Source organism: Zonotrichia leucophrys, chromosome 2 (assembly GCF_028769735.1).
Source record: "Zonotrichia leucophrys gambelii isolate GWCS_2022_RI chromosome 2, RI_Zleu_2.0, whole genome shotgun sequence".
Taxonomy (NCBI): Eukaryota; Metazoa; Chordata; class Aves; order Passeriformes; family Passerellidae; genus Zonotrichia; species Zonotrichia leucophrys.
In genome coordinates, this window is record NC_088171.1 from 64,230,881 (window position 1) to 64,287,344 (window position 56,464).

At 41.3% G+C, this 56,464-nt stretch overlaps 1 protein-coding gene across 1 annotated transcript; it reads left to right on the forward strand.

The window, feature by feature from the left end:
- The first annotated feature begins 14,245 nt into the window (after positions 1-14,245).
- On the forward strand, positions 14,246-29,702 carry MYLIP (myosin regulatory light chain interacting protein). The gene is made up of 7 exons (XM_064705213.1): positions 14,246-14,481; positions 15,479-15,669; positions 24,483-24,668; positions 25,414-25,611; positions 25,951-26,115; positions 27,548-27,968; positions 28,307-29,702. The coding sequence occupies exons 1-7, from the start codon at positions 14,395-14,397 to the stop codon at positions 28,394-28,396; spliced, it is 1,338 nt and encodes a 445-aa protein (XP_064561283.1). The 5' UTR covers positions 14,246-14,394; the 3' UTR covers positions 28,397-29,702.
- The last annotated feature ends 26,762 nt before the right edge of the window (positions 29,703-56,464 follow it).

Consider the following 56,464-nt stretch of genomic DNA (forward strand, 5'->3'; position numbering starts at 1 on the left):
AAATTATTTTTCCTCAGGAAGTGATGGGGAAAATAGAGGGAATACCTTTGCACATTTAAAGAAGAAATTAAACACTCCATGGAAGTAATGCTTCACATAGCAAAAAATAAGCAAATACATAAAAGGGAAAACTTTCTTCTGCTCCTGCTCTTTACACAGGCAGAAGTTCTAGATGAAATTATGCCAAACATTTTTCTCTTCCTTTTGTATTTGCAGGGTTCTGTTGGCAAAACAGAACACTTAAAGACAGAACAGTGTACACTTAAAGACCTGTTTTATAATATGCTCCCTACACACTGCCACATCTGTTTTGTTTGGCATGAGGTGTTTCACCAGAAAGTGTCATGGTTTGTTTTTGATGTAGAGTAAGAATGTTTGCATAGAGTTTGGCTTTGATCTCAGAGAGACCATCTGAAAAGCCTCACATAAAAATTGGGGTAGCAACAAGATTACTGGGCCAAAGCTGAGCAAACACAAATATCAATCCATATTAATATAATTTGCATGCTATAATTAGCAAATGCTACAATATATATAGAAATTCTCTGAGGTACTGGTCTTCACTGGTAATTCTGTCCAACAGAGTAGGGGTGCATGTAGTCATTGGGAAAGCTGTAGAAATCGTGCCTAATCCAGTTTGCCTCACTACTCTGAGGGAAGTGCTCTGCCAAGCAACCTGTACTGCAAGATGCCTGGAACAAAAAACAGTGCAGTACTATTACCCAAAAAAAGGGAATTTATGACACAGAATTATAGAGTCGGTCCTATGAGAAATGGCTATGGATAGTTCAAGAAGGTTGCAAACACACTCCTCTTACAATTGTATACTGTACAACGTATATTGTAATTGTTGAACCCAGAGGCTGATAACTTATTTGTCACCAGCAAAAACTAATAGACATGCATGAATGAATCAACATGAAGCCTTGTGCCTCAGTTCCTGGAGGTAAACAAATTCCCCAAAGAAAAAAAAAACAAACAAAAAGGAAACAGAACACTGAGTTACCTAAGTAAATATGGTACATGTATCACTGTCTCTGGTGACTCCTAATCTAGTAACTTTTGAAACTGTGGACTGTAGACTAGACTGAGCTAAGCCTGACAGAGAGACAGCTGTCTCAAAGACACCAAATTATTATATAAGCTTTGTGAAACTGGAAACCTATGCAAAGAAGAGAGGCAGTATCTTCAGTGAGTAAAATTGCACAACAAACTCAGCCAATATTGGACACAGAGAAACCACAAGAGGAACGTGAATGCTCCAATAAAAGGAAAAGCTTCAGTGAGAGGCAGTAAGTTATGAAGCAGCTGGGAATCCAATCACAAGACAAATCCATAGACTTCATTAGTTTTGGTGCTCATGGAAATAGTTGTTATTTATGGGAAGCCAGCACTCACTGAAACCTCCCTTTAATGACTTCCTGCCATAGCCAAAAACAGCTTCACAAACAGATCTTTTTTTTCACCTACCATAATATAATTTGCCAATAGAATACAAAACTGGGAGTAGTTTGACGTTAACAAAAAACAATAGACCAAAACAAAATCACAACCTTTTGAACATTTACGAAGGGATAGCAGAACAGGGTTGAGGGCTGTGTTACCTACACGGTAACAGCTTAAAAAGGGAACTGGGTTCTTACAAAATGTAGGTTTGACTCACAGAGCTCCTGCTGAGAATGAGTTCCCAGAACAGTAATTAAACTAATGCACTGGACAATGTACTTCCAGTCACCAGCTAATTGAAAGACCTCAGTAATAAGAGCAAGGTGATACTAAAAGGCACAGGGTTAGTGATTCCGAAGACACTATGGGGGGAAAAAAAAACTTCTAAAAACTATCTGGAGGTCATTTAGGGATTTAAAAATGTATGGGAAAAGATATCTGCTTTACTGACCTTAAATGAACGTTGACATTTAAGTAGTTGTTAGAGCTCCGTGAAAAATACAGAGCAAGTCAAGTGAAAGAGCCCATGTTGATGGCACATGAAAAATAGGTTTCCTCAAGCAAGAGATACACCCCTGTGCTCTTTCATGAGCATATCACTCTACTTTTTTGCCTGGTTTGATTTAGTTTTCTCTTCAGTCAAAAATATTAATTAACATAAAGATGATCCTCTTTGTAAATGAAATTTCTGAACATGTAAGATCTTCCAAAGAAACAAGGAAATGGCATTTCCTGTGCTGAAAGTTAGAGTTTTGCAGGTAGTTTCTCATAACTACTGGTCTTTCTTTTCTACCATTTTTGTGAGAGCTACCAGGTGAAAACATAATACTTTAGCCAAGTGAGTCTTCAAACAGATGCTGTGTAATGGATGTTGAATTAAATTTTGGAAATTGCAAAGAATTGTCATTTCTCAAAAACTTTTTTTCTCGATAGAAGAATTTGTATACAGCTATAAGAGTGAGGGGAGTCATAAACCAGACATTTTCTCTTTAACCTTGCCCTACATAATTGGTGTTTACAGAGGACAGGCTCTGACTTTAATGACTTGCACATGACTCACACAGACTACAACAAAACACATTTTATTTCCTGCAGACCAATAGCGTTTTCCTACAAAAACTGCAGTGGAAATTATTGTTTTTCTTACCAAGCTGTAGACACACAAAGTAGCCTCTGAGAATAGGGATAATTTTTCAGACGTCTACTTTTGCTGCATATATTTTATAGGAAACTCTACAATTTGCTTTTTGTTCTCTTCACAGCTATGGTCAACAGCAAATCAACCATAACTTCAAGGTATTTGCACACAGGATGCCCATTTTTGCATATCCAGTCTGTCTTCTGAGAACTGTGAATGGGTGTTTTTTGTTTTGTTTGTAAAGTTAAAAGTACAATTCTGGGCCACTTTTCTTGTGTTTCTCTTAAAAGTCTGACCAGTGCTTTCACGTGTGGCATCAGAAGTTATCAGAATATTTTGCTTTGTACAGATAGTCATCCTCACTCACCAAGGATGAAATCAAACTAAAAAGAGGGCAAATGCAGAAAAAAAAAAAAAAAATCAAAGTTTCTTTTAAGTTTTTGATGATCCTGAATCAAGAAGTTATGTTGTCTGTGTGAAGTATAATACTTATGTGAAGTATTGTATTCAATTGTGTATTTTGTGGTCACTGTACAGAGCTCTCCCCAAAGAGTTTCCAGATAGCTTTTTCATATAGTTTTCTCCATATTTTCAATTTCATCCCCTTTCTTTCTCCAATCTTTCAAAACCAAAGAGAAACAAATTCTGATATATCTTCTTTCATTATGAAGGACATAACTTTTTCATTGTGTTTCTTCCTATACCTGAACTTGTTTATGTTATTTTTCTGTTATGTCTGTTTTTCTCTCCTTTGCACTGCTTTGGTTCCCCAGATCGTTAGCTCACTACTGAGTGCTCAAGCTATTTCCCAATTTCCCAGATGGCACCAGGCAAACACCCTCTCTCTCCTCCTACAAAATGCACCTCCCCAAACCCTCATGAGCTTTTTTCTCTTTGCTGGTGTTCTTTTCATGCTCCACAGTAGATGTCTCCTCTACCAGAAAAGCATGGCAGTGCCCTTCAGTTGCAGATGTGGCTATTGGAGCATTTCACATATATCAACTATGTATCCTTAAATATGTATGACATTGTGACTTCTGTTGGGATTATTTACCATACTAGTTTAATCAAACAATTTATCAAATTATTTCTACCAACTGTTGGCAATTTTGTTATCTGCTGTAAAAGCAACCACAGCTAACTTTGGGGGTGGAGGTGGGGGTGTTCTATGAATAAAATGTCTTTCTCCATGAGCTTATTAAAAACATTTGCAATAAGCAGTCTACCTAGCCAGGTCACAGCTTTGAGAAAATGATTTCTGTTTTTCCTTGTGATTCAAGAAGGCTGAGCAAATGTCAGCTTGGGGAGCTGATTCAGGCGAACAAATTCATTCACAGTGAGTATCATGAGCTTTGCCTCTTGTCTAACAAGTTCCTGATCCTGCTAAAAACATGTCATGTAACTGTGAGACAAATGTGTCAGCAAATCAATTGTCACACTTCATATATTTCTTGAAACTGGCCATGTTTTCATTGAGTTCATTAAACAATCGGTATCACCCTTTGATACATTTGGAATATACAGCTAGAACAATTACAAGGCAAAACAAGTAACCTCTCACACTCAGTAATAATCAAGGTATATGTGCAACTGTATACATATATATAAGTATACACACACCTGTCTATATATCTTTAGCAGGAACTGATATTTTGTCTTTACCTGAATGACAAGACACCTTTTTTCCTTTCTTTTGTTTCTTTCCTCCCTTCACCCCCCACACATTAAGTGTGCTGTCTTTGGTATGAGTACACAGGCAAAAAGCTAATCTGTGAGCTAATTTCCCTTCAGGATTCGAAAGAAGCCATTATCTACTCCAAACCTCATCACAGAAAAACACTATGTGCTGCCAGTGTGGCAGAATTCTGTGTCACTTGGATCTTCCCTTATTTGTAGAAGTGATAAGTACTGGATCTGTCAAGTGACAAAATCATTGGCTGTGACCTAAATTCTCCCTAAAACATGGTATGGAGAGAGAACCCACACACACAGCTTTAAGTTCTCAATCCTACTCTATTTGCAGTTACTTGCTGTGACCTTCCTTAGGAATGGATAAGCTTATTCACAGAAAAGAATAATCACCTCTGCAAAATGTTTGTTCCTGTTTTATGAAAGAGTTGAAAGTTTCTGACTTTTGTTAATTTGCTCATTGTATTCCCACTTAACTGGCATTACCACAACTTGGTATCTGCTCCTCTTCCACTCACAACAAATTCCATGCAGGCTTCAAGCCCTCATATGTTGTTGGATTAGACTCCTTCTTTTGTTAAAAATAATGAGCCACACTCAAAAATTATTAAAGTATTAATCCCTCCAATTAGTTTATGTAGTCTTTATTGTGATTATGAGAACTGTAGACCTTAAACTCTATTCTAATTATGAAATGAGAACACTGAAGCTACTGAGATACTCTGGTTTGAAGAGATTGTAAGAGAAAAAATGACTAACAGTGGTGAGTTATGTTGTTTCTAAGAGCAACCAGCTTTTGCTTCTGTTTTGTTGGCAATCTTGTTGGCTGACATTTAGAACAAAATGTAATTGTTTTGACTGCAAATACTTGCAATTGAAAGATAATAGTCCATGAAAATGCCTTCCTGGAAAATATGCTTATAAAATTGTGCAATCAGAGTGCTTTTGTGCTCATGTGCCTTTGTTTCAGACATTCAGTGGCTAAATACTGGGACATCATTTCCTAGAGACTATTTCTTGGAGTAAATCAGTTGATTGCTATAAAATGCTATCTTCTCAAACAAGCTCTTTTAATAATAACACTTGGGGAACACAATATTTAGCAGCAGTGTTCCTCAGTGTGTATCAGAAGACAGATATATGATAGCCCAAGTATTTCTTATCTACCCTTTTTAGGCTATAAGCAAATTTTGTATTCAATTGCTTAAAAGAATAGTGTGAATTAAACTTATCAAGGATATTAGGGTATAGACTAAAATAATATAATAAAATATTTTGAAGATACTAAACATTAAAAAAATTATTGCTCGGTTAAATAAAATTCTTCCATTTCTGTAAACTCCAAGTGAAATAAAAATATAAACTAAATTGATAATGGTAACTATATTATTTTCTTTTCCTCAGAATTAATATTTCAAACAAGGGGAATTTCAAGCAGGGGAATACCTACTGTTACATTTTTGGCATAAAATAGACACTTCCCTTTCCGACTTTTGTGAATGATTCATAGGTTAGTTCATATTTTTTTAAAACTTGATGTGGCACTTTTGATCAGCACATGCACTCATGAAATCTGATAAGTAGCTCTAAAATCAAAAGGACAGACCATTATTACACAACAACGGAATTAGAAATCACTCCTTTTGTCTAAATAAAATTCTGGAGGAATTCACCTCACATAATTCCAGTGTTTCTGCAATCATATAACCAGTGTGACATCATCTGAACTCTGTGTACTCTAAGAAGCCTAAATTTTCCAGTCATAAAAGGAAAATTTAATTTCTTGGTTTTCGTAATGTAATACCACTGCTATTAATAATTTTATTAGCTTAGGCTACGTCAGTGAGATAGAGTTAAAGTTTTTATAAAATGTCACACTCAGATTGTTTGATGGTACAAAATGCAACAAGGAAAAGGAGAGAAAGAGGCAATGAGAGGTCATTTTTTGGTAAACCATTTGAAATCATTGTAGTTTAGTTTGTTGAATAGTTACTGAATTTTCAAAGACAAAAATTCAGAATTTAAAAAAAAGGTTACAATTTAAACCATTGTTGTCATTAGTATTCACTTTGCTTGTATATGTGGCCTATCATACATGGTTTTGATTGCTCAGACAGATACTTAAAAAGTGAAGATGGATCTGAGCTCAGTATGTGCAGGGTCTGTGAAATGAGGAAAATGTACATGGATCAAAATCAACCTAAAAACAAAAAAGTTTTTTAAAAAAGGCAAGAAAGCCAGAAAAATAAGCAGAAGATTTGATTGTGAGAGTTTACATTATTTTACTATTTTATATTATCTGTTGTTATATCAAGCTTTAATGACACGGTTAAGTTTGATTCAATTTTTCTGCCAGTGATGATATTTTGCATTTTCTTCAAACAAAAAATGGATTCATTTGCAGGAAAGAAACAATGGAAATTTGTGAAGGCATCGTTGGGTCAAATGCACTGATCAACTCAACTAAAAATGGGGAAATATATATTTTGTCAAGTCTCTTTATTAGGTGTTATTTGTAATAAAAGCACATTACAAAAGTTATATTGATTGATGGACAGAGTTAAAAACAGAAGAGTTATACAAGATTTATAAAATCAATGTTTGACAGGTCTGATACAGCAGAATGAAAAAGTCTTTTTAAAGGCTTTTTTATTATCATTACATTCTTTTCTACTTTGTGGAACTGACTATTATTGTGACAATGTAAAACCTTCTGAGATACGTGTATATTTTTTTATATTGTGGTTATCAGTTATTTGACACGTAGAAAAATAGCTATTATACAAGTCTTTCTTCATATTTTAATCTGTTCAAACTCCAGCTCATTTTTCTGAATGTCTTGGCAGTTCTGAAGGTGGTGTGAGGAAGGGCAAACAGCTTTAATATATGAGCTTATAGTGACAGTAGTAGGAACAAACGTTGCTGAGAATTTAATTTGTGAAAGCTTTGATTCCAGACCACAAGAGCACATTTTAACAACGTGAAAATAATCAATGATGACTCCATTTTACAAGCACTAAAGGAAGAAAAATGCTCAGAATGGAATCAATGACCCAGAAAACAAGCTCAAATTCAAAGGTGATTTGATGTTTAGAGCTTCTGAAAAAGTGCAGACTGAGGAATTTCTTTCAGATAGCAATTATAAAATAATTAGTTATTAAACTGAGTTAATAGATTTCATGAGCAGCTGATATATGTCCCAACAACAAGAACAGGATTTCTACAATAATTCTGGTCTCCAACTGGGAAAGTTTTGGAGTATGAAATGCAATTCAAGATAAAATTATTTATCTAATACAAAAAAATTCCTGAATTACAAAACAGGGGAAGCTGGGAGAGGATTATGGAGAATAACAATAAGAATTCCTTCTTATACTCTTTGATACAAGGTATTTACCTTGGGCACTTTGCAGCATATAGACATCAATAAGTGCATGTTGCATAGGTCATCTACCACTGGATAAAATTCCCAAGAAACAGGATTCAGGGCTATGTGAATCCTTGGTGTGATCTGGCAGGACAGTTGTTATGTTCGTAAAACATCCTACACCAGTTTTATCAAAACTCCTGGGGATGACCACCAAATAATGCTTCATAAAACAATCAGCTTATAGCCTGTTAGCTGCACAGACAATCTCAGCACTTTATTCCATATTCATTGTTTTGGTAAAGGAGAAGCAGCACTGTGGGAATGTCAGTCACTGACACGCTTTTCTTTCCATAGAAGCTGATTATGCACCATGGACAGTGGGGAGCAGTGCAGAGGAATATTTTTCAAAAAGTTCAGGCAAAGGCATGATGTATCTGCAAACACTAAAAGAATATTTTAGGTACGAAAAAAAAAAAAGTTTGTGTGTTTATGGATGGATTAGGGTGTTTCCCCTAAGCAACCATCACTGTCAGAATAGCCTCTCAGTTTTATGCTTCTGTCCATGCTTCAGTCAGATCATCATCCATGTGAGTGATGCACATTTGCAACATGACCAGCACTCTTGACAGTGACAAGAAGGAGGACAGACACTACTGTTGTGTTCATGCACAAAGCAATTTTACCCTGGGAGGAGACAACAGAAGAGACTGACTACAATCATATGATCCCACTCAGTTTCATTTCAAATCATCCTAAACTGCATTTGTGCTGACCTGGTCTGTGGTTACTCAGTTTGATACAGAATACAAAGAGATGGTCATAAAATATAACAAAAAAAAAAAAAAAAAAAAGAAAAAAGAAGGAAAATAGGACTAAAATAGCAATGGTATGATATGTGTTTCCAGTTCTTTTCTCTAAGGATTTGTGTTAGTGGAAAATACCTACTTCAGCAGTCTGACAGAGGCAAGACTGCTGCCACTCCACATCCCCAGCTCCAACCTGTAATGAGGCTGAACAGGTATTCCCAGCTGACACACACAGAGCACAAAAACACATATATACACTGCTGGCCATACAGATTGTGGAAAGACACACAGATCGCTCACACCAACACTGACAGCACCACCAGCTTCATCCTGCTGTCTGCTCTAGCTGAGGAGAACAGAGGCCCTTAAGTGGCAGTATATATATACACAGTTACAAGATGGAGCCTCCCAGCAGAAGACTTTGGTGTGTCCAGCAGCCGCTCCTGGATCCCGGTCTCCCCATTTACTGCCACCTGGACGTACAAGCTCTCAAAGCCACAGCCCCACTCCAGCTGCTGGTACAAACCCTCATCACACGCATACACGCAGAGCTGTTGGGGATTTCCCTGGTCCCTATAGTCCCTTTCCTGTGCTCTTGCCCCTAGACACCAGCAGCCACTCCTCACCCAGAGATGGCCCTCAGAGATCTCCAAACCCATCCCTGCCCCCAACCCACTCATCTGCATTCTTTTTGCCAGCAATCACACGCACACTTGCCCAGCTGCTGCACCACAAACAACCTCATCTACCCCCACAAACACAGGAAATAAAGAGCCCCTTACTAGAAAGCAGTTGAAGGTGTAGTTATTGAAGAGAGAAGACAGATTGTGCTGGTCAGGAGCGGGGCACAGCACAACTAGGCAACTCTCCACATGGGTGAACCCATAATCTCTTAAACCCTTACTTTGTCCTGCTTTTGATTTCTCCTCTGAATACCTGTGATGAATTCTGTGCAATCCCCAAAAGTTCTTGCCCTGCACCGTGTTATGTCCCCCACACCTCCAGCTAGCATGTCCCCTTAGTAACCTGGAAAGCTGCTTCCCATCACACATAGATGGATTGATAGGTTTCATAGCTGGACACCAGGGCTGAGCGTCTGCTGGGCCAGCCCTGGGAGGGGACCAGAGAGGGTCTCCTTTCCCCTTAGTCCTTACTTTGCTTTGCTATCTGTGCTCCCTTGGGCTTGCAAAGATGGCCCTTTCATAACTCTGCTATGGTGGCAACCAATCAACCTGTCAGTAGCCTAACAAACTATGTATTTAAACCTACTTAATATCTCTTATTTAAGCCAAAGTTAGACAACAACAAATAAGAACAGGGAGAGCATATACAAACTACAAGAATAGGAAAACAGAAACCCAGAATCTACATCATCATACTGCTTGTGATTGTGATATAAACTGGTGTGGAAGAGGATTTACAGTGACTTCTGAGAGCCAGAGAGAAGTTTGATAAGAGGATCCATGCTTACCCCTGAAAAAAATCTCTACCAAGGTCGTTGACATAGAAATCAAGAAAGAAAGAAGGATGAATAAGAGAAAGTTGCAACTCTCTATTCCAATAAGCACTTTGTTTGTCTTTCCTAACCAATGAGTAAAGTGTAAACTTACAAGTTTTGTGAGAATGTATAAAAAACATGCATGCTATAATAAAACTGGATTTGAAGCCTTCTGAAAATGGAGTGTTGTTTTGTATTATGACCGTCTTAACTACCACAAACTGGGTTTCCAATTAGAAATATTTTCTCATGCAGCCATTCATTCTTGTTAGTACAAAAGACACCACACACCACCAGCACTGTGAGAAGTCTGTTGGTGCTTAGCTTTCCTAGAGAGGGGCAGGCCTCTTCTATGTAGGCTCAACATTTGTCTGGGTTATTGTCTCCCTCAGTCAGCAGAGCACACCTTTGGCACCAAGAGCTGAGCACTTCATTCATGCCTTTAATGTGACTGCCACAAATGAACAGCAAAGATAAACAATAGGAACTTCTAAATATTTGGTGAAGCCTCATCCTGAGCACCAGCAGCAATTGAGCATTTTGAATCTTTTACCTTGGCTTTCTGTGGCAGTAAATCCTGAACTTGATCAGAGTCAACACCATGGACAATAAGCAACAACTGAGGATCTTTTCTAAGATCTTGCATAAACATCTGGGTAACGAGACCAGAGCTACGCTACTGAATTCCTCACAAGATGGAGTATCATGACAATAGGTTGGAGGAAACCACCTGGGAAGCCTTGAGAATAAAAATCTGAACAAGAGGCATGAGTGTTCTTTGGAAACTATGGTCAATCTTGTCATGATCGGAACTAAATTCAAAGGTCTAGAAATCATTATTTCCCTTCTCCTCGCAATTAGGCTTTTCACAGGATTTCCATTCAAGTATCAAAGGCAAGGAGGCACTATATTTGAAGCAGGATGTGACAAATAATTAACCTTATAGATAGATTACATTTAGGAAAAATGATCAACCAGTGTTAGGCAAAGAAATGTAAATACATAAATGTATATAAGGTGAATCACTTATGCTCAAAACTGACACCATAGCAAAAGGCTGACCCACCATAGAGATCCATGTCATACAGCACATATCATTTTGTGAAATACAGCACTGAGATGACATGTTGATAAACATTGCTCTTTTATGATACACAAAAGGTGAACATCCATGCTATGAGCAGTTTGACAGTGTAGCTCACTGAGTGTTGATAATTTATCAAAGACACCAGGCAGAAGACTGTAAGATATTTCAGCTTTTTCTCTCAGACAGTGCCCAAAGGGCTGCAGCGGGCACTTGTCACATAAGCTGTCTCCTGTGTGCAAAGACAGGGCTTGGTCCTTTACTCTCTTCTGTACAGCATGAATAAAATATCACAGAGAGACTGCAAAGTGAAATGTATTTCTGTGACAGCTGTGTCCAGACTACACCCTCAAAAAGAAATGCTTGTTTTACACAGGACTTAACCAATCTACGCAATTTACTGCCACGAGCTATTTTTGTGGCTTACAGTTTAGCAGATTTCAAAGCAGGATAACTCTTTTACAGACATAATAAGAACACCTGCATTTACATTAAGTCAGATAAAAGGAAAACACAGGATGGATATTAATACATAGAAAAAGGGTAAGTTTCTCTTTGTCTGGACAACACCCAGCATAAAGTGAACTGATTTCTGCTACACAAGAAAAATGGATAAGAAAGTAAAGGCTCATCTATAGGCCAGCTTTAACTGTTTAGTGTTAGAGAAAATATACAAGCATATTATTATCTCACAATTGTATAAACATTTCTTGCACCTTCTTCTGTGACATCTGATATGAGCTACTGTCAGGGAGAGGATATCAGAACACTAATGGCATGAGTCATTGTGGCAGTTTTGGTGTTTCTTCAAAGCACATCTAGGACTTTTTTAATTATGACAGAAAAATCAAAATGACACAAAATACCACAACACCACAATATGTAGAAGTAAAACTAAAATAGAACTAAAATCTAATTTCCTGCATCCACTCCAACAAAAAATAAACAAGAAGTGGGAACTACAGGCTTTTCCCCCCATACTAAAATACTTGGTAATTTTGTGTTAGTAGCTAATCCCCTTATAATTAAGCCTTTCCAAAAGAGCTTGGTTTTTTTCCATCAGAAAATCACAGAGTTGAGATGCAATTAATTTCGCAATTTTGTTCATCTTTCTTTCATATTACTTCTCTTTTTCAACCCACCACTCTATGAATCTGGTCCTTTAAGACTGTAAGTTCTTCAAATTAAACACTCTAGACCTGAGCAGGAAAATCTGAGGTAGGAAGTATGCAGGTGAAATGTGGCAACACTCAGGTTTGACATCTTGTGTCCTGACCCTTAATTGTCTCCTACTGTTCTGCCTGGTTCAGAGCTGAGGTCTTCTAGAGTTCACATGAACAAAATGGATCAAGCTCCATATACCTTGTGTGCAAGAGTTCCCAGCAGAATAAGCATCAGTTCTGAGCATTTTTTTTTTGTTGTTAAAAATGGAAAATACTAACAACCCTGACAAGCATAGCAGAAATTGTGAAACAGAAACAAGTGACCCATACACATGTGAACAAGCTAATATTCAGCCCTGTGGTGACCTTGCATTAGTGCTGTGGTTTGTTCTTCCTATTATACTTCACTCTGTTTCCAGATCCCCATTTCCTGTCACAGCTACTTGTTCAGCTACTTCGTTTGCACACAGGAGACAGCTCGTGTGACAAGTGCCCGCTGCAACCCTTTGGGCACTGTCTGAGAGAAAAAGCTGAAATATCTTACAGTCTTCTGCCTGGTGACAGCCTACTTGTTCCTTACCACTGCACTGCTCAGTATGTCTTTGATCTACACTTCTCTTGGGCAACACACACAGCGTGCATTTTGTACTTAGTCCTCCCTGTTGTTTCAATTTACATTGTTAAAGCAGCCATAAACCACTTGATGCACCTTGGGTATGCTTGACAAACACATAATTCCAAGGGCTTGCCTGGTGCAAGTGTTCTTCCCCTGGTTAGGAATCACCTATGAGATTCATGTCTACAGAGTCTAAGGAGTGTAAAATCTCCAGCATCCCTTGGCATGGTGGTGCATGGAGGCCGTGACAGGGCTTGACCGGTCGTTCTTCAAATTTCCATCTTTCTCAGGGTTTTGCATTCTTCATAACAGAGTTGAAGAGGCCAAAGAGAGTATGGGAGTGAGAACATCAATTTGAATTTTATCTTGCATTTAATAAAAAAGGAGTGTTTGAAAGCTGAGACATGAGCCAGGGCTCAGGGGGACTTCATCACTTTCTACAGTGCCCTGAAAGGAGGGTGTAGCCAGGTGGGGAGCAGCCTCTTGTACCCGTCTCCAGTCAACCAGCAATGGTACCAGTCAACCAGCAATGGGACAAGAGGACATAGTCTCAAGCTGCACCAGGGGAAGTCTAGTTTGGAAATTAGAAATAATTTATTCACAGAAAAGGTGATTAGACATTGGAATGGGCTGTCCAGAGAGGTGGTGGAGACACTGCCCCCGCAGGTGTTTAAGGAAGGACTCAACATGACACTCAGTGCCATAGTCTAGTAGTTGACATGGTGCATCATCGGTGGGACTCGAAGATTTCAAAGGTCTTTTCCAACCTAACCAATCCTGTGATTCTGTGAAGGCAGTATTTGGTTGTCATACAGCCCATGGCTGCCCTCTTCTCACATGCATCACAGATTGTTCCTGCCCAGCAGGCTTGGCCCCCCCCCTGCACTTGGAAGGGCAGACCTTGCTTTCATTTAAGTGGACACAATGCCAGGGTGAGCAGCTCCGGGCCCTGGCGGCTGAGGAAGGCTGAGGGGGGCTGAGGCGGGCTGAGCGAGGTTGAGGGAAACTGAGGCGGGCTGAAGCAGGCTGAGGGGGGCTGAAGGAGGCTGAGGGGGGCTGAAGGGGGCTGAGGCGGGCTGAAGCAGGCTGAAGCAGGCTGAGGGGGGCTGAAGGAGGGCTGAAGCAGGCTGAGGCGGGCTGAAGGAGGCTGAGGCGGGCTGAAGGAGGCTGAGGCGGGCTGAAGGAGGCTGAGGCGGGCTGAAGGAGGCTGAGGCAGCCCCGCCACCGGCCCCAGCGCGCCCCGCGACCCCGCGGGCACGGCGGGGGGCGCCAGAGAGCGAGCACAACACGGGCCAGCGCGGCCATGGCGGCGCTGATTGGCGGCGGCGGCGGCCCGCAGCCATGAGAGGCGTCCTCTGATTGGTCTGCAGGTGCGGGCCCGGGCGGGGCGGGGCGGCAGAGGGTACATAAGGAGGGAGCGGGGCGGGCGACGCGCAGGCGGCGAGGGGCGCGGGACGGGCGCTGCTGGGGTCCGGGTGTGGGCGGCGGCGGGCGACGCGTGCGGAGCTCAGCCCGTGGCGACAGCGACAGCGCGGCCGCTCCGGGTGTCCGTGGCGGTAGCAGCGGAACCGGCTGTCTCCAACCATGCTGTGCTATGTGACCAGGCCGGACGCGGTGGTGATGGAGGTGGAGGTAGAGGCGAAAGCCAACGGCGAGGACTGCCTCAACCAGGTGAGGGACTTCTCCCCGCCACCCGCCCGCCGGGCGCCAGCGCTCGGGGCGGGGGCTGTGGCGGGCGCAGCGGTGACCACGGGGCAGCGCCGAGCGCTGGTGCCCGGCGGCCGCACGGCTCCCCTGGCAGCCCGCCGCCCTCTCCCCGCGGCGGGGCCCGGGCGCCAGGCGAGGGGCGGCGGTGGCGCGGGGCTGGGCCGTGCGGGGGCGGCCGCGGCGGTGGGGGCGGGGAGCGCCGCAGTCTCCCCGCTTCTCTTACGGTTTTGGTTTCTTATTTTGATTTTCCGGTTTTTTCTTTTTTTTTTTTTTCCCCAACCCTTTCTCCATGTTGAATGCAGAAGGTGCTGCATCCCACGCCGCGGGGCTCTCCAGCCCCTCTCCCGTGGGAAGCGCAGGCCCGGGCCTCGCCACTGAATCCCGCTGGAAGTGTCCCCGGGAGGGGACAGGAGTGGGGCCACAGGCGGGGCATGTAGCACCCACTGCATCCAGCCCTCTCCATCCGGGCCCGAGCGGGCTGGAGCTGCCGGCCAGGTGCATTCTCGCCTTTCCGTCACCACCGCCTGGCTGTGGCTGCTGGGGATGCTGGGGGGACACAGACGAACAGTCCGGTGTGCTGCTGGCACCTCAGTAAAACTTGTGGGTGACTGTACTTCGTCACTCCTCCTTGCCCAGCAAGTGCTGTTGGCTTCGATGTTGAGGAGCAGATATTCTCCTCTTGTGGAAATCCGCTGACCCTCTGAAGTGTCTGTCCTGAGGGTGAAATTTGACCGTGGAAGCCCATGTGTATTTTGGCTAGTGGAGAAATTCCTAGTTCATGCTTAGTGCTTTTTTTTTCTGGGCTGTTTTGTATGCAACCTAAAATCCCAGTGATTAAGCCTTTGTATAAAGGTGCAGCAGGATTTTGTGTGTGCTATTTAAGTGAGCAGTCTGAAAGACCACTTCAGATGTTACTTTTCATTGTCATGTAGCCTGATTGTAAAGAATCTTATTCTTTCAGGTCTGCAGAAGGTTGGGGATTATAGAAGTTGATTATTTTGGACTGCAGTTCACTGGCAGCAAAGGGGAGAATCTATGGCTGAATTTGAGGAACAGGATCTCCCAGCAGATGGATGGTTTAGCCCCTTATCGATTGAAACTGAGAGTCAAGTTTTTTGTTGAGCCACATCTTATCTTACAGGAACAGACAAGGTGAGTAAATACGGTTGTAAGCACATTTAATTTAATATTTTGCTTCCAATTTCTGTAACTTACAAAAGTGATTGCATGCTGGGTTTTACTTTTTTTTATCATATGGTAATTTCTGTGTGACTTTTCTATGTAGTTTTAAAATCTTAGTGTTTTTGAAGTTTATTGCTTTGTTTTAATAAAAAATTTATTAAATTGGCAACATTAAGCTTCGTGTAGGTGACAGTAAGCAATGAGTGTAATTTTTTGGGCACTTAGTGTTGAAACTGGAAGAAACTAAGTTATAGTAGCAAACTTTTTATATGGTATTTTTGTGTCCGATAGTAACCTCTGTTCTGTGGTGTTACTCTAGGTCATTCTGAACCACTAGTACAGAAAGGCAGGAAATAATTCCTCCCACAGTGCAAAAAAACTTGCTGAATTCCTTTTTGTCTGGTATTATGTTACAGTAACTTTCATATAGCTACAGGCCCTTAGAGGCTACAAAAGAAACAGCTGTCTGGCTGCTTCTGTGGCAAGTCCTCTTAACTAAATTGTCCTACTGTTATTAAATCAGAAGGAATAGCCTTCTAAAATTAGTAGGGAACACTTGCTTTTTCTCCTTGAGTTTGATTACCACATGAATTGCATTGGAATTATCTTTAAAGAATGCTGTACACATGTGTATTTAATGTTGACCTTCCAACTACTTTTTCCTGTTAGTTTTGGATGGTACAGTTAATAGGAATGGGGCCAATTGAAATCTAGTGTCTGTATGATAATGCCAAAAGCCGTTTTCACTACTCACCTGAGCTTGTTACTCTCAGAATCATTAACTTAGTACTTTCAGAATTAAGACCATGAGTACAACATGGTGCTTTTGCACAGAATGTCTAAAGAACTTGGTCAGAGGCTGACAGTCTGATTTGATGTTTATTTCATAGGAAAAAGGTTTTGAATTTAATTTTTGATCTAATGTGTAGGGGAGAGGCTTTTGGGGGGCAGTGGTTCCAGCTCATCAATATGGTTGAAGTTTTCAGAATGCTGTGGTGGTAGACCATGGTTGTCCTGGATAATAGTTTCAGTTAGACAAATGCATTTAAACTGAATTCTAGTTCTGATATACTTTTATTTAGGAAATACTTTCTTCTATCCCTGGCATATGGTGGTGTATTTTTCCTTAAAGAAACTCTTATTTAAATGTTCTTGGTAAGTATAAAACCAAATAACAAATGGGATTTGAGTTGAACAAAAGGAGCCACTCGATTTCATACCTGATGAGGTGAAAGAGATTACCCTGAGCATGTCAGATGTGTCTCTGCTCACAAAGCAAATCAGGGTGAAAATCTGAGGAAACCTCCAAGTGGCATTTTTATGCTATCATTGATGAATGCTTGTTCAACTTCACAAGGCTTTTACAGATGTCTGTGTCCCTGCCTTCAGCACTGTCGATGCAAGACCTGGCAGGAGGTGCAAGTTAATAGAGGTTGAACTGGTGAAACATGCCCCAAGGGCCTCAAATACTGGCTTGTGTAGCTAAAATGTAACAGAGTTTGTACACCTACATCAAAGCAGCAAGTATTTCTCCACTGTAAAGATGACTTAAAAGGATGTAGGTGGGGCAGGCTTTCTTTTATGTGTTAAGACTGTTCTGAAACTAATATTTTTAACAAACAATTTAAAAATTAACCCAGGCTTACGCACCAGAAGGAGATATATTAAAACCAAATACAAGTTTTATGTCAAGTTGTAATAACTGCCTTTTAGTTGTATATGCCTGGTAGTCCACATGTAGCAGGTCTAAAATTCCAGTGCCTCTGGTAAAATGTCTTCTCCTGGATTGTTGACACTGAGTTTTAGTAGAGTGGCTTTTTTTCCTGCTTAGGTCTGCTTGAGGATTTACATATGTGTGTAACTGTGAATTCATACTTAGTGTGTGTAAACATGAAGGAGAAGATTAAAAACTTGTAAACCTGTTGCCAAACTCAAAAATCAATAAGTATATCATAGACTTGCAAGGATTAGCTGTGCAATTAAAGCTGACACATTGTTTCATCTTTATCTGCAAAGTCTTGATGAAGAAAGTGATGGGTATCCTTAGTTTCCTTCAGCTGTTGTGTCCATATTTGATGTGTGGGGTGTTTCTGGCAGAGCTGTTGCCTTGTGGTCCTGTGTGTGAAGAACACTGGGGAAGTTTTCCAGTCTTTTGCTTGCAGCTTCTGATCCTGTTTTTACATATAAATTAGATGCATGTTGAGACCGCTTTTGAAATCTGAGAAGCTGCAAGTAATTCTAAATTTTGTTGATGTGCTTCATCATGATTATAGTGGCAAGCGTTGTGACTGAGTGAAAAAGCAAAGGGTTTTTTCTATATCCTTAGGAACCTTTGCCAACCCCAGTGTCAGTGCTTCATTGGAGACCCTTGCCTTGCACTGGAGTTTAAAACTCAGGTGTGTGTTTGTTTGTAGCAATTTAATGTTCAGGTTTCTACATGCTGTGAAAGCCAATCTGGCAGCAGAACGTCGACCTCTGCTTCTGTTATCTTTATCAGCCCAGAGGAAGATTGCAGCCAATTTTAATATTCTTATACAAGGCAGCCTTCTTGCTGCAGAGCACAAAGACAGCAGGTTATAATTTTACCTCTGACCACTGTGGCAACAAACCACATTCGCTAAGTGTTTTGGGAATCTGAGAAGTGCATGGAGAAACCCTTTCTACTGCACTTTTTTTACAGGGTTAAAAGCAGTTTATTTCTATTCTTCTTTGGATCTCAGCTTTTAGGTTTTTTATTTGACTACCTGGTACTGAACTGCACCACATGATTTCATAGTTTAGACTTGTTTTCAATGGAATAAAAGTGCTTCAGTGCAAGAATGTCATTCAAATTTAATCTGCTGCTGTCAGAGATTTACAGACAAGTCTGAGATGTGAACAGCGTGCTGCTTTAGAGGAGTTTGAAGAGCTAGCTGTAAGTTTTCTTTAGCATGGAAAATCACACTGGCTTGAAAAGGATTGTTACCTCTTTGCTCAAAGACACATGTGATGGTCCAAGATCGAGATCATAACTCTGGCTTGTGTCTTGTTCATTTTCACTGTTTTCTATTTCTTTGCTAGGTCGTGCAACAGTTAGGGGTGGAAAAAAAGCAAACCTACTTTTCACTCCTTTGCTGAATGACTTGTGGGTGGTTCATGTATCAAATGTTGTGAAGTGTTGAATTGCAGTAAGGAGCTAGGGCTTAGAGAAAGGATTATACTTCGCTAGTCGGAATTTTCAGGAGACTTTTTGCCGGGGGTGGGGCGGGAGGAGAGGAGGTGCCCAGGAGCCGTGCGGGTGTCGGGGCGGGGAGCGGGAGTGGCCGCGGCCCGAGAGGCAGCTCCGGTGTGAGACAGCGCAGCCCTGCCCTGGGCAGAGAGCTCCGGGCGGCGGCCGCAGGCTGCTGTGCAGCCTGGAAACCTGTACCCATGGTGCCCGGCAGCAGCCTGGGAGAATGATGGGGCTAGGCTTTAAATTCAGCATTATTTGTCTTGTGTAGCGCGACTAAAAGTCAAATATTCACATGTAAGCTACAAAATATGTCAAATTCTGGCGAGCCACACAGTATCATGAAGCATTCAAAAGAACTGTGTTTTGCCAACCTTGAAAGTGGCAATTATTGTTTTTGAGGTTGTTAAAAAGTTGTGTGACGTTTGCCAGTATTTGAATTATATTTTCAAAGTACAATTTTTGCTGTATTGTCCAGTTGTATTGATGAACTAGTTAAAATTAAGAGTGGCCTTAGATGTGTTGAGGAGTCGGATACATACAACAGGATGGTTTTCTTGCTTTTTATCCTATAACATTGGGTAGCCAGCGCAGCAATGGTGTTGCCTTTGTTTACCAGGCAATGAAAGCGTGTGTGATTGACACTGGGGTGAGTTTAATGGATCTGTTTGTCTGTGTCAGAGTTAATTGCAGTTGGTAACCTTTTATCCAGTCTGTTATGAGCAATGATGAACATAGATAATGAGGAGCATAAAAAAAGAAAAAAACATTGCTTTTTTTAAGGTAGGGTGGCCTTGTCTGCTTTTAAAAGCAGAATTATTTTCTATAGATTTAGAAATCTTTATCAATATATTTTTAGGGAGAACAATCATCTCTGTTAATTTTGATTTTAGACTACAGAGCAGTAAATGTACTGTACGGTAGGAAAGAGCATCAACCCCAAAGAGAACAGGTAGTTCCTTGGGAGGCATGCCAAGATTCTTGCCAGTAGTCTGGCAAGAGAATGAGGTCTTTTGGCTGTGCTTCTAGTGGTCATTAGTCATATGCAGACACCTCTTTGGTAAAGGATTGGGGTTTGTCACTTCCTCCACTGACAGTTAAATTCAGAGCTTAAATTTTTTTGCTGCCTATTTGCTCTGTTTCCCTTGTCTTGATTAAAAAATATTAGTAGAAGCTACTAGTAGTGGTGCAGAGCCTTGATTCCTAACACACATAATTGTCTTCAATGAGATACAAAAGAAAATATGATCTTGTGTTACACGTATTTTTTTAAAGTATTTTTTGTGGAGTTGTTACTGCCAGTTCATTTGGATGAACACTACCTAGGTGATTTACCCCCTCTTGGAATTCCATTGTAGTGAAGTACTGATGTCTGTTTCTGGTAGCAGTATTCAGTATTGTCAGCCTGCATAAATTGCTTCAGAAGGAGGCAAAAAGCAATTAATGTGATTGATATCTGGGTATGTGGCTTTGGTTTGATAGCTATACATTTTTGTGAAATGGACCATCTGCTGAAATCTTGCAACCTCCCCTTTCTACAGTTTTTGTATCAAATTATTTACATCCAACTGCAATACATTAATCGCACCACATTTGATTTTACTGTTTTGTATGTACATAAATCTTAAATTATGTGCAGAACATGGATCCAAAAATAAGGATGCAAAATGAATATAAAATCACCAGTGTAGCTAATGCTTGAAGAAAATCTGGTCTTGTTCTAATTGCAAAACTGCTCTTTGTTCTTTTGGAAAGGAAGAAATCTGTCTGGGCAGTGACTGATGGAGTGTAGCTTTAGCAAACTTAATGTGTTGCCCTCTAGTCAGTGTGCTTACGTGGTGTTTTGAGCTGCCAAACTCAGAGGAAAATGTTCCACAATTGAATGCACAGGTATGTGAAGGTAGCATAGGGTTTAGGGGGGCAGAAAAGGCAATTTTGGGTTACACAGACTGTCTTTTGTGCTGATGCTGTCACATGTACAGAACTTGGGCTGTAAGTGCCATGGGAAGTTCTGTTTGTCCTTAAAGCTGCCAGTGGTTGATCAATGTCCCAAGGCGTCTGGCAGGTGTTAGGATGACTGGGAGTCACAGCAATTGATGGGCAAAGTTCAGAGTTGTGGAGATTTAAAGACTAAACAAACCCTTGGCGAGGGTAGTAAAAAGCTGCAGAATGTGCTGAGGATTGTTGGGGCGGGGGGTAGGAACAGTCAGACATGCCTTTGGTCTGACTTCACTTCTCAAATTTGTAACATGTAATATTAATGTATCAAGTGCAACTGAAGTGTGAATGATGCAGAAACAAAAACATTTCGTTTCTTATATGGTGGACAAACTTCAGATTTTCTCCCAGCAATGCTGGAAATGCAACCTTTAGGGAATGTAAAAACAGTCCAGTTTTTAGATTTAACAGTTCATTGTTCTAAAACTTGCTAGGTAAGAATTCCAGTAAGTCTAAAATACTAGTGCTGAAATACATTTTTTCCAAGGAATTATCTTTTACTGTACAACCTGACTATCTTTAGAGGTGAGAAAAGTTTTAATTTTTTTTAACCATATCTAAAGGTTCCAAAAGAGAGACAGGATGGTGGATTGTGTATGAAGTGATTAGGTCACAATCTAATTTACAAAAACTTAGATAAATCCTTTCTTGTAACTAATAGTATCTGTGACATGAGCATGTTTTCTACAAGACAGTCTAATGGGTCCTTTAGAATTTGCAGAATTAGATAAGGAACTGCATCAAGGATCCTGATGCTTTAGTTTTGCTTGACTGTATTCAGCAATAAAATCACATTCTTAGGCCTTTTTCTTTAAGGGTCAAAAGACTTTGTTTAGTTTAGTGTTAAAAACAATTAAGTCTGTGTTTGTTATCAGATTGTGGCTAGTGTCATGTTTTGGACCTTTGAAGAGGAATGATTTTACAATGGATATTAATATAACTTTGAAGGAGTGCACTCTGCAGCAGGATGGGCTAATCCAAACCACTTTTTCTGATGTGTTCATAACCCTCACTGTCTTTCAGTTTCTAGGTGCCTTTTCTTTGTCAAACACACTTAGAGTCTAAACAAACACAAAACCTCCAAGAAAAACAAAAAATCCCACCAACACACACACACACAAAAAGTTCAGGTAGCACATTCTCTGCTGCCTTTGGTTCAGGCCATCTGCTCTAACAGGTCAGTGTGAAGTCATTCACTGCCCTGTTATGGGTGCAGTTTAGGTCATTTAGGTGCAGTTGGACTGAATTTGCATAGCTAGTTACTTTGCAATAACCGTCCTTTATATGTGCAGTTTGTTCTATTTATAAAAAAAATGCAAAGTAGCTGAGTATTTGTGAGATGTTTTCCTTTATGTGATGTGAGCCAGTTAAGGGAAGTTACTGCACATTAGCTGATGTGATGCTACTTCACGTTGTGCTTTAAACCCATTTGTCTTCCTGTGCCATTACTGGCTTTGTAGTAATGGAATGTGACAAGCCATGCATCTGCTGTATCTGTAATTCATCTGTATTTGCAGGAGCAGTATTTTGTTTTTCAGCTCCCCTTGAGGTGTCAATAAACTCTTCCCAGTAAGGGGAGAACTCTTGACTCTACCCTGTGTAGTCAGTGCTGTCATATGAAAAAGCCCCTGAAGATACAATATTTTAGGTGTGGTAGTTGCAAATGTGTTTTAGCTAATGAGAAAAAAAGTCTAATCTGTCTTTGAAATTGTTTAATTAGTACTTAAAATGACTGGAAATCCTGTTCTAGTATTGTCAGAGGATCAAGAGTGCATGAGAAGCTGTTTATTTTATGAAATGTTGATTAGACTTAGGGAAAGGCCTACTATTTCAATTTATTTTGGCCCTAGTGTTTTCCTAATTTATACTGAATTCTTTAAATCTATGTGCTGAGCACAAAAAAGTCTGTACAACTAAATAATCTTAAAAGGCCACAGATATGCCCTTTTGGGCCCCAAGCCCAAAGAGCTGTGACTCTGCAAGGTAGGAGAGACACATGGGAGCAGAGGTTTGACTCTCTCTCAGAAAAACAGCCTAAAGAAGGAATAACCTGCTGACAGTGGACACAACTCTGTCTGAAGGTCTGGTCCCCTTGCCACCTCAAGTGTGTCCTGCACAGTGTGAGGGCATTGGCTTCCACCAGACCCCCTCTAGAACTGCTGAAGGGTGTGGGTTGATGTTTAGACTTGAGAGTGACGCAATGAGGCACTTGCATCACAACTTGCATGATGCTGTAGCATGACAAATGGTTTGCAAAGGGAAGTGTTGGAGCTGTGAATCCTTGCAGGAAGTGGACTGTAGGAAAGCTTGCAGGACAATTTAATACCAATTCTGTTTTGTCCTGATTAAAAAAAAATGTGGATATGAGGCTTCTTTTGGGCTGGTATCTTCTTAGTTGCAACATTTACCAATAGAGCTAAGAAAGAACTCAACTTTTGTGAGTTCTGTATTTACTCATAATTCTGAAAAAAGTCCTATTTGCCTTGTTGTACAGAGGAATTATAGAATGCTACAACAGAATATATGTAAGGCTCAAAATTCCAATTGGAAGGAAAGCTCATCACTTATTAGCATCTTCAACTTCAGTGACGAGAGGTTAAATACAGAGCTTCAGTAAAGCTTTTCTTAAAAGTAGATTCAACTTCATTTTAGAAGAGTAAACGTTGTGTTCCTGTGGAAGCCAAGACACATCCCTGTGGGTGCTAGGCTTCATTTATTGAAAGATTTTTTTCTGTGATACATAATACTCCATCTGGCTTCCATACATACGTTGAGCCTTAAATGGTAAAAAATTTATATTGTGTCCCCTGAAGGAAAACAAGGATGATCTGTAGAAGTTAGGCCAACCCATAGGGGATTATGACATGCTGCTGCTAATGTTGGTGACAATGTTGATTTGTCTGTCAAGTAACCTATTAGATAATGAAGAGCAGCTTTTTGAGTTTTCAGCAAGCTGTCAAACCTGTCTTGGTCTCAAGTGCAAAGGTTGATCTGACGAATGCTTACGCCATAGCTGTTTTTCTGTTTCATTCCCCAATGCCTTTTCAGGTATTTCAAGTTGCTCTGTTAATCCTGTTCTTGGCAAAAACACCGGGGCTGCAGGGGCATTTCCAGTGTGTAGAGAGTATGGCTTCCCCTCTTGCATAACAGAAGTGTGAATGTTTTCAGATGCTTTTCCCAAATTTGCTTTTGTGAAATGAAGAATAACCTGTAAGACACAACAAAAATGTAAACATGGGAAACCAATTGAAATCTTTCATTGATACTTTACTCACTAAATTGAAATTACTAAGTGGCCTTAGGAGTTAAAGCAGTTCTCATTAAGGATGATGGTGAAGTGCTCTTTTCTTTTAGCAGTGATTTTAGATGCCACCTTCAGTTGTAGCTTTGTTTTTAAGAGTAAGTAAAGAATAAGATGGAGGCTCTTTTCTTTGCCTCATGCCAGGCTTTATCTCCTTGGTGCATTCATTGCAAATTCTTCATTACCAAACATAGCTGGGATGTTGCTTGTTACATGTCTTGATTACAGATATCATGTAACACTTTGTGTGAGCAAATGTTTCTGATTGTGTTGCAGGCATATGTTTTTCTTGCATATAAAAGAAGATCTTCTTGCTGGTAATCTTCAGTGTTCTTCAGAGCATGCAATTGAACTTAGTGCATTGTTGGCACAGATGAAGTTTGGAGATTATAACCAGAACACTGCCAAGTACAATTATGAGGAGTTGTGTGCAAAAGAGCTCACCACTACCATTTTGGAGAGGTAAAAAGCACAATGATCTAGTTTCCTTTTTGGAGACCAACAGCAGAAGATTTTGTTATGCATTTAATGGCTGGTGATATAGTGTAAATGAGTAATTTTACAGTAATAGCTTTGGAGTTCAAAATCTCCAACCTGAATGTCTGATGTTCTGATTTCAGTTAAATTTTTAAGCTCAGTTATGAGGTGATTTTTTTTGGCTAGTTGGTTGGTTTTTTCTTAGGAAAACTCTGGTAGGTGAGGAAATGCAGATATATTTAAGTATCTGGGACAGAGTATTTAAATTGTAAATCTGTCTTAGACCTGTACTTGTGAATGAAGGAATTTATTTGGCTTAGTACCCTTACTCTGAAAAGTAAACAGAATCCTGAAACATCTTCATAGCTCCTGAATATCAGGAAACATTGTGTGTCTTCCTTTTCTGTAGTGTTTTCTTTAACTATAAACTTAATGGTAGCTCAGGGAAATATGTTGGGGCTGGTGGTGTTATTTGGAAAGCTTTGATTACGTGTAGCTTTTTCATTTCTAAGCAAATGCACAATATTTTCTCCTTGACATTCTTAGGATGTTTTGGTAATTCTCAACAATTTCCAGTTCATAATTGCTGGAAATCTATAGACAGATAAAGCAGGTCAGGAGCATTTACTAATCTGTTTAACTAGGTCATCTAAAAACCCATGTTAAAGCTGCTGACAGTAACAGCAGGTATTTGAATTATTTCACCTATCCTTAATCTTTTTATCAACAGCATTATTACCAAGCACAAGGAGCTAGAAGGTCTAAGTCAAGCATCTGCTGAATACCAGATTCTCCAGATTGTTACAACACTGGAGAACTATGGGGTAGAATGGCACTCAGTGAGAGATAGTGAAGGGCAAAAACTCCTTATTGGTGTTGGGCCTGAAGGCATATCCATCTGCAAAGATGACTTCAGTCCAATCAACAGGTATGTGTTTCCTGGAACTGTTTGCATGATTGATTTTTCAAAAACACGGAGCACACCCCTAGTTTTCACATCAATACACAAAATGGCTCTGAGAATGACTAAAAGTGACTATTGAGATGTAGGGTCTGAGGGCAGTACCTGCTTGTAATCAAGATAAAGAAGTGACCTTAATAATCTTGATTTTTATTAATATTTTTGAGCCAGCATCTTTAGTCAGCATTGCTGAATACCATTAGAAATCATTGTAACTTCTGATAAAAATGCACTGTAATAGTTAGTGGAAAATGCCCTAACCCTTAACAACTAAATAACCTTTCTTTTTTTGACACAAATTTATAGGATTGCTTATCCTGTTGTTCAAATGGCAACTCAGTCTGGAAAGAATGTATATCTGACTGTTACCAAGGAGTCTGGTAATAGTGTGGTTCTCCTGTTTAAGATGATCAGTACAAGGGCAGCAAGTGGACTCTACAGAGCAATTACAGAGACACATGCATTTTACAGGTCAGTATTGCCCCTAGAGTCATGTGCTGCTGCTCTTATCCAGTGTTTGATCTAAGTGCTTGAGCAGCCAGCAGTCTAACTGCACTTTGGAAATAGTCTGCAAAATTCCACTGTCTTTGCAGCCTCTCTTTTCCTTTAAAGTCCAGAAGCTGAACAGGTTTTTGCTACTTTCTGTTTTGTGGGGTGGGACTAACAAGAAAAATAAGCAAAATTTCCCTACTGTGAATAACAGCATTTCAGAGTATAAGCTTTTTATGTTCCTTGATACTTAATAAACAATACATACATTTTTTGTTCCTATGTAAGAGAGAGAATGAGAGCAGTGGGGAAGATCTGGTCATTCAGAATGTGTAGATCCTTTATTTGGCTCCTTCAGTTGTTAGGTTATCTGTATGCCACCTTCCCATCCCATATATTTAAACCTTCTTACAGTTCCTCTGTCCTTGCTCACATGCTCAGGACATGTGATTCTGCTCCAAGCCAGCAGCTATCCACTGTTTCTGTCCTCTTTGAGGTTGGAGTGCTATACTCATTTGTTGGTGGGCAACTTTTCAACCCCCTTTCGTTCCCATGTGGTGTCCAACACTTATCTGTAAGACTAGCTCTCAAACACACTTAGTGTTTTCTTGAAATTAACTACCACATCCTAATTTCAATTACTTCTTGATCTTTGTATCTGCTTACAATTTTCTGTTCTTTGCAGTTTGATTTTAATTTAAGCAGAATTTTAGTTTGGCAATAGCATTTGGCTATAAGCTTAGATCTTGGACCTTAGGCCCTGTGAGGCTGTAGTTCTTCTGTTCTGTTTGTGCTTTCCTTCCTATGTTGCCTAGAGAAGTGATATGCCTTAATAGGCTTCTGAAAATTCAACTGGATCACTGAAATATGTGACAAGCATGGTTAGGGTAGCTGAAATGCACAGTGGCAAATACAAATGCCTTAATTCTCTCTACTCCATTTACACTGGTTCCCTTCAGAATGGCATAATACTAGCATGTAAGGTACTGGGTGGAAATTGTGTTAAAAACATTACTTGATTCTATGATAAAAATTGAGAACCAAAGACTCTTAACTGGAATTCTTTAGGGCAACGTTTGGAAATGCCATGCAAAAAGGTATTGCCAGGCTGAACTGTGGATTAGGCAACTGTTTGCTTTTTACTAGCATAATTCTTTTAAGTCTCTTTCATAGGCTGACTCCATTTTACCAGACACTTCACATTTTGAGGATGTAAAGTAATTGTCACTTTTCGTTTTACACTTTTCAAAGGAGAATTTTCATGCAAAGATCATTCAAGAGCTTAAATATTACCTCAGATGGTTTAAATTGCTTTAATTTCAGTGCTTTTACTTCAACTTTGGGAACAAATTACTGTAGGATCATTCTATTGGTCTTAACTAACCAAGTTTGCATTTGTCCTGTTGCTTTATAGGTGTGACACTGTCACCAGTGCTGTCATGATGCAGTATAGTCGAGACTTAAAGGGTCATCTAGCATCTCTATTTCTAAATGAAAACATTAATCTTGGTAAAAAATATGTCTTTGATATCAAAAGAACATCAAAAGAAGTTTATGATCATGCAAGGCGAGCTCTTTATAATGCTGGCATTGTGGATCTTGTTTCAAGAAGTGATCAAACCCCACCAAGTTCCCCTCTTAAGTCTTCAGAAAGCAGCATGAACTGTGACAACTGCGAGGGTCTCAGCTGCCAACAAACAAAAGCCCTGCAAGAGAAGCTGCGCAAGCTGAAGGAGTCCATGCTTTGTATGGTGTGTTGTGAAGAAGAGATAAATTCAACCTTCTGTCCCTGTGGCCACACAGTTTGCTGCAAGTCCTGTGCTTCCCAGTTACAGGTAAATGCAGTGCTATTAAGTTATGAGTTACCATTTTGTGTGGAAGGTTTGATTTTTTTTATATTTGATGGTCATAGATTAATATGTTTGTGTTGATGCTCTAGTAAAACTACTAAAATTTTTTTTGTGGCAAACTAATTTCAGAGAGCATTCTGTCTAAATGATGTGCTAATGTAATTTGTGGTGAGGCTAAGAATGAGCTGCATGCTTCCAGCCATACCCTGTATAAACATGGGATGATGGAAAAAATGCTGTTACTGTGTATGTAAAGTCTCCAGGAAGTGCAGAGACTCCCAAAACACAAAGTAAACTAATTTCCCAATGTTTTTCCTTTCCAGTCGTGTCCTGTTTGCAGATCTCGTGTAGAGCATGTCCAGCACGTGTACTTGCCAACCCACACCAGTCTTCTCAATCTGACTGTGATATGATCTCCGTACACACTTCAAATGCATCGTGTACTCTTCAAACTGCACTAATAACAAATGCAACCATTGATTGTGAAGAAGGCAATCACTCTGGCACCTATCCACGATCAGAAGCAAAAAAAAAAAAAAACCTGCATTTTTTAACATAAATATTCTTTGTTCAGCATGTCCTAAATGGTTTGGGACATCTTCTGAGAGTAGAAGTGTAATTGATTCATGTTCTTTAAAGAATGATCCATAAGTTTGTAGCACGGCAGTGTTGCCACAAAGCTCGGTAACCCTGGAGAAATGTGGTGGACACATGCAGATGTACCTGGCAAAAGCAACACAGCCGTTTCTTTTACATGCTCTAAATCCTTTTTAGTACAGTTGCACTGTTTATTTTAATAGTAAGACTTGCTTTTACACATACCAGTTTAGTAAGGTTCATAGCTTCTGCTTTTAGTAAACTGCTTTTAAGAGGAGAGATCTCTTTTTAAAAAACTAGTTCTTAAACTGAAGTTACAAGGCTTCAATAAGCAGCTGTGCTTAACTCAGAATTCTGTTACACAGAAAACAATTCTGAGGGAATAGCTTTGGAAAGGGAGGACAAGATTGTTAATCTTAAAGTATTGAGGGTGGGTCAGGAAAGTCTTGTGGTTGCCAGTGTCCTGTGGAAGCACTGCCATGGCAGTTCATTCACAGCTCTCAGTGGGCAGGGTACTCCCTGTTTTCCCACAGTCCACTTCTGGCTGGTGGTCTTGGAAGCTGCAGGCAACTGCTCTTCAAGTTGGCTTTATTTTTGAAGACTGATTTTAAACTATTAAATATACACCAGTAATCTACTAGGGTTTTGTATAATTTTAAATGCTTTCTTCAGTTAGCATCTTTAGCAGGAAATTACTTACCCAATAAAATGTTTTTGATTTCCACTCCCCCTACTTGGGCATTTTGGGCTCTGGTTTCCTAGTGTCTTCTCCAGGGTACAGAGAGAACTGGAGACCATGTTTGGGTGCAATACTGGCTTAATCAAAGCTAGAAAAGTACACTGTCACTTTACTGAAATTCTCTGACTATACTTTTCATATTGCCTTAATGTAGCAGTAATGTGTGTTTATGCATCTGTTTCTTTGCACAGACATTTTGTCAAAATATTAAAACTCTACTTTTTTATGACACATTAGCATATAAACCTTACTCTGAGAGGGTATTTATTTTTTCACTTTGTAAAGAAAATTTTGTTTCCTCATGAAGCAAGAGCTTTGTCCTATATTGTAGGCAGCTTCTGTCTTTTTTATATTCAGATTAATAAAGGACTTTAAAAATCTTTGTTATTGCTGTGACTGATTTTCTTCTATTCATCTGAGGCATTACTGAACTGAAAACACAATGCAGTATTTTTATGTTTAGAGTCTTGAATATTTTGTCACGTTTGAGGTAATGAGGTTTTCTCAAGTGCATGCAAAGGAGGGAAGAAAACTGACATTTGTTACAGACAGTGAACTTTAAAACAGCTGACATATTCAATATTCACTTGTAGCATAGCCTTCCAAATTGACCTTGTGAAGAATATTTTCTACAATAAATTTCCCCAAATCTGGGGCAATATACCTGGAGGTATATTACAGCGGAATGAGAGAAATTAAAAAAATGCAGCTTGAGAGTAGAGGGTTGGAGTTTCAGTAGTCCTGTCTAGCAAGTTTTTGATTACAGATGTGGTGGTGTCAGTGTTTTGGTTGGAACTATTCAGACTTGCTAACTCCTTTTACATTGTTGGAGAGATGGTGCTTCAGCACTTCAGGGCTGTGCTGTGCAATGAAAAGGAAGGAGTGGGTGTACAAGTGTGCTCAGAGAACACTGTCCAGCTATTGTACCAGCATACAGTGGTACTTGAGCAAACCTTTGTGTGCCAAGATTACAACTGTATTATGTTAGTAACATCTAATTCATTATGGCAGCTGGCTGAAATGGATTGTAAATTAATATAAATAGATGTTAATACAGAAATCTGATTTAAAGCATGCAACATGATCAAGCTGTTAAAATAGGCAAGCATGAACTCTAGGTCCTTGTAATTAAATTGACTATGTAATTAGACCTTGCTTATACAAATAATTCCAGTAGTTAGAACTCTAATCAAGGTAGGGCTTGAAACCGGTTATAAGGCAGTGGTGGAATTTGGCCAAATCCTATGCCTTCTGTAAACATACCCTGTTTAGTGTTAGAAAGCTGTGAGGTCTGAGTGCAGGCAGGAGCCTGGCCTGGTGCAGGCTGTGCCTGAAGCTGCTGGGAGCCTGGTTCTGTCTTGGCAAAGCAAAGTGTACAGCAACAAGCGAAGGCTGATGGACTTTGCCAGCTAGGAGGGGTTCTCCAGTCAGTGGGGGTTTGTGGTTTTTTAAATAAAATTATGTTACCTCTTCTAAGAATTGAGCAGCAGCCCAGCTCTGCAGTGTTGTACACCCCTACACAAGCCTCACTTGGTTTATATGTATGAAAAAATTTCATGCAAATCAGTGCAAGGATAGCTTTGATTTGTTCACAGACTTCTTTCTTCAGAGGCATTGCTTGAAATGTAGTTGACCATGCCCTGCTGGGAAAGTTTTGCTTAACCATCCAGCACTGCTGTGACTTGTGTTGCTCAATGTTTGTAGGTCGAGTACACTTTATTGCAAGGAGTATCTGTGTCATGTTCATGTAAGCTGCTGGCTGCTGTGGAGAGTAAAGGAAACAACAGGAAAACTTGGAACTTCACACGCCATTTAATCAATACTGCAGAAAAAGTCAGGTCTTGTTTGCTGAAATGCTGTTTTCTCCAAAGATGCTTTGAATGTTGCAATGGATGGAGGGGGGGAGGAAACCCCAGAATCCCAAATGAGAAAACAACAGCACTGTTTGTGGGAGTAACTGGAACGTGTGTCCTTTATGCTTCTTGCTCAGGAGCATTGATCACAAAGCTTCATTTGGCACCTCTAACACGTAAGTCAGCTCCTGTACCAATATCTGCTACCCAAAGCTGGTACAACTTGGCAAGAAAACACATGGAACATTCAGTTTTTATTTATCTTCAGAATTGCAGAGCAGCTGTTATAATCCCATTGGGTGTGTGCAATGACATTTTAAAGTGCTATAGTCTCAAATTTCCCCCACAACTACCTACATGGGAAAAACTCACCTTGGGAGACAACATGACTTGCTGGGTCAATTTGAGCCAGAGCCTTGCTAGTGACATGCACCTCCTGAGGGCAGAACAGCATTTAAGAGCAGCCCTGCAGGGAGAGGGTTCCATGTAGGAGACCTGGAGAAGATAAAGTAGTTGCACTTGTGTGTTATTAATAAATAAGGCAGGGCTGTGAAGTTCCAAGCTTCCAGCAGTATCTCCCTGGCTTTCATCCTCCCCTGGCTGCACCAAGGTCTCTGTTTATGGAGAGCTCACTTGGCGAGGGGCTCCAAAGGCAGCACGTTGAGATGTTACAAGCTACAGCTGTTATAAAGGCACAGCTCCATCCTCCAGCTCATAGTTGCTCATTTCAAGCTACATACAAAATGTTCAAATGCTAAAGAACTGTAGAATGAAGACTTCTGTATTTTTAAATTATTTTGATTTCTTCCCCAAGTGCCATAAAAGCATGTACACAGCAGCATGCATGTATGTGGAGATTTATTTCCTTGCTAAATCAGCAGTGTTGCTTTCCTAGGAGAATGCCCTTGGGGGAAAATTCTCATCTGTCAGCCTACGCTGTTTCATTTCACAGCAGCACGCTGGCATGTTGATCAAAGACAGGGAAAATAACAGCTCAGATTTCCTGTGTATGCTTTTGAACAACAAACTCCATGGAGTGTTAAAATTATGAATTGACAAATTTTAGCTTCAGTAATGCCTGGTCAAACATCCTTCTGGAATCACCACCACCATTTTCAGTGAAAGAATGCTGTAGTGCCAGGCAAATGCTTCAATCACTTTGTGCCCTCAGATTCAGCCAGCTGGAGCCTGTTAAATCAGAATGTAGGAACTGACAAATAGGTTTAAAAAGTAAAACTGTGGAGAGGAAAACCCCCACAGCCTGGAGTACACTGCTAGAAGAAAGGTGGACCTTCCAAGGCAAGGCCTGAGCAGAGTTTTGCTGGAGGAAACTTGGGTGGAGGCTCCCCCTAGGGAGTCCAGGGCTGTGGCTTCTCATGGGACAGGTGGTGTGATAGGAGCATCACTGACCCTTAGCAAGAAGGGCTGGGTGGGATGGAGACTAGGAGAGGACCAGGCAGGACTGGGGGCATGCTGGGGCAGGCAAGCCACTGCCAGGCCAGTAATTCCCCAGGTAAACTCCCACTGGAGCATTCTCCAGACAGGCCACAGCCAAACCTCCCTGTCTGCAAGGAGCCATGAGAATCACACAACTGCAAAGGTAAACATCAGCTGGGACCCCATGGTTCAACATGACCTTCAGCAATACTGGGTGGTAAAAGCTACCATGGTTTCTGGGTCTCCTGGTTTCCTGCAAGGGGTGGTGAGATCTAGGAAGAGGTGCCAGGAGGAATGTTGAGGAGGGACTCTCACAGCCGCAGTTAAAGGAGTCACTGGTTGGTGCAGTAGTACGAAAATGCGAATTGTGACAACTCCGAAAACTCTCTCCATGTGAGAGTGGGACACGAGGGATCCAAATGATTGAACTGGTAGTCCTGGGTGCTCAGGGATGGTGAGCAGGGTTCAGCATGACCTCTGGTTCATGGGGACTTTTGGAGGCTGGCCAGCAGCAAACTCAAAGCACTCATGCATTTGCCAAGTTCCTGAAAGATAAAGGTCAAGCAAATAGACCATACCAGCTTTCTCAGAGTTTAACAACAGGTCACTTGCTGATTTCTCATCAACTCAAAGAATTCATTTCAGCTGCTTGGATGCTGGGCTGGGTAGGGAATCAATCTGATCCTGATTTCTGTGCCTTCACTTTGCCCCTCTCCTGAGTGACCTGATTTAACATGTTTGCTATTTGCTAACCCTTCCTTATTCTTGAAGACTCTTCTGTTCTCTTACCAGTAATTTCTGGAATCCAGGCTCTGAAGCCAGCCCTTCTTCATCTAGCAGCTGTTCTCATAGACTCTGTTCCAGGAAAGAATCTGACTTGCTTTGGCCAATCCTGCCCAGTGAGGATGGCAAACACACCACCCCCAGCTCTTTCTGTGCCTTGTCAGGAGTGCAAAGGGCACCATCTCTGGCAGCAAAAAAAAGGAAGGCAGCATAAAATAATCTTTCCTCTCACCTTTAGGGTGTCTAAATAAGACTGTTTGTAGCTGCCCTGTCAGGATCACTTAGTGGTTCCAATAGGAATAACAAGGTGTGCATGTGTGTGAAGGGGTTTGCCAGCTCTGCTTATCCAGTAGTTTGTGTCTGGCTTCCCTGCTTCAAATCAAGACAATGCAGGTAACAAGAGCCAGTAACATGGCAACTTTTTACATAAACAGGCTTGCCAGAGCCAGATCTTCCTCTCTCCTGCCAGAAAGCTGTTTGTCTGAGGAATCCATGCATCTGGCACCAAATCCCAATCATAGCACTAAAACTGTGGGAATTACAGAGACATTGGCACCTCATCTGAAGAGACAGTACTTGTTTTCCTTGTTTAGAACTATAAATAGTCAATAGAGGACTCTCATTCAAGCAGTATTGATGATTGAAATAAACCAGGCACAGAGACACGGCCAAAAATTGGACTTGTGCTGCAAAGCCAAACCAGCTCTTGCTTCAGAAGCTGAAGTTCCAAAAGGGCAATGCAAAAAAGCAAACTGGCCCTGAAGGTACACTGACACGCTTCCTCTCCCTGTGTGACCCTCAAACTGCTTGCCTAGGTCACTGTTTGAACTGGAATTTTTTTTTAAAATGCCTTCAGCTCTGCTGTGGTTTGAGCAGCTGACTTCCTCCTTCCCCTCCCCAAAGCCCACAGAGTGAAGCGATACTGGAGTGGCCTAGGAGCACCCTGCCTGAGCAGCCCACTGACACCATGCATGCTCTGCAAGTGCAGGTGCAGGGCCTTTATATTTAGCACACTGCAAGTGGTGCTTTACAACCTTATCAGGAGAGCTCTCCAGCCCTGGGGGACACAGGCATTTGAACATCCCTTGGTGACAAAGAAGTAAATGACAACAGTTGTTCTATTCCATGGGTGAAAAATGCCTCTGCTACAACAAGAGGAAAAAGGCTTTCTGTTTAGGAAAGAGAGAGAGGGAGAGAAAAAAATATTAGTTTCTGTTTTTAAGAATAACTGACAGCGTCTTCTTGGAGAAGATTGGTAGGAATAAAAAGTGTGGAAAAACTTCTGAAAGGAAAAAAGAGACAGAAATGTGCTACCACAATGGATGCTGTTACCCAAAAGACCATGATGCTGGGTAGGTTGCCAACTGTGCAAGTTCTGGTACTTCCCCCTCAAATCCTGTTCCTACCTGAAGAATTTCCCTCAAAATTAACTGCCATGTTCCTCAAGCCAAGGTCATAGAATCACAGAATCATGGAATTGTTGGATTGCAAGGGACCTTAAAAACCATCTCGTTCTGACCCCATCTGCCAGGAGCAGGAACACCTTCCACGACCAGATTGCTCAGAGCCCCATCCAACCTGGCCTTGAACACTTCCAGGGATGGGGCACCCACAGCTTCTCTGGGCACCCTGTCCCTGTGCCTCACTATCCTCACAGTAAAGAATTTCTTCAAAATGTCTAATCCTAACCTGCCCTCTTTCCATTAAAAGCCATTTCCCCTTGTCTTATTATTGCATTCCTTTCTTAAAAGTTCCTCTCCAGCTCTCTTGTAGGCTCCCTTTAGGCACTGTGAGGTGCTCCAAGGTGTCCCTGGAGCCTTCTCTTCTCCCAGCTGAATGACCCCAGCTCTCTCAGCCTATCTGCGTGGCAGAGGTGCTCCATCCCTCTCAGCATCTTTGTGCCCCTTCATGGTCATTATTTCATGCTCATGGATTGCAAACAATAGTTCCTCTCTCTGGCAGGGAGCTCTGTAGTGATGGAAAGAGGCAGAGTAACACCAGGAACCGAGCACAGTCTAGTGACTGTAAAATCACAGCTCTTGCTGAAAATCATGTCCTTGAGTGGGAGGGCAACATGTGACTGTGGAAAAAGAAACTAACAGGGGTAAGGAACAAGTGACAAGAAGAAACAGGGAAACTCCCCCAAAACTGAATACCTTGCAGTGGTTTCTAATAATAAATTGCACCATATTGTGTTTCTTTTCTCACTCTTGGCTATGCAAATGTTAAATTAACAATCCCAAGCTGCTAAACCCTTCATTATGTAATACCAGTCACATGGAAACAACGTTGTTTTGCTGTAGATACAGCCCTCATGGCTAATCCTCAGCTGAGTGTTGTCTCCCTGGCTTTCTTATAAAAACGTGAGTCCTTTGGGATTGCACTGGGGCACGTTTGTCCTTGGAGCCTTTCCTTGCACAGCCTGTTTGTGAAAAGGATACAGCACTGTTGCATGAAATATTCCGCAGCTTCACCACCAACTTACTGGATATCTACCAGTAAATATTATCCAATTGCAAGGTGATATTTCACTCTCTTAGGATATTCCTGATTGCCCCACACGGTTGCAAACTCCCTTTTCTACATCCAGTGCATCCCTATCAAAATACATTTATCTGAAGCTTAATTTCCATGGTGGTGGATATCTTTATGAAAGGATACTTTATTGAAAAATTTCTTAAAATGTAATGTCCTGGCTTCAGTATAGTGTTCTGCCCTCCACAGCTACCAGCTCCTTTACTTGCAATCTTCTTGCTCTCCCTTCCTCCACAAAACACTCCCCTGCTTATCACTCCTGGCTCAGTCTCATGTTTTTGAGTGTCCTTTTCTGCACTCTGTGTTTCTTGGATCCAAATTCCAGAAGCATGCCAGCTTCCACAACTCTGTATCACCTTCTGCCTGCATGCTGTATTCTTTGATATAAGCAGTATTTCCATCACTCTTAATTCAAGCCAAATCCCTACAGTCACCTACTGCATTTTGGTTCTTCCTACAAATTGCCTCCTCTGATCTTCTGCCTTTTTTTACAAAGGCCATGGATGCATTTTTTAAAGCACGAGATGGCACAGTGTGGGTACTTGGATCTCTGATTAACTGAATATCAAAGAAAAATAAGACAGCTGGCCTTCCAGATGTGTAGTCCAAAACTGGTGATGCTACTAATGTCTTTCTGAAGAAAAAGCCAAACAGATAGCTAAAGTACAGTCAGTTACTCTGGGATTTTCCCAGTGATATTCTTGAATCTACAAAGGCTTTGAGAGGAAACATGTCTCTAGCTAACTCATCCAAGATAAGAAAGAATTTACAGCAATGTTTCCTGAACAGTCTCCAATAAATCAGAGTTGCTAATTGTTTATTCCTCCTAAACCTTTGTTTCTCTCTGCTGTCAGTGACTTAGCCTGCAGCAGACTCCAGTCTAGACTGTATTTTTCTGTTCTTATCAATCTGCCTACCAGTTTTTTGTGATATCTGTATTTCCTCTTAGTGATCTTCTTGTAAGGTCTGAGAGTTTGGCCCAAATATAGGCCCAAGGTCAGTGTTTGAGCTCTCCAGATTTTGTTCAGGGTGTTTATCTGTAAGAGACACTGAAGCAAAACCAGATAAACCTCCAGCTTGGGAGCTCAAAGTTGAGACTGTCACCTAGATCAGGATCTCAGCTGTGCAGAGACACGGGCATGTCTCTTGTTTTTGCTAAATAGAGAGACATGTTTTTCCCCCTGACACTCATTTTTTCCCTCTGGTTTTTAATTTGAGGAATGAGGTAATTGCTAGCTTGGAATTTCCATCCTCTGGAAAATGCTGTGCCCTCCTACAAAAGAGAGGCCTTTCTGTTAAAAGAGAATGCTCATGGTGGGCGAGTTAACTGTGCTTCTTCCCTTGTGATCGCTTCTGTGACAAGAGAACATTTTCTCCAGAGCTGCTTAGGGCTAAGGGAGGTGAGTCATATGTCTCATTTTACTGTAGGAGTCTTTACATTGGCATTAATGAGCAGGAGATATCAGTTATTCTAGGAGCTTTGTTTCCCTTATCCCACCGAACCATACATTCCCATCAATGCTGCTATGACCAACAGGATTCCCAGTTCCTCCAAAGTGATGTTAACCCAACTGGACTGTGCAAAGGGGCACTTCTCAGGCCCTATTTCATGGTGACAGTGACATGAAAGGATCTTCATGTCCAACATTAAGGACTGATCCAGTTATATCTTTGTCTGGACGCGGCCCCAGCTGGCATTTTCCTTGGCACAAACACAGTGTAAGGCCAAACTGCCACAGGGAGTAGCTGACAGGGATGGAATTTGGCAGCCTCTGCTGCTCCACCTGGACTGTCAGGCTTCTTCTGCTGGGCAATGGGGTCAGAGAAATACAAGAGTGGGGTTTATGGAAACTAAGCCTCTCTGGTAGTTCATGGGCTTCATCTTTGGTTGCTAATGTAGCTGCTGATTGGGTGATCTTCAGTGAGGATCATCATGTCCTGGAGAAAAAGTACCTTAACCTCCTGACAGGCTTGTGGTGGGAAACGGCAGGAAAAGGATGTGAAGCCCTTTAGCCAGAGAAAGGTAAAAGCCCACAAGATATGAGTGCTCCAGGTCAGTGTGGGGAATGTGTTGTGGAAGATGTACTCTAAACCGTGGCCCCAAATAATGTTCCAGATGAAGAACACAGGGACACCTGTTGTCCCTTTGTTGACACACTGATGAAAGTTGGGTTGAGGTGACTACAGAGGCTGCATATGCACAGGTGCATGCATGTATCCCTGCTGTTGCTGATAAACCTTTGGTTTTAAACCTTTGTTTTTTAAACTTTTGGTTTTAAACACTGTACAGCTACTCTGACAATAACACTGGAGTGATTCCATCAGGTCTCTTTCCTTTTAAAAGAAAATTATTTAAGAAATCACGAAATGTATTTGACATCCTTGATTGCATCCCAAATCACCAGTCTAGTGAACTACAAGTCTGAACAACAGTTCAAGGAAACCAAAGGAAATTCTGTATTACTTGAAGACAACTGCCCAGAAAATGGAACAGGCACCAAGGAATAAGTGAGATGGAAAGAATCTGATCCTCTTCATTAAACTGCTCACTCTTCAACAACAGATGGTGTGTTTGCAAGTGTTTGCTGTTAAGGAAGTCAGGGCCCTGGACCAAAAGAAAATATAAGCCACATTTAAGTACTTGCATATGCTGACTTTTGGAATCATTTCCAGCCAGATATAATGTCAGACATCTGTACACTGACCCCTCAGTTTTGTCTGCCTGTGCTTTCGTTTGTCTGTCATTATGTTTGTCCTGTGACCCCACATGGCAGCAAAATGTTCAGTATTGTTTCACCATAAATAGCAAACAAGCTCAGACAACTACTTAAAGAAAGGAGAACTGCAGCCCATGGAAGGCTTTGTATAGCAGAAATGTTTTAATATAGGCAGGCGGCAACAATTATTATGTCTGCCTATAACACTATTCAAATAACTGTGCCAATTTGCATCACTTAGAATTGATTTTACTGTGTTGCCTGTCTGTTTCAGGCTGATGGAGGTTTTTTTAAATCTCAACCAAAATTTTCTAAGAATGACACGATGGAAAAATATGTTGTTTTGCAATCCTAAAAGATCTTGTTTACGCAAAACCCTTGTGTGTGTGTGCCATCCAAATCATATAGATGCATGTATTCACATATATCTTTGCATCTTTGCATATATAAAAATATAAATATATATATATATATAAATATATATATATATCTGTATTTTATTCTGTTGTGGTTATTTTACTTTCTACCCTGCCTCTCTCAAATGGCTCTGACTTGGAGAACATGCTGGCATCAGGGAGGGAGGAGAAAACTGGCTTGATGCTTAAAGCAGCATGCTCAGAGCTGGAGAGCTAGATTTGAATTCTGCTTTCTCGTGGAGCTCCCACACCATGCCAGCTACGCGATGTAGGATATTTTTCCCTGGTTGTTAAGACTCATTTACAATGCAGATGGTTGTCCTGAACCTGCAGGGCAGCTTCTGTACTCTCCCATGAGAGCCTGCAGCAGGAGAGCCCTGTGCTGCCTGGCACTTCCATCTCACAGCACCCCCACAACTTCTTCTGACCCCAGACCCTACAGTGCAGACGGGCAGTGCCAAGGGGCAGAGAAATTGCCTTTTGTAACTGGATTTTCAACCAGAGCTGGCCAAAGTCAGATTTCATCTGAAGCAGTGCTGTAAGCACTGGGCTGTTTGATTTAAGCATTTATGTAAAAATTAATTCCACACACCCCCGCCCCACACCCCCTCAGTACATTTTGTCTTATCTTTGCATTAGGCATTTCCTCCATATATTTTCTGCTGAGCACATCAGATTCTTCTGTCTATGCCACAATAGATTGAAATTAGTCTTGGATGCAAGGAAACACATTCCCCCTTCCACTCCATGCACATCTCGTACACAAGCCCTCCCAAGCAAACGATGCAACATGCACTATGCTTGTCCCTCTGATTCCCTCAGGTTCAAGGTAAGCAGCACAGCAGGTCAAAGAGTGTTGCTTCCCCAGAAGGGATTTGGGGCTTTGATTCATTGAGCTGAGCTCCCTCTGCAAAAGCACTACAGCCTGAGCCCCACCACTGGTATTAGAGGTGCTAATGGGCAAAATTGTCATTCCATTAGTACAATTTACTCCAGAGATTGGATAATATACCACCTGCTAACCTCATCAAAACACTTTTTTTCTTTTTCTTTTTTTTTTTTTTAATACTAGGTGAATCCCAAAGGCAATCCTGAAAGAATAAAAAAAAAAAAAAAATCAGCCATGTACTGTCCTTACTGGAAGCAGTAAATTCATTTACATTAAAATGCAGTATTAAATCTCATTCTTCTATTCCACTGTGAAGCAATGGGAGACTTATAAGCAGGATTTTTCTAAGATTTTTTGAAAACAGCTTCACAGCCCTGTCACTGATACTGTCAAATTGGCATACTGTATACCTTGAAATGCTGTGCATTGCACAGTCATAAATCCCACATGGATTTATCCAGCAGGCTTAGTGTCATTAGCCCCTGTTACAGACAGGCTGCAGTGCTGAATGAGCGCATAACTTGACAGAGGTCATCCAAGGTAGCAAAGACCTCACAAGGGAGCACAGATTTCATAACAGCCTCTCATTTTCTGAGCGTTGCTGGGAAGGCAGGCTGGATGCGATGCACTCTCACTTATCATTTCCTTTTGCCTTCAACTGTTTCCATTGAGAATGCATCTGTGCGTCATAAAAAAAAACCCCAAACATTTATCAGGCATTTTGTTGCTTGTTTTCTGACCCCAAAAAAAGCTACCTGTCATCTTCAAGAGTCATTGCCAAATCTCAGCATGGCTTTTATTTTAATATTAGTTGTAATTGTGTTAACATGTTTGCTGAGCGAGCACTCCTAGCCCGTGCTGACCGCTTGGAATTCAAAATTAGCACAGTAATTATATTTCACAGGCTACTGGTCCATGGGAAATTTCACCTCACTTGTGAATTTGCATGTTCAGAAATAGGTCGGAGAAGCAGATGGCTTTGAAAGAAGAAGCAAAATAAAAGAGACTGGGAGTCAAGACTCCTGTTTTGTATATTAGATTAAGCCCTTTACACAGGGTGAGTGCTCACATCCAGTTAGGTGGTTCACTAGTGCTGAGTGAATCATCAAGAGTGTCTCTGGAATTTTCCTGGAGGGTATTTTCTGGGTAGCTTCCAGGAGTATTTATGCACAGTGCATCCGGAAGCACGGGCTTGTTATTCACTGCAGTTCCATCAGGGAGTTGGAAAAGAGCAGCAGTTGGATGAGCCTGACATCTAAGAGTCTAAGGGCAGAGGATAAACAGTTTTCTATTACCATGATTTTGAAGTTGTAATTAAATATAGGCATTGCCAACTGCAAGATCTGTTAGATAACTGAGCAAACATATCTCTGGGGAAGCAACCTTGGCCTGAGGTATTTTTCTCACTTCTGTGGACACAAGAAATATCAACATCCCTATTCAAGCCCTTCTTTGATAATAATTTCAATCCCAGTAATTAAAGGCAGTCTCAATAAACTGAAGTCCCTCAAGGAACAGGAACAGAAGCCCACTCTGTCCCTCCAGTGTATCAGCACACTATGATATTTTCCCACATATTACGGTGGGGTGAAAAATAAATAAAAACACTGCAGAGACACACAACCTAATTCTGCAAGTGCTTTCATGCCATGTGTTGTCTGGGTTTGCCTCTTTCTGGATATCTGTTTTTTCTTTTATGTGCCTTCCTTCCTACATACCCACAAACACTTGATTTATTTCTCAGTTTAATAGCATCAACAAAAAAGAACGGAATCATGTTAATGACCAGCTTTATTTTTGGAAGAAGCCAACAGTCATGTATAGCAAACTTGCATATGGAGTCTCCTGCTCAGCGAAGAGGCAGCACCATCTGGAAACCTGTCGTGCTGCCTCTTTACACTTCGTCTCCACCATGAGATGTATCTGCAGACCCATCCCATGGCCACCGTGTATCTGCAGGTACAACTGCACCACCAGCCATGGATGCCTGAGGAGAACCAGTGGGCTCCTGATGTGAAGATGCAAGTCCTTTCCACTTATGCCAAAGGAGAATTTCTGCTGGCTTCTGGCTGAACCCAGGCCATGCTTGTTAGGTGGCTGACCATGGGTAGTACACCATATCAAAATTGTGGATTTTAGTTTTTTATGTGATAAATTTACCTGGATATGCCAATATTGTAATATTATCTTTTTTTTTTTTAGAGTCTGCAGATGAAAAACGATACTCAAGCTTTTCCTGATTGCTGTGCTCCTGCCTGGATGTGACAGACAGAGCTCACGTGAACCATGTGAGTGTAAAGAAGTTCCTATGAAAAGCCTAACCCAAGAACTGAGTTTTGTTTATCAGTCAGAAAGCAATTAGTAACAATGTCATTTTTTTCTCTTAGGAAATGAGATCCACTGTTTAGGTTGACTACCTGAAACCGGTCTGAATGCAGTATCTACAGCACCTCAGACAAAACCTAAGCTCAGAGAAGAGGGCTCAGCCAAAAGGACTCAGTCAGCAAAAAGGACTCAGCCAGGTTTCCATTACTTGGAGGAAGCTTATAACGGAGAGGCAGAGCAATATTTACATGGATGAGGAGTGATAGAATAAGGGGAAATGTTTTTAAATTAAAAGAGGAGATATTTAGATTAGATGTTTGGAAGAAATTCTTTACTGTGAGGGTGGTGAGGCACTGGCACAGGTTGCCCAGAGAAGCTGTGGGTGCCCCATCCCTGAAGTGTTCCAGGCCAGGTTGGATGGGGCTCTCAGCAGCCTGGTCCAGTGGAAGGTGTCCCTGCCCATAACAGGGAGTTGGAACGAGATGGTCTCTAAGGCCCCTTACAACGCAAGCCATTCTAGAATTCCATGATTCTGTGAAAAGCCAGAGGCTTTTGTGTGGGCTGGTTTCTCTGTGCTCTAATTTTATGCTTAGCATTGCAAAAATCAAGAACTGATTGTTTATTTATGACATTCAAATCAAGTACATATTGAGATGGAAATGGAGGATTATTTTAATAAATATATCAATAATCCTTGTTAGTAGAAGCCTTGTGGCTTCCTTTGCCTGACAATGTACTCACATTGTCTGTTATCTTGTTTTGTTATTTTGATTCACATTTGATTTATATATAGAAAAAATAGTGTATAAATGTGCAAAGAGTGTATCCATGTCAAATAATTTAATCATGAGGTTGATATGAACTGCAGAACAATGGGATGCCTTGAGTAATTCATCTTATCATCAGCCTTGAAGTATGACTAAAAAATCTTACAAAATTCAGAACAAAAGTTATCTAGGAAAATTGTGACTTATTGCTGTCAGCAAAACCATGTAAAGGAAATCTAAAAGGACAGGAAAAAAGGAAGAAAAAAATCAAAGATGTTTTATGTTGCATCTCAGGTTCTTCTGCCATTGTAATTGTTTTCAGTGGACTGTGACTACAATGTTCTTTAATATTTCACATTTTTTCATACAGCAGAAAGGCAAATAACACCATAATAATTATTCATCCTGGACAATCATTTCACTATATTTAAGTGTTGTAGCTAAATCAGATCAGAAAAAAAATATAGCCATGTTTTCTGTCCTTCTCTTGGAGTCTGTTTTTAATGGACAGTATCCCAGCCCAGTGATCTTATCTACAGAACCAGCTTGCAGCAGAAAATCCATCACAGCCCCAGCATCCCAAGCCCTGATTGATGGTTGTCATCTCATGAGAATAGAACAAGACCTGAGGGGCTGAAGTCATACTCACTTTCTTCTGAGAACAAAGAGAAGAGGCTTAAAATGAGATTACCTTGAAAGATACTTGGATGCTTTGACTGTATTAAAAAGTGAGCCCTTTTAAGACATTTCCTTAAGAAACCAACAACAAATGGAAGAAGAAAGACAATTTACAGAAATTTGCTATTTTAAGGATTTATGCAATCTGGGCTGATTCTACACCCATGGCAGGGCCTGCTGGTGTTGTCACCCAGACTTTTGCTGCAGGTCCAGAGATCTGGCTCAAAATTCATGCCATCCCATATGGATTAGCTACAATCAGTTTCTTTAGGTGGTAAATCAGAAGCAGCTCAATGTGATGTATCCTACCTGTAGTTGTCAGCTGCAGAAACCAGCTCACTGTGACCACTTGGCCTGATGTGTCACAAATGTGCACCATGTGCCTTCTCAGTCCTGTCTGTGCTCAGAAAGATGACAGGGAGACACAATGAGGAGAAGCTGTGATGCATGAAGCATAGAGAAATAATATAGCATATAAAAGCAGCTAAGAGCAAATAAATCACCCAATCTCCTACTGCAGAGTTAGAGGAACGCCGAGGATCTGTAGCATACCCATACACTGCCCAGCTCATGAGGAGTGCATTGGCCCCACAAAGTATTTGAGGGATGCTGCATGTGCAAGGCACAAACCAATAAATGCTTTTCCAAGAGAAATCCAATGCTTAACACAGGCAAAGTAAGAACAAATAGGAGCTGCTTGCACTCAGCCTGTTCCTCAAAGCTGGAGCTACCCTTACCAAATAGTTTAAACTGCAAAGTGGATAGGTGAAGAAGTGGCAAAATCATGGTTTATTGACAGATAAAAAGGCAGGGACACAGTCAGGCACCTTTGCTCATGACAGGCATCAGAGTTCAAGTCACATTGACCTCTTAATTTCCCAGAATTCTGCCCAAACAAAGTTGGCATCAGTGCTCTGTGAAGGCAAGGCCCTGGCTGACCAGGTCTCTCTCCTCAGCAGACTAATTTCCAGGGCTCCTAGCCCAGATTTTACAGGCCTCCCTGCATAGCACTAACAGTGCTAACTGCTAATTTATTTATAACAAATCCCTAAATTATTTTTGGCTCTCAAATGCCATAGAGAAAGAGGGAATCAGTCAGTCAGCAAGACTGACACACAGCAAGTATCTCCAGGGAAGAGAGTGATCTGTACCATTTCTATTGACTTCACTTGGCAGTCTAGGCTGTTTTTTTCCCTTCTGTCTTTTGCACAAGTTGCATCTAGAGCTTGAATTCATCTGGTTTAATGCAGGGTGCCATCTGATTACCCTCAGGCAAGTGGTTTGAAGCTCTCTGATGGACAGGTCGTAGGTCCAGAGCCTCACTGAGAGCTGGGGCATGTGTGATGCCAATCTGGAGTACAGCTTTTCGTGCAGTTTCTTTCAGAACCTAGATCCATGTGCCAAGCAATTTTGTGGAGAAATGAGCATGAGCAGGGGGTTCATTTCAACACTACATTACTCTACTAAATCAAAGTGCAACTGTAGGTGCAGCCACAGATAAGGAATTTCACTGTACCTACTAACCATGAATGTGACCACATTGTTCAACCTATCTGAAACAAGAGGAAATAACACAAAAAAGGACTCTGATAAAGGACTCTGCTCTTTGGAGGTGTCTTTTTGTTGCCCAGATAAAATCTGTGACATGGGTGATTTGGAAATATTGTGGAGAAGCCTGAAGGAATCAAATCTAGAAAAAAATATGGAAATTACCCTGGCAGTAAAGCATTCAAGAATCTCTCCAGAGCCCTTTGTACTTAATGACTATTAATGGATTTTGTGAATTTCATAGTGTTTTAGGCTGCCTGTTAGTGAGAAGTGCTTGCTCTAGAGGGAGTTAGGGCTAGAATTAGAGACAAGTGAGCAGAATATTCCCTTCCTTTGCAAAACCCATCACAGCATCTTACAGACACCTGTTCCCAAACAACGAAGGTATTTTCTCAGCTAAGATGTGGACCAAAGAGGCACATCCACCCCCACCTTCTTAAAATAAAGCTATAGTCTGCCTCTCACATTAGTCCAGAAGAACAAGCAAGTCACCTACTTTCTTCTTTTTGGGAGGGTCCAGAATCCATAGGACCTGAGGTGCTAAGGAAATGAAAAAGCCTTTTAAGGTATTTTCTGTGATCACAGAATTTATACACTGAGGCTCTAAACTGATTCAAGAGACACTGTGCTCTCCAGTGGGCTGTCATTTCAAACAAGTTTTATTTAGCAGATCTAGGATATTATGAGTCATTTCACTCACTTCTTATTCCGTGACCCAAGTCTGAAAATAAATATTTCTTCAGTTCTCCACTTCAAGATAAAATCCAGGAGTGCCTCAGAACTTTCCAGCAACTTCTATCTGTATTTCTGAACAGAGGTTTCTATGGAGAGGAGCTGGTCTATTGTCCTCTGCTGTTTATTTTTTTTTCTGTTCTCACTACAGCTGGCCACACTCTGAAATGGGTCAGATTCAGCAGAAATCATCCCAAAAACTCCAACCCTAAAGACTTCCATGCATATTTAACCCAAAAATACTCAAATCCTTGTTGAAAAGATGTAAAAGACAGAAACAAAAGAGTAGAAAATAATTTTTGCTTTAGTAGATGAACACAAAGTTTTCACTTGACAAGTCATTTGGCTTTGAGATTGTTTACAACCTCTGTTGATAAAATTGATAAAATCTATCAATAATCAGCTGCTTTCTTCTTAAAAAACCCTGCTGATGTTTTAAAAATATTTGTTGGTTTAACAATAAGCACTCTTTTAAATGACTGTTTTGTCTGAATCTTTCATCACATTTTTACTTGTATTCCATTCCAGAATAGCAGTTGGGTGAGCAGGATATTTCGATTTTTTTCTGAGGTAGGCTGTGATTTATTTTATTCCCCATGGGAATTCAGAAATTTTTGAACATAAAAAGTTTTTGTTTCTAGAAACACCAGTTGTCAAAACCCGTGTTTCTTCAGCTGGCTCTCTAAGTGTCCAAGTAGTTGATCCCTCACCTGGCTGTTTCCCCATGCAGCCCATTTTGAAAGAGAGGAAAGTGCCTGGCAAGGAACAGAGGGAGAGGGCAGATATTGCACAAAGAGCTCTGAGATTCTGTTCAAGAATAAGAGGAAGCAGATAAATTCTCAAAATCTCCATCTTTCTCACCACAGAGAAAATCCTGTTCCCTTCTGAGTTATTTATTAGAGATTCTCTGTACAAAGGCCCCCTAATGGCTAACTGACCTCTGCAAAAAAAGCAATTTATCTTGCAGAAGGGTTTTACCCGTGTTGCTATGTTAGCTTGGGGCCTCAGTCCCGCTAAGCCCAAGATCCCTGCTGCCCATGCTGCTTCACCTGCTGCCTTATTGCCTGCACCCAGACTTGAGTGAGCCTTTCCAGGCAGGAGCACAGGTATCAAACACTCCTGCTCCTTCCTGTACTACTGAGGAATACTATTATAATTAAAGTGTTTTCTCTGGATCTAAAAGCCAACAACACTGATCAGGAGCTATTTGGGGTGAGAGGTCTGAATGAAGCAGGGCAGGCTGCACTGGCACTCTGTGGGAGCTCTGCTGTGCTATGGCTGCTCACTGAAACAGATGAGAACGCTCAAGACTCACTCACTGCCTTTGATCCTTCATTGCAGGTGATTTATATGAGTGTTTCTGGCCTTTTTGTGCTCCTGAGCATGACACCGATGGGCAGAGGAGCTCAGACTTCAGGTTGGCTGTTTATGCCACTGAAGAAAAGAAAGCTCCAAATAAGGCTTCAGGTAAAACCATATATGTTCCAGCATGTGGAAATCAGGCAAGGATGAATGGCTGAAATCAATGATCTTTATAACTAATTTCCAAAGCTCAACAGTTCCTGCTGAGTTTTGTTTAGAATAGACAGCGACAGGCAGGAGTTTGGGCAGGAGTGAGCCCTGGGTCAAGGCTGTAGTGATTCAAATCCTATATCCTTGCACCAATCCCAGCCAGATCAGGTCCAGGTACTCATAGCTGGGTCCTGACTCTGTACCCTGAATTTCATCTCCATCCTTCCACAGCAAATAAATATACTTTTGTAACATTCCAGAGCCCAAAATGCCCATTTTAGAGTCAAATTCCTGAGTGTTTACATCCTTTTTCTTCAGAGGGCCTAACATTGCCTTCCCTTATGAAGGCAATTATGCTTTGCACAATGAATATATAAAGCTGGTCCTGTTGTGGTTCATACCCACTGAGCAACTCTGCGGAGTTTTTACTGGCATGATGCTGAACTTGATAGTTCTGGCTTTGCCCTAATCTGTCCTTTTATTTCATGGCAATTCCTCCCCTCACCTTGCTTTTCTATTTCTTCAATTCTTTACTAGTTTCACCCCATTTGGACTAAAAAGTTTTCAGGTAAATGCTGTCTCTTATTATATGTTTGTAAAATCAACTCCTCAGCTGAACTACTGTCTTTACAAACTATTACAATGTCAATAGTGAAAATTAGAGAGAAATTAGAAAATTATAGTGAAAATTAGAACATTTGCACATCATGGAAACACCAGTGGTAAATCCAGTTAATGAACTTTAATGCCTCCTGAAACCTACAGTTCTGTGTGCTTCAGTTGCATGGAGCTACCTTCACAAAGAGAGTTTTAATGTACCCATCCTGGCACAAACAGTTTTCTTCCAAACACAGCAGCCACCATCTCTTTTCCTGTCAGGATACACCCTACTGGTATCCAGCAACATCTCCTGAGTTGCACGTGACATCAGCTGCCTGGGAACTAGCAAAATTGCATCGCCCTAATCCTCAAAGCTTGCTTGAACAGATTTGCTGGCACCATGCCTGTGCTAGAGGACAGGAACACTTAAAATCACATAATTTTTTGGCTCATTGAAGTCATTCTGTTGCCCTGTTTTTCCATTGCCATTCAGCCTGATTTGCAAGCAATTTTCTCAATGGAGTACTTCACAGAGGTTGGGAGGATGCTGTGCTCAATACTGCATTCTAGCCATAAGCCACATTGGTGTTGGTTTATTTTCTGGCACTGCCATCTTGTGAGTAACGCTTACCTTCCCAGGTTTTGGCACAAAATGCTTCCTACTTAGTCATCAGATGCCCGGTGAAACTTACTTCATTCAGACAGATTCTCTTCTTCTTCTTTTTTTCTTTTTTTTTTTTTTTTTTTGTAGCTCACTTTCAGAATTTGTTTCTGCTTGTTAATGCAAGCCTCCGAGCATGCTGCTGCTGTGCATTTTTAAACACTTACCCAAATGTCATCTCTATTATTTCCAAACTCTCAGACTCTTTGGGGATAGCTTAGATGCAAATGAGCTGTCAAAGAAAGATTACTTGAACCAACATTCAGAATGACAAAAGGCTTACAGACTGCATGCACAGCACACGGCTTCCAGCTTCCCAGTCAGCCATTATTTGCCAAAATCAAGGGTTTATACACAGTCCAAAAATACATTCAGCTTTGTTACAATGGGGCACAGTTATTTTCCATTGAAAAATTTAAACCTCTTAGATCTAGGAAAACTCTGATTTTCATAGCTTCTCAGATGTTGCTCAGCTACTCACTCAACCCACACAGTTTTTGTACCTAAAAATTCACTTTAGAGCCTGTCTGTCCTCCAATAGGTAGAGCTATTTCTCCCTGTCACACACTTTTGTGGGGATGTTGCAGAGGTGGATTAAAAAAAAAAACGAAACCCGCACTCACTTTACCCTGCACGGCAACCTGAGAAACAGGCAGTGTTGCTCTGACAGAACAAACCAGCACCTCTCTTCCAAAATCAATCCATGGCTGCACGTGTTGTGATTTTTGAGACTGTCCTGTGCAGGGCCAGGACTTTGGTAGTCTTTGTGGATCCCTTCCAACTCAGAACATTCAGTGATTCTGTGATCCAAGGGGATTCATGAGGACATGCAATGCTGCCACTGAGAGCAAAGGGATCACTTTGTGAAGCCCAGCTTTCTAACTGCAGATGGCACCCCTGATTCTGCTGAGGTGACACACATTTTGCGGAAGAGCTGATTTCTTCAGCAAGAAATAAGACAGCCCCAGAGACTGAGGGATTTAAACCAAATCCTGACCTGTTTTAACACTGTCTCAGTGTTACACACAGGAGATACACACACTCGTGCACTCATTAAAATGGGACAGCAAGCCAAATTCGCCTCTCATACAACTACTGACATCAACAGAAGGCCCAGTGTTTGAACAGCAGCTGTCACAATTTGTTCTCTGAATAATATTTAGCCAAGATTAAACCTAGATAGAGATAGCAGGTATTTTGCAGATATTCTGGTCTTACAATGAACATTGAGCAAGTCCTGGAAGTGCAGGGTTTGAGGGGTAAACAAGATACGCTTCATTCTGATTTCCTGTGTCCGCTGAGAACTCTTCCCTCCCACACTGGCAGTGGTTCAAATTATGCCTTTTTCAGCAAGATAGTAAAATACATTTTTAAAAGGAAATACATACATTGCACTTTTCATCTCAAGAGCCTGGAAAGTGCAGCTGGGTGTTAATTAATCAGCACAACATCTCTGCAAGTTAAAGGAATATTTTTATCCCCTGTGTGGAAACTGAGGCACCAGGAAGTAGAGTATACTACAAAGGGTCAAAAAGAAGTTCATCACTGGAGAAAAGAATTTGCCTAACTGCTGATAACTCTGGGCTAAGAAATACTCTGTGTAATTGAAGTAGATGAGTTCTATGTTTTTCATGGTTTATTCCTGCTGAGAGATGCTCATTGCCCACAGACTGCTGAACCAAGACCGAATGCTATTCAGTATGTCATGCCCTGCTGGTCCTCAGCCCAAATCACTTCAGTCTGTAACCCTTGCCAGCACATTTTTTACCCTTTTGGCATGAGAGCTTCAGGTTGAAGGTAGCCAAGATGGTGGCCCACTGTATCTTGAGAGATAACACTGAAGAAAGGGTGCAGCAGGGTCAAATTTACATGCCACACACTGTTGTCTTGCTGGTAAGTATCTCCTTGGATAAAAGAGAGTCATGTGCCAACCACTGATGCTGCTGTTCACAGCACATGAAAGAGTATTTTCATACGTATGTCACTGTCTTTGAATGTGTGTAATGGGTGAACACTTACTGTTTCCAAGACTATGGATTCCTTCACATGTTCAGTTTAGGGCTAGACTAGAGCGTACACCAGAATTGCTCCTCTGCATTGCTTTGCAATCTGCCTCTCAATCTGAGCAGTGTTTTCCTACTGGTTCCTTGTGCCTTTACAACTACACATCCTGACTCAGACTGAAATTGCTTTATTCTCCTATTTCATTCTGCATTTGTTCAGTGGTATGCCAGGGATGGGATTCTTGGAACCAGAACCATTGTTAGCCTTGCTGTCAACAGCAAAGCATCCTGAGAGGATGAGGAGGGGATGGGGACTGCATTTCCCTGACTACACCATGTGCCACAAAAGCCTCTCCTAGGGCAGAACCAGCTGGGGAAGGAGGAGCACAGAGTAGTTACAGTCCTTTCAACTTGCCTGGTTAAATTTTCTCCCTTAAGAATGATTCACGCTGACCTAGAAAATGTAACAGAAATGGATATGTCGGTTACCAGGTTACTGCTGTGCCTTGCAAAATCATGGCAAACTCTTTCCTAAGGGATGAACTTTCACTCTGTGCCCCAAGTGAAACTGTCCTCTGAAGCACTGGGGTAACTGCAGTTTAAGTGGATTTAGTCACAGCACAGTTGACACTGCCTGTAGGGTAGAAAAGACGTCTGTAGAAATAACAAGACCCTTCTGTATAAAAAGCAAGAAAGATTTCTGCAGGAGCTTAAGCTACATATCTCCAGCTGAGCATTGGGGAAAAGTCATAGTGGGCTCACAGCACCCCCAGAAACTTTTCCAGCTGCATCGCCAAATCTACAAATAACATTTTTGTGTGTTGTGTTGAACAGAATTTTATCTTTCATGACAGAGGAAATGTACTGGACTCCACAGTAGTGATGATCACTGATTTTAGTATCTGCTTGTAAGCAGTTTAGAAGGCTCTGCTTGTATTCCCAGACAACTCAAAAGAACAGCTAGAAGAATTGTGAAGTCTGCCCATTTGCTTACGAAGTAGTGACAAGTCTGAAACTCAAAAGGGACATTACAAATCTATGCACTGCTTCTCTGTCCATTGCCAGGGCTCCTAACCTTTTGTCCTATATCTGTCTTTTTCTAAGGGTCTGTGTTATTCTGGTTCAAAAGCACTACAGCATGGCAGAAATAGAATATTTGAAAACTAGCAAAATAAAGAGAGGGAAAAATTTTTCATCTCAAATAAATAGCACTAGAGCCGCAACACTGGATGTATTCTTCTTTCCATACTTATGTCAATCCTAAAGAGGGATTTTCTAACTAATCTGCATTTGTTACAGAACTTGGAGGATTTCTACCATTGGGCTACAGACCTAGGAGATCACATGGCGTTATTTAGGCTTCCCTCCCTACAGAGTATACCATTTCTTTGTTATGATGGTGGTAGGAAAAAAGGACAAAAAAGGCTGAACGCAGGCCAGGAAGGGCTACATACCCTGATGTTGCAAAGAATAATTTGTGGCATAGGTTTTTTTGGCTTTAATCAGTTAACTTGTATTAGCAAAAAATTTGCTAGGTCTGCATGAGGTGGAGCAGCATCCAATTAAGTGGCATAACCATATTATTAGTTGGACAAAGCAAACACTTTTCACCAGAAATGACACGTATCTCTCCAGAGCCTGGAGAGGTTAGGGGTCTGAGCTTTAAGGCTGTAATACTTCTGCTTTCAGGGCTGCTAAGTATGAAAATGATAGAAATCATCTGTGTGTGGGAAACGTGGCAGCAAGACATTGTACATGTGAGCTCAAAATCTGGTTTTGCTTTTTGTTTTGTTTTGCTTTGGTCTGGGTTTTTTGGAGGGGAGGGGGGTTTGTGTGTTGTTTTGGTTTCTTTCTCAGATACATCTAAAAATTGCATTTCACATCCTTAGATCCTATCTGAGGCATAAAGCACTGAAAAAAATGCACAGATGTAAAAACAAAATGTACTTCTTAAAACTGCTGGATATTTTTTTCAGCAATGTTGTTTTGGTTATGACTCAGAAGTTTGACTTGTAAGGCAACTTGGCATTTTGTTCACCAGAACACTTCTTATGCTTTGGACAATGCCTGTACAATTATGTGGGAGCTGATTTAGGTGGAGTGAGTACACTGAGTCCTGCAAACAGCACTGCTGGCAGTGCCCCAGATGTATTCAAAGCACTCACACCATAGTTAAGAAGAGCTGAAACTGGAGTATTTGCAGGTGAACTGGCCTGTGGCATGCCAGGCCTTGCACATGCCCAACTTGTGCACAGATTACTCATAAGAACTTGGCCCTGCATGTATGATCACGCTGCTCCCTTGCAGACTGCATGCTTGCATGCAAACAGTAGAGATGACCATTAAATCAGTCAAGGCCACAGGGTCACACTTGCATTCCCCAGCAGAGCCTGCATTTCAAGACTTGAAATGTTGTCCTTCACCAAGGAAAAAGGAGCTACTCAAGTTGTCTGTGCTGAGAGACACCTGAGGTAACTCTAGCACACCAACTCTGGGCTTTGCAGATGCTCAGCACATCTCAAAACCAGGCACTTTATTCTGGCGCATGTGTACAGCTGCCTTAGGAGTCTCATTTCAGAAATGCCATTTGCAAATTCAGTTCTAAATATTTTATCATGTCTCTTCCCCTCAGAAGGAGCTGCAGAGATTAAACACAAAACGCTTGTAGAGTCCTCAGATAAGATGCACTACTGACACGGAACGTACTGTTAATCACGATTAATTATTATTATTCTGCTGCCTGACAGGCATCTAACTGACGGATACTCTCTAATCCCTATTCTCTCTTCAGATTTTCTTCCTAATTAGTGTCCTCTAGAACCTTGTAATCACATGCCACGCAAATGAACTGCATGTTATTCAGCCAAACAGATGACAGTGGATTGGGTGACTTCCCCTGTCGCCAGCAGGCTGGAAGAGAAGCAGCTCCGGGACGCCACACGGTGTCAATGTTTATTTTCCCGCCGGGAAAAGGGAGCGGCGGCCGCGGGCGCAGGGCGGGAGTGCAGCGCCCTCTGCGGGCCGCGCGGCACCGCCACCGAGCCGGGCACGGCACGCACGGCGCCCAGCGGCGGGCCCGGGGGTCGGGAGCGCACCGCTTCCCTCCGTGCTGCTAACATTAATCGGGAAAACCCTCAACAAACACCTAAAAAAACAAACCACACCCAAACAGAGTATGGAAGACGCGGCATCACCATTGTCCAGCGGGAATCCCTCGGAAATGGCCTTGAGTTGAGCCAGGGGAAGTTCAGGAAGGATATTACCTAAAAAAATTCTTCACGGAAAGGGTTGTCAAGGAACAGGCTGCCCAGTGAACTGGGTGAGACACCATCCCTGGAAGTATTTAAAAGACGTGTAGACGTGGCACTTGGGGACACGGTTTAGTGCCAGGCTTAATGGTTGGTCTGAAAGATCTTAAGGATCTTTTCCAACATAAATGATGCCATGATTCTATGAAATACATTCAAGCACTGGCCACAAGGCAAGGCCAAACACAAAGGCCAGCTCTCAGCTTTGCCCTGCAAAGGTGGCTGTCTGTTTTGGGGCTCCCTGAGCCACATGAGTCCTCTGCCCATGAGTAGAGGTCTGTGCACCCCTACCTTCCAAACCCTCCCAGCCCATGCTAAACAAAGTTCCAGACCTACATCCAGCCAGGCGGAAGGGTTCACAGTGATTGCCAGCATGGCCAGAATGGTGCACAGACAAAGAGCAGATACTGTACCTGCCAGAAAAGCTGGGTTTAATCACTCGATATAGCTGCAGAAATTAGCAAGAATTGAAGTTTGCAGGTAAGAGGAGACAAAATTCTAGACAAGCTATAATTGGCAAAACTAAATGAGAACAAGGAGTGAGCTAAGATCTCCTTCACCTGATTAAATGATGCCTGGAAATGTTTCAACGACACAGTAGGAATTTTTAAGTACCAGCCATATATACTTGTCAAGATTGCTTCATGACAAAAAACAATGCCAAGATTTCTGATCTGCCTGCCACGGAAATAAAATTTGACTCATTCAAAGGCACTCAATAAATTATAAATATAAGGTCTATATCCTTCAGAAGAACTACACCAGCCGAGGTTTAGCCTGTATTTTTGGAGTCCCAATCTATCCTTTGAATACCTATCAGTTCCTAAAAATTTCCTCAGTCTGTAGGCTTGGTGTTTGTGATGAGAGCTTTTTAAAATATGTACTCTGTGTATGTCCCTATCATTCTCTAAATGTAAACCCCGTTACAGTCCAGCATCAGAGGCATAGATGGAAGGCTCCACCAGAAGCATAGACAAGCTAGACAAAGCTTTGCATGTATTTTCCCTCCAGACAAGCCCACCACTACACATCCTGTTGCAGGCCACTGCTGGGCAGAGAACACAGTGGCAAGCGCCCTCCTGGAAGGGGCTGTTGCATGGGATGGCTCATTGGAAGCCAGGGGCAGCTGAGTTTGTCCTGGCCTTTTTCCTGCCCTCTAGTATGCACTCCTCATGGCAGCAAGGGCACAGTGTCCTTCTCCACCACGGTAGGCAGTCTCTGTCACCCCTTAAAAAAAAACGGGTACAAACCCCACCATCCCTCCAGTACCCTTCCCTTCTGCCACTCAACTCCCACATTTATCTGATCAATTGGTTTGATTTCTTTATTTTATTTAAACCACACATGAGCCACACAATTTAAACCTAGGGATGGCTATTTTTCATAGTCTAGAATGGCATGGGAGACAAACATGCTGTGGCCTCCATAGTGCTGTCTTTCAAGAGGGAATTAACATTGTACCCTGCTTCCCTCTTCCACCTCACAGCTGTGGCAGCTCTGCTCAGCCAAGATTCAGAAACAGACTTATTAAATAAGAAAATGATCATCAACATTTTATCACCTTTTTTCCAGACTTCCTGCTAGAAGACAACAAAAAAGACTCAGTGTGGTTGGAGGTGAGCAGAGATCTTAACATCGCTTCAGCAGAAATTGGCTTTCATAAAGACACTTGATGGCCCAATAATTGATACAGTCTCTTAATACATACACTCACTTGATGGCAATTAGATCTGTAGTCTAAGCATTTCTGGAGTTTTTGCCAGGAAAGAATTGGGAAATTAATGAAGGCAAATTAATTATTTGTCCCTGTGGTTTCTGAAGTAAGAATACAGCTGTTCTTTATCAGCATAATTCATTTTTAATGTCTCCCAAAGCTCAGCTCAGCTATATGCCTATGTTCTTCATATGCCAAGCTTCTGTTCTGATTAAATATCAAATGGTTTTTAAATATCAAAATGGTTCTGTATTTCCAAGCTCTGTTATGAGCTGTGGGGAAAGAAAAACAAGGACTCCTTTGATCATACACACATGAGTTTTATATGATGACACCACCACTGGCTCCTAGGGATGTAGTCCCAATTTACACTTAGGGAAGTGAGGGAAGTTAGATTGTGTGCCATGATATATACCAGCCTGCTACACTGCAGCCCAAATGGTGGCTTGGGAAAGTAATAAGAAGTAAAGAAAGATGTCTTTTTACTAAATTGGACACAGTGATTCAAGTGAATAATTTTCAAAGATCAGAAATCTTAACATTTATAGACATTTATTTATTCCTATATTTTCCCTCACACAACAGCACAGCCCCACATGCCTTAACAAACTCCACAAGACTTGTTTGCCTGACCCGAAAGGGACACTGCAGGTCATCAATTTTCTTG

Coding starts and splice junctions, on each gene's coding strand:
- MYLIP (XM_064705213.1), top strand. CDS start 14,395: ATGCTGTGCTATGTGACCAGGCCGGACGCGGTGGTGATGGAGGTGGAG. Junction 14,482..15,478: donor GCGAGGACTGCCTCAACCAG/GTGAGGGACTTC, acceptor TTATTCTTTCAG/GTCTGCAGAAGGTTGGGGAT. Junction 26,116..27,547: donor GAGACACATGCATTTTACAG/GTCAGTATTGCC, acceptor GTTGCTTTATAG/GTGTGACACTGTCACCAGTG.